Source organism: Artibeus jamaicensis, unplaced genomic scaffold, assembly GCF_021234435.1.
Source record: "Artibeus jamaicensis isolate MK-2021 breed Jamaican fruit bat unplaced genomic scaffold, CSHL_Jam_final contig_475, whole genome shotgun sequence".
NCBI lineage: Eukaryota > Metazoa > Chordata > Mammalia > Chiroptera > Phyllostomidae > Artibeus > Artibeus jamaicensis.
In genome coordinates this window covers 6,179,851-6,250,054 of record NW_026521852.1, presented here as the reverse complement: position 1 = coordinate 6,250,054, position 70,204 = coordinate 6,179,851, and the positions used below count along the sequence as shown (strand labels likewise).

Here is a 70,204-nt window from a genome sequence, read left to right as displayed (position 1 = left end):
TACTGCAGGATGCCTCTGGCTGGCAACACTGGATCCATAGTGAAGGAGAGAAAGAAGAGAGGACACAGGCCAAAAGGGCAATATCACCTTCTGATAGTGGTGCTCTCCACCCAATGAATGAGGAGATGAATCTCCAGAGAAGTGACAGAGAGAGTTCTACTGCTGGTCATATATACCCCCACCTACACACTTCCCAATCCTCCCCCAACCTGGCCACATTCCCACTGGGCAGATACTTCCCAGGTCAAGAAAAAAGACATTAAGAAATCCACTGCCTTCCCCCACCCTCCTTCAAAACACCATTTCCACTGTCATCAGGTGAGCCCTAGTGCCTCCACGTGACTGGTACCAGCTTCCCCGCTTACATGCATGACGAGCATGGGCCCTAGACTGGGTGCCAGATGCTGAGTTAAGACCAAGGAGGGGAAATCCGCCAATGTCAGAAAGTTACATAGCCCTGGCAAATGAGCCACAATCGCCAACCAGTGTAGGATAAGGGGTAGGGACAACTGCCATTCAAGTTCTCAAGCCAGGGCCCTCAACTTTCATGTTAGAGAAACCTCTTCCCCATCTCCTAGGACAGTGCCTAATAATTATGGGGACAGGAGGGTTAAAATGAAGATTTGAGGCACTACCCCTATGGCCTCCACTGAAGATTCACAGCCTAGGACTAACTGAATCTGCATTTCTAACCAGCATGCCAGGTGATTCCAATGCTGCTGGTCTGAGGACATCACTTACAGAACAGTTTCTTGAAGTTGGAACTCCTTGTGGCAGGGTTGGGGGAAGATACAGTATAGAGCCTGGGGCATCCCAACCATCCTGTGCCCACTAGAAACTATAACCAGCCCCATCCCCAAAAGTGCTTGACTTTGGGTCTTTTCAACTTCCAGTGAGTAACCAGTAGTGAGATACCTGCATTCTAGTATATGCGGAATCAATTCAAAACCAGTTTTGGTGGAGCTCCTTCCAGGCCAGGTGCCACTGTTCTGAGAACCATGAAACACATGAAAGCATATACACAAAGTATGCTTTCTACTCTCAAGAACCCTAAGACCTGGTGCATTACTTACAGCCTCTAGGTTTCTGTTTCTTCTCTCCAAAAGGTATAAAAATACTAAAACCTTCCCAAGAGGTGGTGAGCCTCCCTGGAATTATTACCTATGGAAGTGCCCTGAAAGTGAAACTCTGATATTGTCCTACTGGTTGTGGTGTCTTTTACTGCTGGGGGTAAAAGTTGGGCTGTTGTGGGACTCCAAAAGGTCAGGGAGCCTTGAGGACAGGAACCCTAAGTTGTAGGACCCAGGGGCTGAGCGTCAGGATCTCTCCATTAGTTCCTTTCTGAAGCTGCCAGATCTTCATTTGCTTTAAAGGGGAAGCAGCTACAAAGCTGACCTTTGTGCACCTCTTCCCAGGCTTGACCTCTCCCTTCCTCACTGGGGCCCCAGGGTCAGCCAGTTCACAGAGGAGCCACATGATAAGAAGAGCAATTAGCTTGGACTTGTTTTATCATAAGTTTAAATCCCAGGTCAGCACTAGCTGGGTTCTACAAGTTACTTTTGCTTTCTTACTCTTAAACCTACTTTACAGATGTTTTCTCATCTGTTAAATGGCAGAGAATAAGAAACAGGTGGGGCAAAAGTAGGTTCACAGTTGTGAGTACATGAAACACAGCAATATAGTTTGCTTAGTCCCTCAAGCCAGAAGCCTGTATCTATGGACCCCTCTCCCACTTTCTTCATGGCCAACAGTCAACTATAAAATACCAAACAATTTTGAAATCCATGACCACGAGCCCCTTAACTCAGGCCACTTTCACTTTAGCCTGGACTACTGCATTAACCTCCCCTAGCTTGCCTGCCTCAGTATTCTTCCCCAACCCTAGGCTGTTCTTTACCCTGCAGTCTTGTAACAGGGCAAAGCCAAGAGGGGGGCCCCCAAAAAAGGAATTTGGAATGGGGTCTAGAACTCAAGGTGTTCAGGAAATATTAGAAGGACATATAAGATGTCCTCACCCCTTAACCCCCTCACACAGGTGTCAGTTAGAAGAAGGAACAAATGGAGCAGGGCCATTGAGAGTTGTTTTGCATAGCAACAGTTTTGCAGCTAACCTCTGGAATGGTCATTTAACACATCTGTAACCTTTAACTGATTTCATAGATATGTTAAATAGCTGTGGCCATGCTTTGAGCCAGGGAGAAGGGAGTGACTTCCACCCAGGATGTAATTGGGGGGCAACACCCCCCTGGTTACAGTGCCTGCATGACAGCTTGGAGTTGATTGGCTCCACGCCATGGGGCCACACCTGCCCAGGCTCACTATGGCAGCCCAGTAAAGCTGGGAGAATAGGGGAGTCCTGGCAGGTGTAGCCAATTGTAGGAGGAGTCGGAAATGGGGCTGCAGAGGACTGGCATGGGGATTTAAATGCAGATGCAGCAGCCATTGAAGGGAGAGCTATGCGGTTTTGGCAGAGTGAGGACCTCCTCTTGGCCATGTGAGGAGAACCACGTGGCCTTGCCAGAGTGGGGACCCCCACAGCCCTGTGAAGAAAGAGAACCACACACTTTTGGCCAGAATGGGGACTCCTGCAGCCATGTGAGAGAATCACCATGCAGCTTTAGCAGAGAATTGCCACTCGGGTTTGGCAGAATGGTAACCCTACCCCTCCACCACCACCACCGCAGCTCTGGTGGAGAGAAAAACCATGCAGTTTTGGCCAGAGTGCAGACCCCTGCAACTCTGGTAGAAGAAGACCATGAGGCTTTGGGGTACTCCCTTAGGCTGCGTGGCCTGGGAAGCAGGAGAGATTTTGCCTGAAAGAAGGGTGAAAGAACTTTTTGCCAGTAGACCATGAGAAGGTGCCACATGGCTTTGGAGTAATTAGAGATCCTGCCTGGACGGCAACACAGCTGACAGTGCCAGCATCCTGAAACACCGACGTGTGCTTTTCCTGAGATACAGTACCCCAAATTAGGGCAGGGGGGAAGAAAGCACTGTGGGCATCTGTTGTTATCCTAAAGGACTTTGATATTTTAATGGGGACTTTGGGTCACTACTTTAAGTCTGTATAGCTTTAAATAAACCCTTCCTTTCCTTTTCACAAATTTCTGGCATTGAGAGATGTCTTTCCTCTGGTGGTAAACAGACACTCCCAGTAGGGATTAGTATACCTTGGGAGGGGCCCCTGTTGTTCCATAACAGTTTTTGGCATCCCTGGGTGGGCCAAATATTGCCCCCCCCTTGGACCTCTGTTCAGTAACAGTCTAAGGTAACTTTCTAAATAGGGTACAACTCTCATCTCTTCATTCCCATGTATAAAATCCTTCAGTGGTTCCCCATGCCCTTAACAAAATGTCTAAAATTATTCAGTTGACTTTGAAGCTCCTTGGATGAGCTGGCCCTGACACCCCTTTCCAACTGCATTTCTCAGCACCTCACCCCACATACCTCTAAACACATACATTCTACAGTCCAGTGTCACACATTCTCACCTGCAGCCTGTGCACATGCCACATACCTGCCTAGAACACTCTCCTTGCCACCACTGGCCTCTTCATGCTTCTAATTGTCCTAAATCCTCAGTTCATCATCATCTTCTAGAAATCTTCACTGATGCCCCTCCCATGTTAGGCCTCTTCCTGTGAGTTCACAGTTCCTTGACTCCCCTTATCACACTACATACCACAGTTGTATATCACAATTGGCTCTTTGCTTTTCCAGCTCCTCCCAATGTTGCGGGAAGAAACTTACACCGAGAGGAGATAGCAGAAAACACGAGTAGTTTATTATGTGCATGGGCCCAGAGGAGTCAGTCTGCAAATTCTGAGCCCCGAACAAAGGATTCTTGGGGTTTATATAGTCTACAGGGTCTTCCTGTCTACATAGCAAAGTGGGATACAGAAGCAGAATGTGGAAGTTAGTTCTAGCTATAGGGCTCCCTATACCTATGTGGCAGAAGCAGAGTACAAAGGCTAAATGTGGAAATTAGTTGTGACTGCGGGGGGGTGGGGTGGGGGGGCTAATCTTAGCCCTTGTGAACATCCTGCTGTTTGCTTTCCCAAACAGCCCTATCGCTCTTCCCAGGGTGCTTGGGGTTTGGGTAAACAAAGGTTCTTCAAAGCTTCACCAGGAGGGGAGAGACTGTATTTGTCTGGTTTACTGCCATACCCCCCCACCATCCAGCACATGCCTTTCCATGAATAGGTGCTCAAGGAACATTTTTTGAAATAACGAAAGAAAAAATACAGGTAAATCTCCTAGCACAATGACTAGCAGAAAAATGATAATGAATACCATCAGCATCATCATGGTTCAGTCCCGCACTGAGCCACATCTCTCCAATGGAAACCCAATTCAACATTCAGATCCTGCCAACAGTGAGTGAAATGGTGTGATAGCCCTAGTGTGGAGGTGTTTGTACGATACTCCTTTCCCTCCTCCCCAGTGATATTGATCTGTCCCTACCCAATGCCTGGTCTTCATCCTCACTCAGGCCTCTTTTCCCAACCCCACTGCAGGCAGGAAAGGGAGACCCCTTTACTCCCCATCGAAACTTAATCTTTAACCACAGAGCCAGTGATTGATACTTTTTCTGGAGGAGTTTCCCTAACCTACAGCCCCACTCACTGCCCTGGGCAGATCAGGGGAAAGGATCCCATAGGTAGGCCCAGCTTGCCAAGACATAGCCACCTGCCTCCACTCTAGAAATGAAGAGTACTGGGGGATTAGCAGCTGATCCTTTGAAAACAGCTCCATTTGTGTTTCTCCAGAGGTGCATATCACTGATTTATAGAGTTAACATGACTGCTGTGTTTCATCCCTAGGACTGTGTACTTCTTGAGAAGAGATCACATTAATCATCATACTCCCCATAAGGCCTGACAAAGTAGAATCTCAATAACTGCTAAATGAATGAATGAATGAATGAATGAATGCATGAATGAATGGGTGCATATGAGCAATCCTAGGCAGAATTTTCCATTTTCCACCTTATAAAGATGACATTTGTCCTATTATTGAAGACCATCCTCTTGATCCTTAAGAGATTCCAGAGGCAAATAACCTTCAAAGTCAAGAGGATCATTTTTCTTTATCTAATTTAAATTTCTCTAGATGCAACTTCTAGTGCATTTCCTTTTCATCTACCCCCATAGCCACTGAAACTAAAACTTATTTTTTTGTGAGGACACAATTACTAATTTACCCTTTAGCACAGGCCCTTGATTGTTTCCTCCCTGGAGCCAACCCTTTTCTCGTTCCACTGTTCCTTGGGCTGTTTGCCAAGCTCTCAAAGGCCTCCCTCGGCTGTAGAGGTAAGATTGGAACATATTGTTCTCCACACAGCCATGTGCAAGTTCACAGATGCTTACATGCCCAGTTGCATTCACAGGACATACACGTCTCTGTACCTGTAATCCCCAGTACTAGATAAACACATGCTCATAGACAACCTCTATACACAGTCATAGATTCATCTCCTCAACCTGAGCCCTAGTCTTGTGAATTCTCACACATCTGAACACACACACATGCAGGAAGAAACCACACAGACCTATGCTGTTTTCCCTACCCGGGTAAGCTAAACTAGGTGGAGCATCTGAAGCCTTCCCATCACCACTTACCCCTTTCCCTCTTCCCCCTCCAGCTCTCCTTTCCATTGGCCACAAAGGGCACTTTCTTTCTACCTCCACAATAATTTTCCACTCCAAGGAATACAAGGATTAAGTAAACCCAAGTTAGTTCCTCTTTCTTCCTTCTGTCCTCCTCCCATTTTCTCCCAAATCCTCAATGTACCTTCCATTTGTCCAGAGCAACACCCTGCTCTCTATCCCCTTCCCAACTTCCATTCCTCTGGCCATAGGGAGCACCAGGTTTTTATGGGTTTTATCTTTTGGAAATAAACAATGAGGAAGCACTGGAAACTGACAGAGCCAATGACAGGAGATTTGATGAGATCCTGGGTTACCAGGGCAGTGTGTCACCAGCCCAGAAAATTCAGGCACATGAAAGTAGTGTGACATTCATTCATTCAACACCTGTTTTCCACCTCATCTCCCTGTAGCCTCTCTTGCTTTGCTGGAACCGCACAGATTTAGCCAGGCTCATAGCTGAGTTGACCCTGTCTCAAATCCCTGTCCCTCCACTTACTTTTTAAGTGTCCTTGTAGGAGGGTGCAGCCAGGGGGCCCCGAAAGAATTTGCAATGTGGTCCAGAACTCGGGGTGTCTAGGAATATTAAAAAATATGAGCTGTCTTTACCCCCACAAGTCTGAGCTGGGGGGGATGGGATACATGGAGCAGGGCCATTGAGAGTTGTTTTGCATAGCAACAGTTTCAAAGATAACCCATAGAATGGTCATTTAACATATTTATAACCTTTAACTGGTTTCATAGATATGTTAAATAGCTATGGCCATCCATGCTTTGAGCCAGGGAGAAGGGAGTGATTTCCACCCAAGATGTAACTGGGAGGCAACTCCCAGCCCCCATTACAGTGCCTGTGTGAGAGCTTGGAGATGACTGGCTCCACGCCATGGGGCCACGCCTGCCCAGACTCACTATGGCAGCCCAGTAAAGCTGGGAGGATACAGTAAAGCTGGGATATATCCCAGTAAAGCTGGGATACACCTGGCAGGTATATCCAATTGTGGGAGTGTTACAAAAAACAACTCAGTCGCTTTCGGGTGTACAGAGTGGAAGTTTATTTTCACATGTGCGGACCCAGAGGAGTCAGTCTCCAAATTCTGGGCCCCAATCAGTGGGGAGTAATGGCTTATATAGGGTGAGGGGAGCAGTCTGTCACTCGGACCCTTACTTCTGGCTCGAAAGTAGGAAGCAGCTTACAGAAGCAAGAAAGCCGAACTGCTGATAGGAGTTAATACGAATTTCTTTGTTCTTACTCCTCAGTTACTAGGTTACTTGCTCTCCCTAATCCTGTTGACTCACCAGCTAGCTCCTGGTCTGGCTTTCACCCATTACATTTATCTTATTGATTCACTGGCTATCTCCCCTCCTGGGCAGACCACCACGGGAGGAGTCAGAAATGGGACTGCTGAGGAAGGTTGGCACAGGGATTTAAATGTAGACACAGCAGCCATTGAAGAGAGAACCATGCGTTTTTGGCCAGAATGGGGACTCTCGCAGCCACGTGAGAGAGAATCACCATGTAGCTTTAGCAGAGAGAACCACGTGGCTTTGGCCAGAGTGGGGGGACACCCTGCCCCCCACAACCATGAGAAGAAACATCATGCAGCTTTAGCGGAGAACTACCACAGGGTTTTCTATTTCTTTCCCTGAGATATGGTACCTTGGACTGGGCAAAGGGGGAAAGAAGGACTGTGTATGTTTGTAGGTGTTTTAAGGGTCTTTGGGATTTTGATAAAGACATTAAGTCATTACTCTTAAGTCTGTATAACTTGAATAAATAATTCCTTTCCTTTTCACCAGTCTCTAACATGGAGAGCTATAATTCTCTGGCAAAGGGAAAGGTGAACCTAGTACAGGGGGACCCCAGGAGAAGCGGGGGTCAACTAGGTAACATTGTGGGACCCCTTCCCTAGTGGCCAATCCAGGAAAACCATGGGAGACCACATTCACAGTAGCTTTACAACTACTTGTCACAGTAAAAGCCTGTCAAAACTAGCCAGGAAGGATCTGCCCTATAAGAATAGAGTCCCTCCAGCCCATGAGGTCAGTCTCTGCTTGGAGTTGGCCTGCTCCCATGTTCTCTGCTATAAACTCTGGGTGTTCAGTTCAATTCTTTGTCCCGATCACCAAGAACCTGGTTACCTGTGCCCACCTGTGACATCCTTGGGCAAGTTTCTTGCCTCAAGACCCAGTGTGCTCGCCTGGAAACATAATGGGGAAATACAGTAATAGCCACCTCATAGATTATTGTGGAAATCTACTGGGAGAAGGCAGTATTTCTCTTTGCTCTGTAACATTCTGTGTCTCAGGAACTTGTGAGGCATGTAGCCAATTATAGACCATTCTGTGTGGCATTGAACCAGACAGGACCCACACCCACGGATAGGTTTCCCCATGGGGAATCAGGCCTGCATTGTACCTAGGCTGCTTTAAGACTTGCTTTTTGCTAACACTTCTTCACCTTGAATTGAGGAAACAAACATTTACTGCTTATCTTTAAAGTAACTTCCTAAAATTTAAGCTAAACCTTCCAAGAATGAGTGTAACCAATTCAATCACTTTTCCCTTTGAATTTGCAAATATCCTTCTTCAGCTGTGATTAGCAACATCCTCTCCTTTGTTTTCTGTAAAAGGTAACCACCTAAAGAGAACCTGTGCATAGCAAATAAGGACCATCATGTAATGTGCCCCAAAAAGCAATAAAAGCTTGTCAAGGCAAGGGACAGGGCGCTCTCCCCTTGAGAGTGGCCATGAGGTTCCTTTTCCTACACAGGACTCAGTAGTCCATGTGAATTTGTCTCATATCTCATCCACAATGCCGAGGACCCCACAAACCAGGGTCCGCATCAGCCAATAATTTGTAGCTATAGTTAAATCCAGGAATTGTGCAAAGTTTGCCTTTTGAGTATAAATATTTATGAATTCAATATTTCCTCTGTGACATTCCACAAAGCCTTCCTGAATGGGAATTTGCACATAGGCTGCAACCTATCTTACCTTCTCTACAGCCCCAGGAGTGCAGTCAGCAAACAAATACTATTTCTTGCTGGTGTGTCAGATCAGGCTGAGGAACTGGGCAGACCTCTCCTGTAAGGCCCTGGCAAGGACTTGGCACACAGCAGGTGCTTCTTGGCAGAGGGAACCACAGTAGGGCAGGGGGATGTAGGAGAAAAGATGAAAGCTCACTGGTTATCAAATCTGCATAATCTGTGACCATCAGGCAAAACATTGAGGCTTTCCCCTTTTAAGAAAACAGATGCCTGGAAATAAAAAGGGGGGAGGGATAAGGGAGGAGGCCAGTCCCCTGGGCTGGCTGATTGGAGTGGAACCTGACATGGGAGGCTGGCCTAGGGTCTCACAAGCTCTCCCCGGACACAAGGTTTCATGGGAAGTCCACTGAGTAAAGGTGAGACACCCAGGGTTGGAAATGGTGGTGAAACATTCATGCCTAGGTGAGAGCTAGGAGCTCAGCACAACCTGATCCCAAAACTGATTATCTTTGCCAAGGCCACCCATCCAGAAGGGAAGCTTGCTGCTAGGCTCTCCCCAGCATGCAGTATACAAATTCATAGAGATCAACCAACAAGGCTTCTTCCTTCTAGTCATTACCAACTGTCTGCCAGTTTTTTCTCACAACAGCAACCCCTGCCTGAGGCCTTAAGTTAGTCCGGCTACCTTGCCCCATGCCTGCCTGACTGGCCTCCACCCTAGAGACTTACCAGTACTCAGGGTTGTACCAACAGGCAGCCCCACCCTCCTGCAGTGGCCGAGAAGCATTCTGGCTGGGGGAAGGAGCCCAGCCAGAAGCACCTGGCAGGACTGCCCAATTCCTTGGGTAAGTGAAGGCACCACTCCCTGTGGACATTGACCACATATCCTGTATTATGACTCCTAACCCAAGAGGAGTTGAGAGGGCCTGTCCCTCTTCAACCCCAACCTACCCTCACCTAAACAAAAGGAGAAAGATGAAAAAGAAAATCAAGGATTGGGTGAGGATTGCAACCTTTCATCTCAAAAACCTCCCCCATATTCTTCAGTCACTGCACTTTCCCCATATTCTTCCCTCTCCAACAGTGGGCTCAGCAGCCCCAGACACAGCCAGAGTCCATCCAAAAGAAAAGAGATTCTTTATTTAAATCAGCAAACTCAGATTCTTCAAGCCCCAGTCCATGGTGGGCAGGCCTCCCTTCCCTCTCCCCTCACCCTACCCCACCCCTTAGCCATATCAAGGGGAATGGAAAATGAGAAGTAGGGAGGGCCTCTGCCAGGGCAGGCTGCCTCTAATGTGTGGTGAGCCCAGTTCAGCTGTGGCAGGGTGGCAGCCACCACAGACCTCTCCCTGTAAATTAAGTCCCTGCAGCCATAGCTGTGGGCAAGGCATTATTTGTGGAAGGCACAAAGACAGCTTCGCTGACCCCCAGCCAAGAAATGGATTGAAGGCACAGAGGTTATGGAGAGGAAGAGGCCCTACATTTTGGTCTCAGGATGAAAAAGGAAGTCAGTTGGTCCAGTTTCTATAGGTTCAGAGAAGGGAATGTATTAGTAAGCACAGGGAAAGAGGCCATCATTGGGCACCCCCAGAGGAAACATACCAGGCCAGGCCCCCACCCTGGCACACAGAAGCTTGAGAGCTCCAGGGGACTCTTAGGGAATGTCACTGCTCATATATATATAAACCATCCAAGGAAGGGCAGAAGCAAGGCTGAGGGCGGATCAGAGGATCTGGCGTGGCATCCCATAGCCAGTCATGCCTGCCTGAGATGCCCCTCGGTTGGTGCCCATCTGTAACCCAATCACGTTCTTGCCCTCTTGCAGCTGGTTGTCCGAGAAGTTTCGAGGGTTTTCCTTGGACTTCCTAGGTGGAGATGGAGTGTCAGTTAGAAGGAAGTTGAGGCTGCCCCAATAATGTCTTCCCTGGACAGAGCACAGGCTTTGCTGTGACTTAAGTACTTGAGCCAGCTCTGTCCTTGAGTCTTGAGCTCTCTAAAGCCACCTCCTCATCTCTCAAATGGGGCAGTCCCATGCCAAAGGATTAAGTGAAATAAAGAATGTAAAAGTACTTTGTAAATGGCCAGCTGCTATAGCAGATCCATTGTTTCCTAGGGACAGAAATGGGCAGGCCTGCCCACAGCCTGGGCAGCCTCAGCATACTCACTTAGGAAACCAGTTGGGATCTCCAGAGAAAAGACCATCATCTCGGGCTACTGCCAGCCCACCAAGGTTCATCAGCGTTCGCTGTACACAGGCCATGTTCTTTCCTGGGAAGGAAAAGGGGGATGTGTTGGCCTCAGCAGAGCTAGGGTCCTGGATGCCAGGGTTCTACCTCTATCACTAAGTCAGTAGTCCCAGTTTCCATTCTTTTCCTCTTTATCCCCATACCTTTTTCCATCCCAGCCCCAGCATGACCAACTCCTCCATAAAACACACAAACATGTGCATACACATACACTGCGCACCACCTTATCTTTTCTCAGAGCCAGAAACCTGCCCCTTCTCCCTGGTCAAGCTGGCCCAGCCCAAGCTCTGGTCTTCTGGATGACAGCACCATGGCCCTGGCTCACCTTCCCAGAGGTCCACAGTCTGGAAGATATCAGTGGTGTTGATGCCATAGCGCTCGGCTGCTTGCAGAAACTGAGAGATCTGCTCCATCTGCTTGAAGGCCATGGTGGAGGCCTGTATCTTCTTCACTGGGGCCTGCCCCTCAGGGTACAGTCCATTAATGAGCTCACATAGCACCTGGGTGAGGACAGCAGTTGTGTAGAGGTAAGGCCATGCCTACTGAAGATTGGGATGCACCACCCTCAGCCCCAGAAAGCATGAACCACAGAGTTTCTCTCCTACCTGAACACACCTGGAATAAGCCTCAGGCTCTTCCTGACCAGCCTCTGCCTCTAAGGCCAGAGTGAAAACCTCAATATTCTAATATAATTGTCTAGAGTAACCCCCAACAGTTCTTTCCTTAGAGTATTCCATGTATCATCTAGGACCGCCCACTGCAGGAAGGCCTATTCACGCTCCCCTTTCACTCAGTGGGAGGATGGAACACATGAGTTTCCTCCGTGCTCAGGAAGCAGCTGGGTTGGGTATGACCTCAGTTCTTCAAGTGAAATAATCCCCAGACCCCTAGACCCAGCCCTGCTCTCCCAGCACTCCCAGTCAGAAGGACCCAGCTCTCACAGTGCCATCCTTGAGCCAGTTCTGGAAATTCTCACGCCCAGGCTGAGGCCGGCCCACATCCTTTCGGCACTGGGTAGTGATCCACTGGATCAGGATCTGCTCCAAGTCTGCATCATACTGTTTCTCAATCTTTTGCTGCACTTCCCGGCTCAGGCCATAGGCAGGTCCCCTGTTGGCCATTCTGAAGGGTGGTGGTAGCTGGAAAGGGGACACACCCAAACCTTTAGTCAGCACTCTGCTGGCTATGGGGTGGGAGGTTCTGCCTACAAGGACACATGCCATATCCCCAGGGAGGGTCCTAGAGGAGAGAATAGCTGCCACATGAGGGAAATCTCATCTTGACCCCAGGACATGGGGTAGAATAGCACTGCTCAGAACTCTGGCCACACAGGCCAGGCTTCCTACTAGATTTCATTTGAATGGTTCTACTACTAAAATGGAGCACAAAGCCCACTGGAATAGAATATGGGTTAAATGAGGCCAAGATTGGGGGTTTGGCCCCTCATTTGGAGTGGTAAGCTTTAGCAAAGGCAAACTGGTCATTCTAACCCCAATTCTTTTTTTTTTTTTTCAGCCCTCGGAAGGAGAATGATTTGAAGAAAGGAGAAGGAATATGGAGTGTCTTGAGAAACCTGTGCCAGGAGCTAAATAGTAGAATGGCAGGTTCAACCTTAATCAGCCACTGGGTTTTAACTCAACACCCAAGATTTGTTCTAAGAATTGTAGAGGAGACTGAAGAGACTAAAGTTCCCTACAGTGCCATTACAGAGACAAAGTGAATGTATATGAAAGGGTAACAGTTGTACACCACAAATACCAAACTGCTTAATCAGACTATATGCTGTAGGAATTCAGAACGGTATGGGCAGAAGCAGCTTGTAGGAAGAGGTCGATCTGAGAAGACCCTTCACATATTTCAGCAGGCAAAAGGTATTTCCTACAAGAAACTAAGCAATGAAAACAAATTCTACTTTCCTTTATGGAAGCTGTGGTAGGTAGAATAATGGTCATCCCCCACCCCAGCCCCACAAGATGTCTGTATCTTAATTGCCAGAACCTGTGAATGTTACATGACAAAAAAGGAACTCTGCAGATGTTACTGAATTAAGAATCTTGAAACAGGGAGGGTGCTCTGAATTATGCAGGTGGGCCCAGTATACTCACAAGTGTCCTCATAAGCAAAAGAGGGAGGCAGGAGAGTCACAGTGGGGAATGTGAGAAGGAAGCAGAAGGTAGAATAATGTAGGATCATGGGCCAAGAAATGCAGGTGACCTGTAGAAGGTTTCCACCTTCTAGAAAGGAAAGGAAATGGATTCCCTTAAACACCCCATGAGGAGGAATGCAGCCCTGCCCACATCTTGATTTTAGCCAGTGAGACCTTTGTTGGGATCTTTAGAACTGTAAGATATTAAATGTACATTGCTTTAAGTCGCTAAGTTTGTAGTTATTTGTTACAGCAGGACTAGGAAAAGAATACAAGAGCTCTGGATGGTATTTTTAAAGAAACCTGGAAAGAGAGGGAGGGGTGGGGAAATACACAGGAAGATTTCTTTAACTTAGTTTGAGGAGCAAGGTTAGGAAGAACTGGGTGGTTTCCAGACTGATAACCTGAGTTGGCATCATCTCACTGTGGGCAGTGTGTCCCCACCCACCACTAACTGCCTAGGTCCCACACACAGGGGCCTGTCAGCAATGCTACCGATGCCAAGGGGTGGCCAGGACCCCATCCCTCCCTGGATGGGCAACTTGCCACTTAAAATAGAGCTAGCTGTCTGGTTGTCTATAAAAGGGGAATCCCCCAGGACAAGGCACCTATGTTCAAAGAGGAAAAAAAGCCACTCCTTCTTCCCATATCTGGCTCCTGGCCAGGTTAGATTTAAGGGATCAAGTCCATCTGCCTCCCTTTCTCCCATGCACTCCAGATTAAACAATCCTGCCACCCCCTTAATGGGCCTTAAGGCTCAGCCTCAATACACATCACAGGTGCAACAGCTGCTCCCCACCCCCCTCCCACCTCTCAGCCCCAGTGATCATGTCTCAAGCCAGTCTCCTCCCCCATATCCAACATGGCTGCTCCTTTCCACTCCAGCTTATCCAGCTACACATTTCCTGCAAAGATCCTCCCCATAAATCAGTTATTTTTAAACCACATTAAGAGCAACCCACTCCACCCCACTTCCCCCAGCCTGGAGACTGGGCCAGATAAATGTTGGTCTGGGTCTTGACCCCACACCACCAGCCACACACACTCAGTTGGGGGAGGGTAGGCAGTCCAGCAGTTGAGGCCTGTGGAAAGGAGACTAGATTTCCCCCAAGCCAGCCCCAACTGCTCAGCCACCACTCAGTCTATGACCTGTGACTCCTGCCACACAGGGCCATGGCAGGCAGCTTAGGAGGAAGGGTTAGGTAGGGGTTGGGAGCTACAGCCTTCTCCCAGTAGGCAACACTTTCCCAGTTCAATTTCCAGATCTCCCTTCTGGGAGCAGCTTCTTCGGCCTCAGGGCTATGTGTCATGGACCCAAGTTGTCTCAAGCCCAGTGATCACAGTGGCCCAGGGAAAGAAGGGGCAAGAGAATGAGTAACCCAGACACCGGGGTTAGGAAGGGGAAGCAGGCCTGAAGCCTGACCCTTCCAGTGTCCCCCACTGGCAGGACAGGCCCACTCTGGACATGGGGTGGATTCTGAGGGCTCCTCCCAAACTCTGGTGCCTGGACACAGCTTGCTGCAATGTTCAGGCTCCACTCTGGAGCCATTACTCCAGCGCCCTGAAATGCTAGAGTCCCAGGGCAGAGCTCCCAGAAGGGGCAGACCTAGCCAGGCCCAGCCTGTGGCAGCTGCTTCTCCTTCCTACCCCCACACCAGCGGGCGAGGGCTGATGGACTTTGCTTGCTGGAGCAAAAGTGACCCACCCTAGGACCTACTTACTCCTGCTCTCCCTCAAAGGAAGGGAAGACAGCCAGTTGCCTGCTGGGGTGGGGAGAAGCTGTGTGGGAGATGCCCATAGGAGACAATCCATTGGGAAGACAACAGCTGACCAACTCAAGGGTGGGTTGGCTGTGAGTAACCTAAACTGGAGATCTGCCTGCATCTGTGGGTACAGCCCCACACCCCAAGCAGAAGGGTAAAATAGATGGGAAGGAAAACAGGCCACAAAAGGCACTGGGGCTCTAAGCCCTGCCCAGACCCTGGGCTGGAAGCTTACTTCATCTCCCAAACCAATGACAAGGAAAGGGTGGATACAGGGTGGGGGTGGGAGGTTTGAGGATTTCTAATTGGGAAGAAAAAGGGACTCTCCATCCATTGTGCAGATAACACAGGGGAACTTCCCAATCCAGATTTAGGATTAAGACTATTGTCAAAGGACAAAATGGGGGTACCTGTTCCCAAAGCAAAGTACCACATGGAACAAGCAGAAGCAAGGATGGTGGGAGACCTACAAATGGGGTAGCCTCCTCACCACCAAGAGTCAGTGAACAGGAAAGAAAGCTGAACCTACACAAACAGGAAGCCACAGGGCCTGCAGGAGGAGGGGTAAGGAGGGTGTTGCCATAGCTACTGTGAACCAAACAGGCCCTGGGCAGGGTGGGAGCACCAGGCAGAAACACGCCCTCAGCACAGAGGAGTGATGAGGCAGCTCCAAGCACAGGGGCAGAGGTAGGTCCTTGGGAAAGGGGCCAACTCACTGCAGTTCTCAGGAACAGCCAGGTGCATGCAAGGTGTTCCTCAGGAGGCAGCTATGGAGGGTATGGAGTGTATTTGGTGGAGATGGGAAGTTCTGAGTTTGAGGGCAGAGAAGTAGACTCAAGGTAATAGTTAAGGAGAAGAAATGCCCTGGGAATATAAGATATATTATGAGCTAGAGGCCCATACCTGAAAATTGTGTTGGGAGAAGGGCTGGGGCAAAGAAAGGATTAGAGGCCAATCCCCAGTGGGGCAGAAGAGGCACTGGGAATGAGAGAGGGGACTGCAGTTGGACAAAGACTACTTTTTGGTTCTGGAATGGTAAGGCCCTGTTGACCCCACCCTACCTTAGGCTCTGCAGTTTTAGGTCATCCCTGTAGACTAGGAGAAATTGGGATGGGAGTTGAACTAGGAAGATGTCCCTCTGTCTTGTGCCCCGGATTCAGAGAGAGAACTAGGGAGAGCCCAAGCAAGGCTCCTGCACGGGATCTCCACAGCAGTCCATCCTCACTCTCACTTCCGCCGGCTGCCTTCCGCTCCCTGATACTAAGCTCCCCCAGAACTTTCCTGGTGTGGACTCCAGGAGGCCTACAGGGTGGGAAGGCGGGCAGGCCACTTCCGGTCCTACAGGTCCAGCCCCCTCCTAGCCGCACCCTGGGCCGTTATTGTGAGTTGAGTCACACAGCCTGCCGCTAGGGTGACGCAGTGATCTGGGCGTCCTGAGGCCAGGCAACCACCGGCTTTCCAGTAGGAAGCACAGGGTGGGGACCTCGGCTCCTGTAGGGGCAGGAGGGCCTGGCAAGTAGTCGTCCCTCCCATCGCTGCCTCACACAGGCTGAGCACCCCGGTCGGCGGCAGTTTCCAAATGCCTGCACTACCGGGGGACTCTCCTGGAGTAAACTGCGGCTTCAACTCCCTCCTGAACTGGGAAGGAGAGATCACTGTGGGACCCCAAGCGCAAGCCCGTGACCCCGAGTCACTAGGAAACTAGCCGGCAGGATAAATAACAGAAAAGACAACCTCGGCACAGAGGGAAGGCAGTACCTGCACGTGCTCCGAGAACCAGGAAGTGCAGAGTCCCACAGTGTTGACCCAGGGACCCCGGGACACTCCAGTGCTCGGGGCCAACTAGCCAATCCCCGACTCCCTCCATCCTCACCGGAGAGGATCCAGTGCTGAAGCCGGTGCGTGGGGCACAGTCCCTGAGGCTCTGCTCTGGGCGGATGCCCGGTCTGTGCACCCACAGCATAGCTTGACCTCATCGACCAGCAATGCGGGTCAGGGCTGGGGGCAGGATCTGACAGCGCCCGGCGAAGCTGTCTCCAGACCGTGTCTCCCAGGGCCTTTGATCCCCAAGCTCAGTGGAACAGGTCCCCAGGAAGGCTTGTCGCTTTCTAGAGAACATCCCCCACCCCCCACCCCCCAAAAAACAACTTCTTACCTTCGGGCGAGTTAAAGAGCGCGCACTCCAGGCGGCCTGCAGGGCGTGTGGAAGGCCTGGGCTGGGCTCGGGGTTTTCAGCCGCTCCTTCCTCGGACAGGGCGGACCGGGAGGAGGGGCGGGGGGGCGGGGCGAGGGTTGGGAGGGTTTAAAGGCACCGTGGCGCAAGCACTGGACGGTGGTTAGAAGAAAGAGGCTATGGATGAGAGCTTGGGCTAAAAAATCTGGGGAGTCGGGGCCTCCAAACAGCGGCCGTGTCTTCACCCAGGACAACTTCTGTCTCCCCACCCCAAGGCCCATAGATTTTTGCCCCAGTGGGAAACTTTCTACTAAGGGTCAGCTCAAGACTGTGGGCTTATAGGTTGGGAAGAATCTTCTTGGTTCAAAAAGGGTGGGTAGGTAAAGGGAGGCACAAGAAAACACACCCTCATCCCCCCACCCCAGCTCAAATCTGACTAGGGTGTGACAGGATTGAGGCTTGCAGGCCAGGACAGCACTGGCGCCTACTTCAAGCCTAGGCAGGAAAACTCAATGAGGTCATTTCTGCCTGGTGCCTGAGAGGTGTGATCAGTGCTGGGACCCAGGGCTCAGACCTTGACTACTCTCCTCTTAATCTTCTATGATTTGGCATTTCTCCTTAATCCTGGAGAGCTCAGAACCGGAGGTTTCAGTGGAGGTAGCTGACAGTTCAGTCTGAGAGTAGAAGAGAGCTCCCCACTTTCAGGCTTCAGTGAGAAGTTCCCTGGGGCTGAGTCCCTGCTTACATCCACTAGTGGAGTTCTTTATGTATGCTAGAAGCCTACTGTGCCTGGTTTTGAAGGACATCAACCAGTGTCCTCCCACCTTTCCATTCTCTTCCCCAATCCTACACCCTACATTCCAGTACCTCCAGGTTTTTACTTCTCCTTCACACAGGCTGTTCCTCTGCCTGGAGTGCTTTTCCTCCCTTGACAGATTCTCACCTGCTCTGCACCTCACCAACTGTTGACCTGTGGACAAATTACTAAAGCACTGGACCGCTCTGTTCCGTAATCTAACAGTACTGTCTACCTCAGTTGTAGAGAACTAACCAATACATATAAGGATCTTAGAGCAATGCTGGCACATGGGGAGTGCTCAGCCATTACCTGTCATTGTTCTCACTCCGTAAAAACTCTGAGGATCCCCAACATGAAGCATTTGTCCCAGCCATGCTGTAAGCATTCACTGTGTTGACTCCCTTTGTGCTACCACAATAACCAACACATTGCTTTATCACAGAACTTACTGCATCATACTATAACTATTTTAGTTATCTGCCTCACCGATAAGGAAGTCCCCAAGGGCAAAGATATGACTCAGTGAACTTTGGATTTTCTCAACATCTAGCTTGATGGCTAGTCTTTAGTAGCTAACTTCAGTAGACAAGCAATAAATGCTTTTTGAATGGATATTGCATATATCTCCATTTATTTAGGAAGAGTTCCCTCATTTTAAGGGCTCAAGATTTTCCCACCTCCCTCTCAGATTCAAAGCCAAACAATATAGAAATGTTTTCCAGATTTTCTTTATTCACCCGTATAAAACATTACCCAGACCATGTACATACACACACTCTCTGGTAGGCCTAGGATCCCTGTTCTAGTCCCCAGGCTCTAGGGGCTCAGCACATACATCCTGCACTATGCCCACTCAAGAACATAGTCAGCATCTATGCCTAGGTGTCAAAGGGGCATGGGCAGGTTCCTAGGCCAGAGCTGGGTCTTGCTGGGGCCTCCTTTGCAGGGTCCATGTACCTTCACCCTGACATTAGGGTATTCACAGCAAAGTGGCCTGTTCAGAATGAGGGACTGGCTGCCAGTAGGCTGGTAGCCGGGCCCTAGTGGCATCTTGGCGGCGGCGGAAGGCCAGGAATTCCTCCCGAAGTGCGGCACAGCGGGCCTCAGGCCCAGGAGAATGGGCAGTGTTCAGGAGACAGCCCACCTCTGGAGTCTCGACACCTGCAACAGGAGGGCAGAACAACCATAGGAAAAAAGTCTTGAGGTTCACTGGCACCATGAAGCTCCCCAGGGCCTGCAGGTCAGGTGAACCAAGGGAGCAAGAGGAAAGAGCCTGGGGCCCCAGGCCCAACGAGTAAGGCTGTGAGGGAACATGGAACAGCAAGGCCAGAGCTGTTCTGGAGAGCTCACATACCTAGCTCTGACTCAGCTTCAAATCGGGTTCGAGGGCCAGCCAAGCCCAGGTATAGAGTCTCCAGCAATTCCATGTCCCCAGTAAATTCTGAATCCCATTCATAGTTCTCATCCACAGATGTGTTCCTCCTATAAAAAGGGACAAATGTGTAGGGTGGGTAGAGGAATAGAGGGTGACCAGAAAAGCCAAAACCTAGGCTTCCCAAATTCAGATAGGGCCGTGAGTTTCCCCTGAGGATCCCTAGACTTCAGGCTGAAGCTTCTAAAAGGAGGCAAGGTCTCTTGGCCCCAAGGTGGGAGTGGAACAGAGAAGGCAGAAGATATCAGGAGAGGTGTGGGGGAGAAAGTCTGAGACAACAGGCAGGACTAGGGCCAGAGCAGGGACGGGCAGGGATTGCCCTTACCTCTTGCTGACTGCCACCACATGCTCCCTACGGGGCCACCTCTCAGGGCCACTGGCCCAGCTGCTGGTGTCTCCTGGAGTGGGGCTGAGGTAGGTGCCTCCTGCTGAGGGGGCAGTGGAAGGGGGCCGAAAGAAAGAGGCACTGCCCCGCCCACTGCTCTGGCTGGTGAGGCTGCCCCGAGGGGCAGCAGGGACAAGGCTTGACAGCAGCCGTTCCCTCGGTGTCCAGTCAGCCAGTGCTGTGTATGCAGGCTCTGTGGAAGCCCCAGTACAGACTGCAGCTCCAGGAAGTACTACCCTGGGGGATCCCAGTGGGGAGTCCAGGGGTTGAAGGAGAGGTGAGGTCTGGCAGGGCTGAATGTCAGTGTAATCTGAGGGTACAGCAGAACCAGGCTCCTCAAAAGGGGGACAGTCTCCATCCACATTCATCTCCCGGAAGAAGGGCAGACTTAGGTACTGGAGCAGGGGTCCCATACCTGGCAGAGGACTAGGTGAGGATGCCGGAGAGGGCTCCACAGGACTAATGTCTGCAATGCAGAGGGGCTGGGGCAGCCTACTGGGGCTGCTGCTGCTGCAGTCATAGGACCTGGTCTGACACTGGGCCAGGGTCTGAGGTTCAACCTGCTCGGAGCCTGACCTTTCTTGGGGGATCCCCACATTGAGTCCCATTACAAAGCGCCCATCTGGTCCCCTGCAAACTGGCTCCAAGGGCAAGGGTCCCCAGCTAGATGAAGGATCTGGAGGGGAACTGGGGGGTCTAGTGGGCTCCCCACAGAGCAGACTCTGGCACATGCTGGGGACTGGGGAAGCCTGGAGCTTCAGCTTGGCCACAGTGTCAGGACTGCCTGAGCCTGGAGCAGACCTAAAGAAGGACAAGAGATCAGGGTCTTTGGTAATAGCCAGCCCTTCTCCCAGGAACCAACCTCAGGCCTGGATAGGTTTGGTACACAACAGAGCAGGGAGAGCTAGGAAATCAAGTGAAAAAGGACCGACATGGAGAGGTGGAGGGAGGCACAAACAACATTGGACCAACCCCAGGCTGGGGCTCTGCAAACCCATCATTACTTCCTTCTCACTTCTGTTCCACCTCCCAGGACTCCCACCCTGAGGTACAGAAATAGAAACCAAGAATAGGGGCACACTGTGGGGAAGCAGGAAGAAGGACTTACAGTGGAGCTGACAGCCGGGGTGGAGAGAAGATAAGAGGTAGATCTGTAAGGGCAGGAGAACCAGAGGTGACACAGGCAAACCCAGGGCCTTCCAGGGCCCCAGACGTAGACCCTCACCAAACAGCAGGTGCCCAGCTGGGATAGAGTAGGCAAGGCAGGGTGCAGGATGGAGGAGGGAGGGCTTCCCTCCAAGTAGGAGGCACTGATGGGAGCTGGCCCTACCTTGGTGGAGGTGCTTGCGGTGATGGTGGTGGCGGGCAGCTCTGTGTTGGCTGGTTAGGCAAGCAGCCAGGATGCTCACAAGGACAGCTACCCCTAGGAAGCAGAGCCCACCCAGAACGCCAGCCAGTACAGGCTGTGGCATGAGACCTGGCAGCTGGGTGCGTGATGGGTAGACCTCCAGGCCTATAGAAGGGGCCAGGAGGAAGGGTCAATGTCCAGACTCCGTGGGCTCACAGCCCCTAGGCCCCAGACTCAGCCCTCCCTCCAGGTTCTCACCAGAAGTGGAGATGTTGGCCAAGTTGCTAGGATTGCTGACATAGCCACCAGCCAAGGCCACAAGGCGAAACTCGTAGAGAACATCCTGGGAGTGGAGGTGTCCAGGAAGGAGGTCAGGGCCCAGCCTGACCACCCACCCCAGCCCCATTTGGAAAGACATAGCAGTTGAAAGGTTAGGATGAAGCAAACAGAGAAAGGTGGTCAAATCTTGGTGAGACAATCAGATTTGGAAAATGGAGCTGGGGCCTGGAGAGCTGTAGAACCTCCTATGCCAACCTCCCATACTAACCTTAATAAGGCCAGGCACCAGCAACTGCATTTCTGTGCCTGCCACGGCCCCATCCAGCACCTCCCAGCCCTGGGCGCCTTGTCGGCCCTCTAGGATGTAGCCATCCAGTCTCTGAGGGACCAGTTCTGGGGGATCCCAATGCAGTAGTACCCCCCTAGGTGTCCTCACTGCCACCAGACCTCTAGGAGGGGACAGGGGAGGTGCCATCTCTGTCACAGGAAGCCTGGGGGCAGCTGGCGTGGTAGAAAGCCCTGAATGAGATAGAGAGACATGGTAGAAATAAGATTTCTAGTGCCCTTCTCCACTTCCCCTGGCTTTCCAAGAATCCTCAGTATCCAGCCATTCTCCCAGATCCCCTAAAGACAAGCCTGGATCTTCCTCTGGGCCCCAAGCTGCTCAGTACCTCTGACCCCTCCCACCCAGATCCTCTCATATCAGGTCTTTTCCTGACAGCCCTTCTCCATCCTTATCTGCTGCTCTGGGGTGAGAGGTCTCTCACCTTCAGGGGCAGACAGGACAATCTCGCTGAAGGGCCCACTTCCCAGCTTGTTCTGAGCTAGGACACTGAACTGGTACTGGCAGTGGGGCTGCAGCCCTGGCACAAGGAGGTGAGCAGCCCCCACGGGCACGGCCAGGGACACCCAATCATGATGGGCTCGGTCTGGATGCTTGACCCTGGAGGACATGAGGAGATAGAGGTACCTCATCAACTGGGAAGAACAGGAAGCTTGGAGTCCAGAAAGCTGGCATCTCCCCTCCCCTCAACTACACAGGGTCACCCAAAGAGTCCCAGTAAATCCGGCAGCGGAGCTGGGGCAGGAGTGGGATAGAGGGTGGGAGAAAGGGCAGAAGGCCAGAGAGAATCAGGGTGGGGGAGAGGAGTAGCCTGCAGGTCACTCACAATGGAGTATACCAGACACTGAATCTCTGCAGATAGCCACCATCAAAGCCAGGCTCCCAGGAGACATTGGCACCCTTGAGCAATGGCACCACGGACACATTGGTAACAACATGGGGGCTGGTGCCTGGGTAGGGAGGAATGGAAGGAGGGATAATGGTCAGGGCCATGAGGGCATGTGAAGAACTAAGAGGAACCCAGAGCCTCTGCTCTCCACCCATCATTCCAGGGATTCCCCCCACCCACTATCCCCAGCTGAGCCTCTAAAACTGATTCCCCATCTCCTATCCCATGTGGCTTCCTGCAGCCCACAGCTGACTATGCAGACACTAACCCAGCACGTAGACATATGTGGAGGTGGCCACTTGGGCTACAGCATTGCTGGCGATGCACTCCCAGTGCCCATGGGCCTCCTTGGTCAATGGTCGCAGGATGAGGCTACTGTTGCTGTCCACCTGGGCCTGGCCCTTCAGCCCCCGGCCCACCTACAGAACCACTGGTCAGCCCTGAAGACACATGCAGCCACCCCTCACCAAGGGCGCCACTTGTCTCTCTGGGCAGCTCCAGCTTCCTCCCCACCCTGCCTCTGAGAATCTTTCCCTTCCCACATCTTCCTTTCCACAAAATGAACAGGGACACAAAGAGGAAGGGGTATACTGGCCAGAGTACAGGCAAAGCAGGCTCAAGAGCCTTACCTTGGCCCAAGAGACAATAGGAGGAGGGTCTCCTTGAGCAGAGCAGGGGATGAGTAGCTCCCGCCCTACTTCTTGGAAGTATTCTTCTTTGGGCCGTTCTCGAAAAGCTGGGGGGGCCTGCAAGCCAGAACTGGCATTGGGAAGGGCCTTTCTCACACTGCTATACTCTTTCTGGGTCTCCTGGTACTACCACATCTCAGCCTCATCTCTCACTATCTCCCTAATTCCATGTCTCTATTCCCTGATGGGATAGAGAAGACTGAGGGGCTGGGAGGTCTCCCTGAAGGTGTACAGGCCCCTACAGAATACCTCTAGAGAGGGAGGTGGTGTGGTCAAGGTTAGTGAGAGTAGGGGTGGAAAAAGTATCTGACTGTGGATGTACTGTGTGACTTAATGTCCCATTTCCCTAGTACCACCTCAGCAAATAAAAAAATAAATAAATAAATAATAAATAAATAAATAAATAAATAAATAAAATTGGGGATGGCATCTGACAGCTGCTGCTGTGACCACCACAGGAAACACAAACTTGGAAGCCCCCAACACAACCCTCTACCAGTCAGTTCTCCACATAGGGTGCATCTTCAGGCACATGACCCACTGCAGCTGGCTCACCCAGAGCCTCACCTTGAGCAGCACTCGGGTCACTGAGGAGGGCCCTGAAGTGCCAAGACTGTTGTAGGGGGTACAGGAGTATTCTCCCAGAACATCCTCATTACCTAGGGCAATGATGAGTGACCCTTCTGGGCCCTGGGACCAGCCAGGGAACTGTAAGGAAGACAGGATAATGAGAGAAAGCAGAGGCAAGAGAAGTGAGGACAGTTACAAGAAGCCCACAACTATAAAGAGAACAGCACAGCTCCACTTTCTAGGCCTGACCTCTCAGCACTCTAGTCCTCTATCTTTCCTGGAGAGAGGCCACTCGCAATGGCTGTGAAGGCTAGGACTACACAACTCCAGGGAATACAGTGGGAACAGCACCCCTGCAGTTGAGCTGTATGGGGGCTCCCTGCCTGCTGGGACATCATCTGTTTGTCTTCCCAGCACTCCATGACTAAACTCAGCAGCTTCCACCCCAAATCAAAATCCTTTTCCTGACTTATATTTCTCCATTAAAGGCCCCACTGTCCTTACTAACATCTAACTGCACCCTCCCCCTCACTCCTCCAGCTACATACTCACCAGGTCTATCCTCCTAAGGAAGGCCTACTTTCTAGATGTGAAGCCCATCCACCTTCATGTCCTCCTCTCTAACTCAGAATACATTATCTTTCATCTGGACTACTTCAACAGCCCAAGAACCCCCCTCCCTTGCCCACTCACTCCCCCCTCCATTCCATCCAACAAACTTAACACAGCTATGATGCTATCATAGCATTGCTCAAGCAACTTCACTGCCTCCAAATGCCTTTAGATTTTTTTTAACATTGAACAAAAACTTACTGAGTACTATTATTGAAGAAGCCCTGGAAACACTAGGATTACAAGATACAATACTAGCCCACGAGGAATTTATAGTCTTTGCAGACACACAAAATATCCCAAACTTCTGGAATGAGGTAATATTAATTTGCCATCCAGAGTTCTTCCTTTTGGCACCAGCTGTTTTTCCAGCTTTCTCTGCACCATTCACATCCACACAGGTACTCCCACCAAGCTGGATGATTCATTACATCATAGACACACTATATTGTTTTTTGCTTCTGAGCCCTGGTTTCTGCATGAAAACCAAACCTGCATGCAGGGTCACCCTTCAAGGCCCATCACCAAAACCCCAGACTTTGGCTGATCTACCCTAAACCAGTTCCTACAGAAAGGCACTTCATCCCTGGCCTTCCAGCAAAGTGTTTCTGTTGCTGTCCTTCCCCTTTCTAAGCTGTGCCCTCCTTAAGCATCTAATCTCACTGCTCTTGCTCCACATGCAACACATTACACAGCACCTGGTATTAAGTGTATGTTCTAGTAAGTGATTAGAATTAAACTGAACTAACCCCACCCCAGCTGTCATGACAGAAAAAAAAAAAAAAAGAAGCTGAGACTTTCATTCCCTTGCCCCAAGCCTGTAATCCTGTACCTTGTCCAGCTGAAGAGCCTGCCCATCCTTGGTCCAACTGACAAAGAGCAGTGGGGGGTTGGCACGAACTGGGCAGTGGATCACCCCACGCATGCCTATGGGCAGGGGCGTCTCAGGAGGCATCGCTGTTGCCTGGGCTGGGTCTAGGGGGAAACAGTGGCAAATTATGCAGGAGGAGCTTGGCCTGGCCCAGGGGAGGGGAACAAGCTTTGAAGAGAGCTGGGGTCAGTCTTACAGAGCACGGTGAGGTAGGCAGAGGCTGATGGTGGGTGTTGGAGGCCGTTGCTGGGCACACAGGTGTAAAGGCCAGCATCATCAGGCTGGACAGCCTGCAGCCACAGGCTCCCATCCACCAGGATCCGCACTCGTGACTGCAGGCGGCTGCAATATGGTATGTGTGGGGAAACATCCAGGCCTTGCTCAGCCAAGAGGCTTCAAAGATTGCCCACCAGTGTCCTACCTCTACCCTCCAGAGCCCCACCTAATGTGGAAGACATTGATGCTGTCCTGGAACCAGCTATAGGTGAGGTTAGCAGGGTACGCCTCAGCCTGGCAAGCCAATGAAATATCCTGGGAGGCATTGACTGTGCTGTTGTTGGGGGGCACCACGATGACTGGGGGTCCTGTGGGGGAGCACAAAAGGAGGAGGCATCTCAGTCAGCAGTCTTCCCAAAAACCTGAGTTCACTTGTACTATTCTTTCTAGACCTGCCTCTGGAACACTCATTCACTGAGTTTCTCCTGCCCAGAACTCTTTCTGTGCATGTGTGTGTGTCTTGGAGAGGGGTATCAGGTTTAAGTTTCCATTCATTTTCACCCTCTATACCCCTCATCTGCCACATCTCAAACCATCTCTATGCCTCCTCCCCTAATCTAGGTACCTAATACCTTACCCCAGGCTCCCCAACCTCTCCCACTGATGACCATCCATGCACTAAATGGCCATTTATTCTTTGGCTACAGCAATTTCTGCTCAAGAACCCACAACAGCTGCTATCTCCTACCATTTGAAGCTCAAAACTTCTAGACCCAGCCCTCTTGATCCAACAACTACCTGCCTGGCCAACCATCTTTTTGTATGTTGAATCCTAGGAACAACTGGTGTCAGGTCAGTGTAGGCAGCTCACTGTGCCCTATGCCAGGCTCACCCCTGTCCCTGGGCCTTTGCTCTTTGTACCCCAGCATGGAATGCTCTTCCTAAGAGCCTGGACGAATCAGAGCCCCTGCTCTAACTTCTGCTGCTGTACTGCGGGCTCCTACCACATGAGTAGTCAATAGTAGGCAGGCCAGGAGCTCTGCTAAGCACTCACTGCATCATCTCATTTAATTCTCAGAAGAGCCTTTGTGGGACGAATTACTGTCTCCACTCAATACATAAAGAAATGAAGGCTCAGAGGCAGAGAGGCTGTGAGGTGTAACTTGCCCAAGGTCAGCAGGGAAGGTAAGATTCACCTTCAGGTTTTGCCAGCACCAGAGACTTTGCCCTTAACCATTACCCAGCACTGCATTTCCCAGAGAACCACAGTTCCTAAATGGTCTTACTTTCCCACATAGATGAGAGACTCTATAAAGGCAGAGTCCAGGCCTGTTTCTCAGCTTTCCTTCTAAAGGGAAGGTCTTGGCCAAGAATTACTATGTGCTGTTTATTAATTAAATTCTTACCACAGTCCTGGAATTTGTGGTAGCAGATGAATCTCTTTATATAATGGGGAAACTAAGGGTCAAGGGGGTCACATGATCTAAAACCAGCACTCATGCTCTTTCTACCATACCATATTACTTTGCACTAAATGTCTATCTGTTTATCAATCCTTTTAAAATTTAAGATGCTACTTTTTGAGGAACAGCCTACATTGGGAGTTTCCCCATTCTCCTCAGGCCCCTGTCCTACGGCATAAGTCTCCTCCAAACTCCAGCCATGCGCACCCCCAACCACAAGTCAGGCCTCACACAAAGGTGTCCCAGTTCCCGGCTCTTCTCCCAGAAAGCACCTAGCACAAGCAGCTGGGTGGTGTGGGTGGTACTGCCCTCAGTACTGGAGGCTTGGCAGGTGTAGATCCCAGAGCTGCCTCGCTCCACCCGCTGAATCCACAGCGTCCCGTTCTGCACCTAGGGTAGGAATTGAGGGGGCAAAACCCCTCCCGCAGGCCTCAGACCCTGCATTTCCAAGGCTGGCCAGCAGAGGGGGCAGCACCCCAGGCTCAGGATACAGAGACAGAGCCCCTCCTCTGGGCCTTTGCCAGCTGTCCTTCAGCCCTTCTCCCAGGCCTCCACCAGCTCCTCATACTCTATCTGGCACACCCTGCCCAGCAACATGCTTCACCTGCATCTGGCCATGGCCATGACCCTGGCCAAGATCCTGTCCTTGGAGCTTCCAAGTCACATGAGGCTGGGGGCTGCCACGGGCCACACAACGCAAGGTCAAGGGCTCCAGTTCCTGAACTTCCAGCACCTGGGGAGGTGTCTCCAGGAACTGAGGGGGTGCTGTAAAGAGAGAGGAATCAGGGGCTGCTGGAGGGGGTATCAGCCTGAAGGCAGAGAGACAGTACAGGGCTGCAGCCCTCAGCCCACCCAGCTGCAGAGGAATGCCCAGCCCAGGGACACCCTGTCTGCTGCACTCAGGGGATGGGAGGGGCAGAATGCAAACAACATAAAGGTGTCAGCAAGGGTAAAACAGTTGAACCACCCTCCTCTCCCCCCTATTGCCAGCCAGGTGTCCCATCATCCGGTCCCCAGCTTCGTACAATTGACTGTGAGAAACACCCAGGAGCCATTAGCAGAATCATCTTCGGGGCTGTGCTTGTCCAGGAAGAGCACGCGGCACTCGTACCAGCCCTGGTCTTCCACCCGAAGCCCCTCAATCTGGAGAGATGCTCCCTTCTGCAGCCGGACTCTCCCTGGAGGAAGAGTCCTGAATCAGGGTCACACTGGTCATTCTCAGAGGTCAAAAAACAGGACCAGTCTCTCCCAGTTACCCTGATAGAGTCAAGCCCAGAGAGGCACAAAGGGTCAGTGAGGGGAGCCCCTCTGATCACTCCTGCCTTTCAGCAGCAGAAACCCAGTGTAGACAGAGAAACTCGGAGCTCAGGACTGTTGTGAGGAGCAGACTAAAGAGCCAACATTTAGTACCCTTGGGTTTTTAAGCGTCTGCCCATCCCTAGGCTTTCTGTAGGGCAAGAAGGTATGGATCCCATGAATACACCTCCTGCCAGAGGACTCTGTCCACAGAAGCCTCAGCAGTGTCTGGGGCCTAAGCAGATACCCAGACCTACCCTATCAAAGCCCCTAATCCCTCAGGGCTATTATCAGTGGCCTAAACTCCAGCCCAGCCAGGCAGCAAAGTCAGCAGCTTCCTCACACATACCCTCATACCCCAGGGCACCCAGGCCCCAGCTGATTACAGCCCAGCAAACCTCAGTCAGCATTCACACTACACCACCAGGCTGAGACAGAAGGTGGCCCCAAATCTCTCAGCACCTCCCCTGACAGCCCTACACCCCAAATAGCTTCATAGGTCCCTGGCAGTGCAACCTAGAAGAAACGGCAGCTCTGCTGCATAATCATCTGGACAAGTTAATAATCTTAACTCCAGTGTATTCAGCTACAAAATGAGAGAAATGTAGGTAGGGTGGAGGAGAGAGATCACGTAGAGGAGGCAGGCAACAGAATGCCTGGCATCAACAGGATCTCAAATTAAAATTGGTGAACAAGTAAATGAGCTCAAGATTTGAAATCGGCAGCCTGCATTCAATCCTGGCCCTGACCCATACCTGATAACACATTATCTCCTTTTTCTTTCTATCAGTGAGTGGCACCACCATGCACCAAGTCACCCTACCAGAAACATGGCATCACATATTCTGTTACTGATCCCTCTGCTTGATCAGTAAATCTTTCAAATTCTGCCTCCTAAATATTTTCCCTTTTTCTACCACCTTCACCTTAGTCCTGGATATCTCTCACCTGCATTACTCCATTAGCCTGAAGGGTCTTTAACCTCCAGCCTAGCCCTCTACACTCATCAGCTTCCCACCCCACCCTGAGCTTTCATATGGATAAAAGACACAAGTCCCTTAGCAATTGCCCACTCTAATAAACTATGCTGTGCCCCAAATTAACCCTTCCTAATACTAGAATTTCTAAAGCTATTTGTGCACTCACCCCCTTCCAATCTGCATCCATTGTACTTCTAGGTGATCTTTCTGAACTATAACCTAAACCTACAGTGCCCCTAATGCCTTCTGAGAAGAATGATCAAGTGGAGGCCAGCTGTGTGATTGCAGGCAGGGACTTTTTTCTACCAAATAGGAAGTACAGGGGTGTGGATTCTCTAGGAAGGGTGGACCTGCTAAAAGGGCTTGGTGTTTAAATCCCCACCTAGAAGATTAAGCCTAGGCCTTGAGGGTAAATATTTAACATAATCACACCCTTCCACCCACCAGTGAGATTCCTCAGTAACCCTAATCTACCTTGCCATAGACTGCATTCTCCTCTAACTGCCATGTGATAGTAACTTTTCAATGTGGTGATCTTCAAGCTCTGTAAAAAGGCAGAAGGAGGAAGGGAAATTGAGTGTTGAAAATGGGCTGTCCAATATTACACACTGTTAACCTATTTAATCACCCCAAAAATTCCATTACAGAGGAAGGAACTAATGTTAAGCTTCTTTCCAAAACCACATGACAAAGCCAGGCCTTCTTTCTCCAGGTGGTCATATTTTCCATTGCACAATGGTATTATGATCATGTCAAGCTCAAGGTATTCAGCACTGAGCACACTCAGTGTGCTCTCGCTGTGGGATACTAGTAGCCAGGCGGTAATAGTTCCCTGTGTGTGTTGTGTGTTGACCAGAACATCCAGTGAAGCATACTGCATGTCCGAACTTTTCTGTGCCCTATGGACTACTAGACCCATTACAGAAGAACAAGATGGCCAGGGCAGGCAGTCCCGAGTCAACATGAGTCCTAGGTCTACTACCTCCTGGAGGCCCACTCTCCACCCATAGGTCCAAAGACTGATGGACGTGAGACCTCCCAGCATGCAGGGATATATAAATGAAGCAGAAGATATATCCCAGCTCTCACAAGCTCTCAGAAGGCAGGGAACCCACACTGACATTCAGGTGCAAATTCACATACACACAGTTCAAAAAATGGTGCTAACTGTGCCCATTCTGAGAGACTATGAAGCAAAGAGTACAGAAGGCTTCCAAAAAGCTGTGGCCATGCAAAGGATTTTGGAGCACAAAAGGCAGTAAGGGAAGATGACTAGATGGACCAGGGGTATTCTAAAGCAGAACGAGATAGCTGACTTGTATCAAACAACTCAGAACAGAGAAAAAAAAAACTCATGTCCCTTCTGTTTGGGGTACCTTGAAACTCCCAAGAAATATAGCACAAAAGTCAAAAACCAAAAGCAGGTCCCACAGATTAGAAACACTGGCCTAAGACCCACTCCAGGAAAGGTGAAGTAGAATAAGGCATGCCTCTCTTTCCTCTGATGCTTGGTCACATTTCATACCACACAGACACTCTCTCCATGCTAGCACCTCACACACAAAGCTAACTTTATCCTAGTATTTAGTCCTAGCTGGTTTTATACTGCATTTTACTGCTCTCACACTAGTCTATAAACCTAGTCTCCTCAACTAGACTGATTCTAGAATCCTCAATGGTTGGAAGCTTTCCCTTTGGTACAGTCGCTAAAGCTCCAGTCACTTATGTGGTGGTTCCTCCTACATTCTAGGCATCAGCCTCACACACAGTCCCAGGCCATCCCCTTGATTTGCCCAGAGAGTTTATGACAGGACAGCATTGTCCTTAGTGACTTCTACCTCCCGTTGCCTAGCAACAACAGTTCCCAGTCCCCTACACAAAGGATGAGAGGCCCCTTCCACACTGGGAGGCAATAGTTAATGGACACAGGGACTTCCCCCCTCAATCCCACCCCCGGGAACATGACTCTGCAGACTAGCCCTGGCCCAACCCAGGAGCTCCAGACAGGGGGCAGGGTGGACACAAAGGGTAGAAATAAAGCCCCAGAGATTACTGCTCACAGCCCTGGCAGACAAAAAAAAAAAAAAATACCACAGAAGCAGAGTTTCTGGCCAGACCCCAATACAAGGCAGGGGGTGGAGGGAAGGAGAAGAGTTGCACATCTGTCTGGTGCAGTCCCAGGAAAAGCCCTTCTCCCCTGCTTTAGTCGGGCATCTTGTGCAACTGCCCAGCCTCAGAGAGCCCACACCCCTTCCAGACTGCCAGCAGAATTAGGAAGGGAAGGCTGGTAGGGAGGGCATGGCCACTTTCTCTCCACTTGTCTTAAGCAAGGTCCACTTTCATCAATTCTCAAGGGTAGACATATATGCTCCCACTAGGCTGTTTGCCAACAACCGCCCCCAGTTTGAAAGTAAACTCTTCCCTTGGGCAACCTCCTCCCCTTTGTTCAGCCAGCCCCTCAGAGTTCAACCAATCCTATGGCTTCTTCAAAATTCAAATTAAAAATGGAAAAATGAAAGCCCCCCCCCTCCCACCATCAATGTGGCCTTTCTTGGGCTTCCCCTCCTAAGTTCCTAAAGGACCCAACCTTTAGGAGCTTCCCACACTACCTTGAAACCTGCATTAAACCTCTCAGATGAAGGCTCGGGCCAGGATTAAGAGGAAGCTGAGCCTTTTGAGGGAGCTAGCTGGGGCCCAGGGAGGCCTATACACAATTTTTTTTAAAGATTTTATTTATTTATCTTTAGAGGGGAAGGGAAGGAGAGAGGGAGAGAAACATCAATGTATGGTTGCCCTTCTTGCGTCCCCTGCTGGGAACTGGCCTGCAGGGAACCGGCCTGCAACCCTGGTATGTGCCCTGACTGGGAATCAAACCTCAACTGTCTGCTTCGCAGGCCCGCACTCAATCCACTGAGCTACACCAGCCAGGGTCCTATACACAATTTTGAAGTCCCTACAAGAGCCACCTGAAGGAGCAACCCAGCCCAGACCCTTCCATTTGCTGATCTTTAGGGAACCTGCCCTCCCCAGCTCATGTCTGTGCACATGCTCTGTACTAAAACTCAGGCTGAGCTCCCCTGGAGAAGCAGACAGGTCATAGACCCATCCACCCTGCTGTCCCATCGGCCCAGACTCTATAGGCCTAGAACCCCCCAGACTAGCATTAAAGATAGTGGAGGAGGGAGAGGGCAAGGGAGTGAGCTGATAACAGAGCCAGGGACCATGACTAGGCCATGTAGAGAGACCTGGAAAGATCAGAATGGATTCTGGGAAGCTTCATGATGAGATCTAGAAGAACAATTAGAGAATTAAGTTGGATACTTGAAACAGGGCTGCAGAACCACCCTCAGAAGAGAACACATGGTGTTCTAAACAGCACATATGTTAGTGTGAATGAGAATGTATAAATGTACCTTGTAAGGACAGTCATGTTTATTAAGCAGAACTGAAGCAGTGGAACTGGAGGTGATGTCAGGGAAGGGAGAAACAGTTAAAGAGGAACCCCAACCCCAGCCATTCTTTGTTGGTCATCCCTCTGACCTGTAGCTCTTACCCACGTAATCAGGGTCCACTCGGGGAGAGTAGAGGCCGAACTGGATGAAGATGGGAAGCAGGAACCCAAAGCGCAGCCACTCAATGACGTGCAGAGGGGGCCGGCCAGCTGGGGGCAGCAGGTCACAGCCCAGCACAGCACTCTCCCCAGCCCGGCCCACCACAGGTACCACCTCAGAATTCCCTTGACCTGCATGGTGGATGGCATAAGGGACAGCAGGGGCCCATGTCAGGGCTGGGAAAAGAGGTCTCATCAGTATCTCAGGGGGCTCCCTAGGATTCGAGTAATTGAGGGAACCCTCAACTTCTCCAGAACCCTCACATGCTCACAGAGAACCCCTGTAGAACACCCCCACCCCAAGCTAACAGGGAGTTCTTGAGTCCAGCTCACCGTCAGTCCCTTGGCTGATGATCAGGCTGAGGATGGCCAGATTGAGGCACCAAACCATAGCCCTGCTGCCTGCTCACCCAGCCCCCCCTATCCACAGGGGGCAAGGTGGAGGGCCTGGATGTCCACAGCCCAGCAAGCCTGGCCAGTCCTTCTGATCAGATAACAGGTTTCAGCTTGTACTCTTCTGGACAGTTAGGGCTTGGCTCACGAAATATCTGATGAAGCTGTTCTCAGGAGCACCGCCAAATCTAAATGCTAAAGGCAAGGTGATATGCAGAGTTGGCCAATATTGGAAACTAGGAGAAATCCCACCATTAGTTAAAAGCCAGGAGGAAAGCAAAGGAAGAGAAAGGAGATGAAGCAGATAAGTAGGAGGGAGGGTCACAGGAGACCAGAGATTTTGACACCTGCCCCTTGGTGAATAAGGCCTGGGATGAGAGCAACAGGAGGATGAGGAAGTGCTAGACAGGTCAGAACATGATAAGGACAGATCTTAGGAAGCACAGAGGAATTCTGGGGAAAGTCAGTTTACTAAGGTTCTCAAAAAACTGAAGCAGGAGGGAACTGGGGGTTCCTACACACTCAGAAAAAAATTTTCAGGAAAGTATGGAAGATGGAAGTATGAAAGTATGGAAGAGCCCTCACAGTCCAGCCTCCTCTTCCTTCTTTTTCCTTAATCATGATTCTAATAAAAAGGTGGCAGGTAGGAGGTAGAAATAGTATTGTCTCCACCACCATTGTGACAAATAAGTTCTTTGAAACTCTCAAAGAGCCTCACTCAGGAGCAAAGAGCCAGTAAGGGGCAAAACATGGATGAGAACCCCCTGAAAGTAGTCCCCAGTGGACTCCCACACAATTCTTTGCTTCATTTTCCTGACCTCTAAACCCTGGAAGCCAGGGACCAGTACCTCTTTCTCTACCCAGCCTCCGAATACTGCTTTAGCAGTGAGTGAGTCAGTCAATGGGAAAGGGGGAGCTGCCTCCTCCCCCATTAGGGGCCCAGGCAGCAGCCTCCAGGTCTGGGCAGATCCCTGGGCTGGAAGCTGGTGCCACTTCTTCTTCATGATGCTGCCAGGCAGCCTCCTTCCACTAGACACCCTGAACCGAGTGCTTCACCCCAACTTCTGCCACTTGCTCCCCTCCAATACCCTCAGTGCCCAGGATTTGCAAGATCTCCCTTCACCAGTGCTAGGGGCATGGTCCATGAAATCCCAAAAGAGCCATGAGTCCATAGGGTAAGGCCTGGGAATGGAGGATAGTGGATGGAGTGCTGCCTTGGGCCTGGCAAATCCCAGTGGACTCTGCTCTGGGCCCCCTCCAACCCACTCTTGGCCTCACAGTTCCAGACTGGCTGCTATAAAACATCCCCAAGTCTCTCAGCCTGACCCCTGCTTCTACCTAATGGCCCTGTGCCTCCCAACAACTCATGGGAAAATATTCCCCTTGCTCCCCGCTGCCTCTAACCAGCTCTCCCATACTTCCCCAAGAAATTTCTTCCCGAGTGTATAGGAACCTCCAGTTCCCTTCTGGCTCACTTTTCTGAGAACCTCAGCAACACAGGATTCCCCAGAATTCCTCTGCTTTTCCTAAAAATTTTCCAACTCCTCTGCCCCCCAACCTGTCCTCACCTGTCTGGTTTCACCGCCCAGCACTCCTTCATTTCCCCAGTATCCCCATTCCAGTTTTCTCAACTTCGTATAGTCCCACTCCCCAAAAGCCCATTTTTGGAACCTGATCTCCAATTGTATCTGGTCTGCTGCGCTTCAACAAACTCCCCGTCTTCACCAGAATCTCCACCCACCCACTTCTTCCATCCACTCCTCCCCGGAATTTCCTTCCCTGTAATTCTCCTGCCTCGGCCCACAATACACTTCTGTTGCCCCACCCCCAATTTCCTTCGCCCTCGCCTTCTCCAGACCCCTGAACTCCTTGCTTTTGAAACCACCAAGGGCCAGCCCCCCCCCCACACACACACACACGCCCGCGCCTCCAGAACTCCTTCAGTTCTCAAGAAACACCCACCCACCAAGAATTCCACCCCGCTTTCCAGAACTCCCCTAGTACTGCGCCCCAGAGAATTCCATTTCTCTGCAAAAGTCACCTGCATTCTCCTGACCGCCCGACTCCCGCACCTTTATCCCCCAGATTGCTCTCTCACTCCATCCCCTCTAATATGCCCAAGCCCTCACCTACTGGCAGCCGCTCAGCTCTTCTCCACTCACTACACAATAGGGGGCGGACCACCTTCGGCCTCGCACAGCCGCAGCGCCTCCGGTCGCCCGGGAGACCGCCAATCCTCGCGGCGGAGGCTAACCGAAACTAAGAGCTGGGGAGGTGGGCGCGACCCCGCCCCCCCCCCCCCCCCCCCCCCCCCGGCGGTTTGGGTCTGGTAGTTCTTCGCGAGCAGGACTCGGCTGCTAAGTGGGCAGGTCGCCCTCTGGTGGAGAGCTGTGTGACCAGCCGCGGAAAGGCCGGAGGGGCGGCTAGTCAGGGCCCTTGCTCCGGGAGTCGCTGGAGCCGGCCCTCTTCTGGCTCCTTGCTCGCCCTCCTTCTAGCGTGTTCTCCCTTTCACCCCCTCCTTGCCCTAAACAGCTTAGAGAGCCACAGAAGCTGCAGGCAAGGTTGAAATCTGATCCAGAGGCACAAGCACCCGCCGGAGTGGGGAAGCAGGACTCCTTTCCCTCCTCCCAGGGGATCCATCTAGCTCCCGGACTCCTCCGATCTCCTTCGTCCCCATCCCTACCTCCTCCAATTTCTTCTGTAACCGGACTGGAAATACCTGTCTGCACCTGGCTAGCTCCCAGATCCTGCCCAGACACTTTCTGCAGTGCGAGCGGGGGGGGGCGGGGGGGGGGAAATGGGAGGATGGCGGGGAGGAAAAGGCTGCGCCCCAGCTGTTGTTGCCAAGTCCGCTCCGCCGCAACGCCAAGCACCAACCATCCAGAGAAACTGGCCCAGAGGGGAGAAAAGAGAGACGTCTCGACACGGGAAATTGAAAGAGGACAAATGAAATGTGATCATTTACCGAAGCCTTGCAAGTGCCAGACTCTGGACTCCATATTATGTAACTTGTGCAACCTGCACAAAAACCTTGTGAAGAAGGTTTGGTTCAGGTAACTAATGAGAAAACAGACTCAGTGAACAAGGTGAAGTAAGTGCCCAAGATTTCCCATCTAGGGTATGGCAGAGCGATAGTCCCATTCAGACCCAGCCTGGACCTCATCAACCCACCCCTTGGGACACTTCAGCCACAGGCACAAAGATATTTTTGCGTGCCTGTCCCTCTGAGTTTTCTACTTCCTTACCTTGCTGCTGCCTTACGGATGGATGCACCACGGTCAGGCATTCCCCACCAGGCTTGAGCAGTTGTGTCTTCCTTCAGGAAGACTTTTCTGAAAGCAGCACACTGATCACACCCTAGTCTGAACTCCTACCACTCAGACTTAGTGAACTAGGCATCTGATTCATGGAATTGTGGCCTCAAGTTCAGGTGAGACCTCACAGAATGGGTCTAACCACTGTTCTTACCGGTGTCCCTGCCTCACTCTCCAGGTGATCAGTCAGCTCCATCTGACCACATTCTGGGCCAGGAAGCTCATCACCCACCACCATCCCATCTGTAAGGGGTCTCACTACTGGAAAGTTCTCCCAGGTATAAACATCTGGTTTGCCTGAGATGGAAATGTGGAGGGGGAACTGGAGGATGAGGGAAGGCAGTGGCATGGTCTCTCCCACCATCCCTCCAGCAAATTTTCCCAAAGTGGCAGCTTTCAGCATTACTTAATAGTGTAACAGATTGAGCTAACAATGATGAGACTAATGAAACATGTTAAGTGTACACACAAGAAAGCAAGGCCAGGCAGAATGCCTAGGAAAGATTGCTGAAGCATTTTTTCTTCTTGGATCCTCATCAGCCAGCAGGAGAAGAGCTCCCTTCCCCACAGTGTAATGGGCTACACCTCTGGTCCAAAGGTTTTATTTAATTTCTTTTTTTTTTTTTTTAATTTTATTTAGTTACTTTTCAAGTACATTTTTTTTTCTTTTTTTTTTCTCTCCCCCCCCTGCCCGGTCTCCCCCCCTCCCTCCCATTCCCCCCCCCCCAGTCCTCATCTCTGTGTCTTTCATACTTGTTCCTCAAAATCCCTCCCCCCTTTTCCCCCTTAAGTTCCCTTCCCTCTCCCCTCTGGTCGCTGCCCACTTGTTCTCTATTTCAGCGTCTTTGTTTTTATTCTGTTTGCTTGTTTGTTTTATTCTTTAGCTTCCTGTCAAAGGTGAGATCATATGGTATTTGTCCTTCAATGCCTGGCCTATTTCACTCAGCATAATGCTTTCCAGTTCCATCCATGTTGTTGCAAAAGGTAGTAGTTCCTTCTTTCTCTCTGCTGCATAAAATTCCATGGTGTATATGTACCACAATTTTTGGATCCATTCATTTACTGATGGGCACCTAGGTTGCTTCCAACTCTTGGCTATTGTAAATTGTGCTGCTATGAACATTGTGGTGCATAGGTTCTTTGAAATTGATGTTTTAGGATTCTTGGGGTATAATCCTAGCAGTGGAATTGCTGGGTCAAAAGGCAGGTCAATTTTTATTTTTCTGAGAAAATTCCATACTGTTTTCCATAATGGTTGTACCAGTCTACAATCCCACCAACAGTGAACTAAGGTCCCCTTTTCCCCACACCCTCTCCAACATTTGTTCTTTGTTGCTTTGTCTATTATAGCCATCCTGACTGGTGTAAAGTGGTATCTCATTGTGGTTTTAATTTGCATCTCTCTGATAGCTAACGATATTGAGCATCTCTTCATGTGTCTCTGGATATTCTGTATGTCCTCTTTAGAGAAGTGTCTGTTCAAGTCCTTTTCCCATTTTTTAATTGGGTTCGATGTCTTCCTAGAGTGGAGTCGTGTAAGTTCTTTGTATATTTTGGAGATTAAACCTTTGTCTGAGGTATCATTGGCAAATATGTTTTCCCATACAGTTGGTTGTCTTTTTAATTTAATACTGTTTTCTTTAGCCATGCAGAAGCTTTTTATTTTGATGAGATCCCATTTGTTTATTCTTTCCTTTATATTCCTTGCTCTAGGGCACATATCCGTAAAAATGTTGCTGCGTGGAATATCTGAGATTTTCTTGCCAATGTTCTCCTCTAGGACTTTAATGGTGTCATGGCTTATATTTAAGTCTTTTATCCACCTTGAATTTATTTTGGTGTATGGTGTAAGTTGGTGCTCAAGTTTCATTTTTTTTGCACGTAGCTGTCCAGTTCTCCCAACACCATTTGCTGAAGAGGCTATCGTTACTCCATTTTATGTTACTGCCCCCTTTGTCGAATATTAATTGACTGTAGAGGGTTGGGTTTATTTCTGGGCTCTCTGTTCTGTTCCATTGGTCTATGTGCCTGTTTTTATGCCAGTACCAGGCTGTTTTGATTACAGTGGCCTTGTAATACAGTTTGATATCAGGTATTGTGATCCCTCCTACTTTGTTCTTCTTCCTCAAAAGAGCAGCTGCTATTCGGGCTCGTTTATGATTCCATATAAATTTTTGAAGTGTTTGTTCTATGTCTGTGAAATACGCCATTGGTACTTTAATAGGTATTGCATTGAATCTGTATATTGCTTTGGGTAGTATGGACATTTTGATGATGTTAATTCTTCCAATCCATGAACACGGTATGTTTCCATTTGTTTGTGTCTTCCTTGATTTCTTTCTTCAGTGCTGTGTAGTTTTCTGCATACAGGTCTTTTACCTCTTTGGTTAGGTTTATTCCCAGATATTTTATTTTTCTTTTTGCTATATCGAATGGGATTTTTTCCTTGATTTCTGCTTCTGCTGATTCATTGTATACAAAAATGCCTTTGATTTCTGGATATTGACTTTGTATCCTGCTGTTTTGCCAAATTCATTAATTAGTTTGAGCAGTTTTTGGGTAGAGTCTATAGGATTTTCCATGTACACTATCATGTCATCTGCAAACAGTGACAATTTTGTTTCCTCCTTTCCTATTTGGATGCCTTTTATTTCCTTTTCCTGCCTGATCGCTGTGGCCAAAACTTCTAATACTATATTGAATAGGAGTGGTGAAAGTGGACATCCTTGTCCCTTTCTGATCTTAGTGGAAAAGCTTTTAGTTTTTGTCCATTGAGTATGATATTGGCTGTAGGTTCCTCATAAATGGCCTTTATTATATTGAGGAATGTTCCCTCTATTCCCATTTTGCTGAGTGTTTTTATCATAAATGGGTGTTGTACCTTATCGAAAGCTTTTTCTGCGTCTATTGATATGATCATGTGGTTTTTGTCTTTGCTTTTGTTTATGTGATGAATTACATTTACTGTTTTGCGAATGTTGAACCATCCTTGCATCCCTGGGATGAATCCCACTTGGTCAGGGTGTATAATCTTTTGGATATATTGTTGGATGCGATTTGCTAATATTTTGTTGAGGATTTTAGCATCTATGTTCATCAGCGATATTGGCCTGAAGTTTTCTTTCTTTGTTGTATCTCTATCTGGTTTTGGAATTAGGATGATGCTGGCTTCATAAAAGGAGTTAGGGAGTTTTCCATCCTTTTGGATTTTTTGGAATAGTCTGTGAAAAATGGGGGTTAGCTCTTCCTTAAATGCTTTGTAGAATTCTCCTGTGAATCCATCTGGTCCAGGGCTTTTGTGTGATGGGAGTTTTTTGATTACTGCTTCAATTTCTTTTGCTGTTATTGGTCTATTCAGGTGTTCTACTTCTTTTTCATTGAGTTTTGGGAGATTATATTTTTCTAGAAATGTGTCCATTTCCTCTAGGTTCTCAAATTTCTTGGCATACAGTTCTTCATAGTAATTTCTTACAATCCTCTCTATTTCTGTGGTATCAGTTGTAATCTCTCCTCTTTCATTTCTGATTGTGTTTATTTGTGTCTGTTCCCTTCTTTTCTTGATGAGCCTACTTAAAGGCTTGTCTATTTTGTTTATTTTTTCAAAGAACCAACTCCTGGATTCATTGATCTTTAGAATTGTACTTTTAGTCTCTATGTCATTTAGTTCTGCTCTGATCTTAGTTATTTCCTTCCTTCTACTTGCTTTGGGCTGTTTTTGTTGTTGTTCCTCGAGTTCTTGCAGGCGTAGAGTAAGTTCATTTGTTTGAAATGTTTCTGTTTTCTTTAGGTAGGCCTGTATTGCTATAAACTTCCCTCTCAGGACTGCCTTGGCTGTATCCCATAAGTTTTGGGTTGTTGTGAGATCATTTTCATTTGTTTCCAGAAACTTTTTGATTTCTTCCCTAATTTCATTCTTGACCCATTCATTGTTTAATAGCATACCGTTCAGTCTCCATGATTTTGGGTGTTTTGGGTTTTTTCCTTTGGGGTTGGTTTCCAGTTTCAGTCCCTTATGGTCAGAGAAAATGCTTGGTATGATTTCAATATTCTTGAATTTGTTGAGGCTTGTTTTGTGCCCTATCATGTGATCTATCTTTGAGAATGTCCCATGTGCATTTGAAAAGAATGTGTATTTAGCTTCTTTGGGGTGAAGAGCTCTGTATATATCAGTTAGGTCCATTTCATCAAGGGTGTTGTTTAATGCCGCAATGTCTTTGTTGATATTTTGTTTGGAAGATCTGTCCATTTTTGATAGTGGGGTGTTAAAATCCCCCACTATAATTGTGTTGCTGTCTATATCTTTCTTGAATTCCTCTAAGATTTTCCTTATATATTTTGGTGCTCCTATGTTGGGTGCATATATATTTATGATGTTAATGTCTTCTTGGTGGATTCTTCCCTTGAGTATTATGAAGTGACCTTCTGGGTCACTCTTTATGGCTCTTTTTTTGAAGTCTATTTTGTCTGATATGAGAATTGCTACCCCAGCTTTTTTTCTTGTCCATTTGCTTGGAAAATTTGTTTCCAGCCTTTGATTTTTAGTCTGTGATGGTCTTTTGTCCTGAGGTGGGTCTCTTGTAGGCAGCATATGTGTGGGTCATACTTTCTTATCCATGACGCTATTCTGTGTCTTTTGATTGGAGCATTTAATCCATTGACATTTAAGGTTATTATTGATAGGTACTTATTCATTGCCATTTTTGAACCTGTGTTCCTCTCTGTCTGTCTCTTTTCCTTCCTTTCCTTAAAGCAGACCTTTTAGTATTTCTTGTAGAGCTGGCTTGGTGGCAGCAAATTCTTTTAGACTTCTTTTGTCTTGGAAGCTCTTTATTTGGCCTTCTATCTTGATTGAGAGCCTTGCTGGGTAAAGTAGCCTTGGTTGTAGGCCTCTGTTTCTCATTACTTGGAATATTTCTTGCCAATCTCTTCTTGCTTGGAGTGTTTCCATTGAGAAGTCAGTGGCTAACCTTATTGGGATGCCCTTGTATGTTATTTCTTTTTTCTCCCTTGCTGCCTTTAAGATTCTCTCTTTGTCTTGGAAGTTTGCCATTTTAATGATGATGTGTCTTGAAGTGGGCCTCTTTGGGTTCCTCTTGAATGGGACTCTGTGAGATTCCTGGATTTGTGTGACTTTTTCTTTTGTCAAATTAGGGAAATTTTCTCTCTTTACTCTTTCAAATATGTTTTCTATCCCTTGTTCTTCTTCTTCTCCTTCTGGTATTCCTATTATTCGGATATTATTACGTTTCATATTGTCTTGCATTTCTCTTAATCTCTCTTCATTCTTTCTGAGCCTCTTTTCCCTTTCCTGTTCTTTCTGTGAGATGCTTTCTACTTTGTCCTCCAATTCACTAATCCGATCTTCTCTTTCATCCACCCTATTTTTAATGCTTTCCACTGTGTTTTTTAATTCAGAAATTGTATTCTTCATTTCCTCTTGGCCCTTGCTAATAATTTCCATTTCCTTTTTCATGTTGATATAGTTCACGGTGAGATCATTGTAACTTCCCTGTAGTTTCTGGTAGCTGATTGTGAGCTCTTTGAACTTCCTGATCACCAGTGCTTTGAATTCAGTATCTGATAGTTGACTTGCCTCTGTTTCATCTAACATTCTTTCTGGGGATTCCTCCTTTCCTTTCATTTGGGGATTGTTTCTTTGTCTTCCCATTGTTTGTGAGACTCTTCTTGTTAGCCTCAGCTTCTTAGATTAATCTGTTTTGACACCCTGGGTTTATGGTATGAACTTTTGTGGCGGAATGCCTGTGAATTTCAATGGTGCAGCCTCTTTTGGTTATCCTGTTGTTCTCTCCTTCCACCTACTCAAATATGCAGCAACTTGTGGCTTCTCTCCTACAACAATGTGCAATTTGTCTCTCTGGCTCTACTATTGGGAGGCCTCTTCTATGGGTCCAGCTCTGGTCTTTTTATATTTTCAAGTTGATTGTGACTCTTGTGGGTAAAAGAAAGAAATGATAAGGAAAGAAATAAAAGGAAGAAAGAAAAAATGGTAGGGAAATGGAGGAAAGAGCAATAAGTTTAGAAAGAAAAGAAAAAGAAATAAAACAGAAAATCCGGGAAAAGAGGACAAAAGTATGGAAAGATGAAACAGTAATAAAGTTTAAAAGAAATAACAGATTACTTTAAAAAAGCAAAAAGATAAAGAAAAGGAATGGAGAAGGAAGAAAGGTAAATAAAAAAAGATTTAAAAATAAAATAAAGTAAAAAAAACAAGAAACAAAAAATGCACCAAAATAATCTCTCAAAAACAACCTCAGAAAAAGGAATGTCTCTTGTTGGCTTCAAACTAGCCGAACCGGTTTTTCTGATTGCAGTTGGCTGAGGGTCGATTGTTGTGATTTTTTCAGCCAGCCCCTCTCAGGATCCAGACACTTGGCGCCTCTCCCCCAGCTCCCTACAATGGGGAACTAGGACTTTCTCACAGCGCTCCGCACCCAGGGGTTACTGCCATAGTCTGGTTTGCTGTGTTTGCAGGCACCTGCACCGGCCTAGTTGCCTGGTTCCCTCGGGATTGAGCACAGGCCTGCCCCCGTTCAGTTGGGAGGCCCCAGACCCTTTGCCCAGTCCTGGGCTCGCTGCCAAGCTTGGTGTGAAGCAGACCAGGCTGTCGTGTCTACTGGATTCAGAGCCCCAGGCTGTACCTCTGAGTTCTCCTGGGCTGGCAACCACAGAGTCTTTGGTTGGGGCCCTTTGTCCTCCGCACCCTCTCTGTAAACTCTATCAAACAAGTCTCTCCTGGCTCCCCACCTTGCTTGGCCAGAAAGGGAGGGGGTTGAGGGTCTCAGCTCTTTTCCCAGGACCCCTCAGCGTCCCGGGCTTCCAGATAGTCTGAGGGGAGTAGACTGGAAGCCGGGAGCCGATCTGAGGACTAGGCGCAGACCTAGAAACTCTGTGTGCTCGTCATGGCACGCTGCGTGGTGTGTATCCCTTCTGCTCCTGTGTTTGTCTGGGTCCCCTGGCCAACCTCTGGCAAAAAAAAAAAAAAAAAAAAAAAACCCCTAGGGATGTAGCAGCACCCCGCCGGGTGCTGGTCCCAGAACTGTGTGGAGGCTGAAATCTCCTCTGCTCCCCTCTTGTTTGGGTCTCTTGGCCGGTCTGGGCCCAAAAATCCTAGGGAGGGAGCTTTCTGGGCGCTGAATGTTGGCTTAGGCGCCCTCAGGCACTTGCCCAGACACACTGCGTGCTGAGCGATTAGATCTCCAAGTTGCGCGCAGGCTGCAGTTTCTTCCACACCTCTTTGCCTGGGCCCCTCGGCCTGCCTGGCAGGAAAATTCCAGGGAGGGAGTCGTCCGGGCGCTGAACACTGTCCCAGGCGCCTTTAGGCACTCTCCCAGACACAGTTCCCACCAGGCGCTGAACCTCCGAGCTATGCACAGACTGAAATCACCTCTGCTCCCCTCTGGTTGGGCCACTTGGCATGTCCTCGGCTCAAAAATCCTAGGGAGGGAGCTTTCTGGGGGCTGAACGTTGGCCTAGGCGCCCTCAGGCACTTGCCCAGACCCACTGCGTGTGGAGCGACTAGATCCCCAACTTGCGCGCAGGCTGAAATTTCTTCCACACCTCTTTGCCTGGGCCACTCGGCCTGCCTGGCAGGAAAATTCCAGGGAGGGAGTCGTCCGGGCGCTGAAGGCTGTCCCAGGCGCCTTTAGGCACTCTCCCAGACACAGTTCCCACCAGGCGCTGAACCTCCGAGCTATGCACAGACTGAAATCACCTCTGCTCCCTTTGGTTGGGCCGCTTGGCAGGTCCCCGGCCCAAAAATCCTAGGGAGGGAGCTTTTCGGGCACTGAACGTTGGCCTAGGCGCCCTCAGGAACTTGCCCAGCCCCACTACCTGTGGAGCGACTAGATCCCCAACTTGCGCGCAGGCTGAAATTTCTTCCACACCTCTGTGCCTGGGCCACTCGGCCTGCCCGGCAGAAGAATCCCAGGGAGGGAGCCCTCCGGTCGCTGAAGGCTGTCCCAGGAGCCGTTGGGCTCTCGCCACAGGGCGCTGGTTCCCCTACCCTGCACCGGCTGTTTCTCCCTGCTCCGTCCCAGAGACTGCTGTACCGCTGCTGTCTCCCTACCTTCTGGTTCCTCCGTGACCGATGAGGTTTCTGGTCTCTTATTTTCATATATGCTTGGCATCTGCTGGCTTGCTGGCCTCACCTCCTCCGATCGGATGGATTTCTGTCTCTTTTGTACTAGGAACTGGTCTCTGCTCCGTCCTAGTCCACCGCCATCTTGAAACCAAAACTCTATTTAATTTCTTTCTTCTTTTTTTTTAGATTTTATTTATTTATTTTTAGATAGAGGAGAAGGGAAGGAGAGAGGGAGGGAAACATTAATGTGAGAGAGAAACATTGATCAGTTACCTCTTGCATGCATGCAATCTGAGACCCAGCCATGTACCCTGACTGAGCATTGAACTAGAGACCTTCTGACCTTTCACTGTGCATAGTTGGTTGAGTGTCCTCAACCAACTGAGCCACACCAGTCAGAGCCAAGGTTTCATATCTTCTACCTCCAGTGTTTTCTTGAGAATAAGCTAATCTCACTTAAATGGTAAAATAACTTTTGGTAAACTTGGAATTTAAATGATTTTCAATCTTTAAAAATGTATGAGGTCATTTTTTCTGGAAACTTATTTTATGTTTTATTATTATTGTATTTTGCTGTGATTCGGGTGTATTTTATTGTTGTTTTTTTTTTGTAAGAAAAGAGACTAGCTCAATAACTCATTCCCTAACCATGCCAGAAATATTGTAAAAAGTGAAAACAAAACAAAACAAAACAAAAACCCCTACTCCCTGAAGCTCAAAACTAAAGATTTTCCTCAGGTTGTCCTCAACCCATAATCATTACTCTCTGGTAAAGTTTAACCAATAGGATTCTAACTAACCAAAGCAATAGGTAGCCCATGTATTCTTAGCTCTTGACAAAAAGATCAGAAAAGGTTGTCAATTCCAGGAATTTCCATGACCACGTGCCCATGAACACTGGTCCTGGGACCTGATGAGAAAGGAAGTATGGTTTCTCCCAGGTTGTCATGTAATTTGGTGTGCCTGTCTTCTGTCCCACTGAGAATCTGGCTTCATGAGCATGTGGAGCCTGTCTTGTTCATCTTTGAATTCCCCCATAGCCATTAGTCTCTCAGGGGGGCCCAGCCCACCTCTCCAGACTCATTTGTCACCCACTCCTTTATCACATGCAACGTGTAGTCTTGCGGTCCCTAACATACACCGTGCTCTTTCATATAGAATTTTCCCCTTTATCTGCTGTCTGACTATGATGTCCTTTTTCTCCCATCCCTGTACTCCCTGCTACTTACCAGTCAAATTATGTTTAGCTCTTCTCTCCTGGACATCCCACACCTGACTCACCACACCCTCCCTCACTTTCACCCAAAGCCCTTGACACACTTCACTGTAATTATTCTTACACACCCCATAAAATTCCTTGGGGGCGAACAGTGTCTTTTCTTCCTCTCCAGTGCTAGCCCAGTGCCTGACATTAGTAGGTTCTTAAATGTTTGCTTGTACCTGTTTCAAAGACTGAGCAAACTTTGCAGTTACTATCAGGTGATTGTTATCCTGGCTTCCTGCAGAGAAGGACACCTGGGCCCCTCTGAGCTTATATTCCACTTCCTTGAGGGTCTCAGCCTTCCTCCTCCAAGCATCCTTTCTTTTCTCTGTTAAGAGACTGCATGAAAGAAGAAGAGGCTTTGTCAAATTCCAGGGAGAGCCCTGAGCCAGGTGTTCATGGACCATCCACTCCTTTATTTACTGTTTATGTGCCTGACTCTGAGAAAAATGAGGAATGAAGACAGACTCCAGTTGTTTTCTTTCAGTCTTGGGAAAGGTAATAAGTAGATAAGAAAATGGGGGCCTGCAGGCTTGACCCTAGAACTCAGGCCTTTTCGACAGTGGGACTGCTCAGGCCAGACGATTAGGCACAGAAAATCAGCCTCAGGCCATGGACTGCCTTCCAGCAGAACCAAGGCTCCTGCAGTCAGAGAATAGAGTGGATCTGTTGCCAGTTGTAGGAGCTCACTGGGAACTGGTTTCCTACCCTCCCACCTCCTTCCCAAGCCCCAGAGGGCTCCCTCTTCTATACATAAACCTAGGCAGGAAGGCCCTGCTAACATCCTGGCCCTGCTTTCTTTCTAGTCCAGGAAGCCTAGCTCTTAGTTTCTGCCCAATGGCCTATGCTGTTCAGAGCCCTCTTCCTGGGTGTTTAGTGCCTGGCCCACGTGTCTTCTTTTCCCAAAAGCAGTGTCCTTGGTCTCCACCATTTTCTAGTGCATCTCAAAGCCTCCTCACAGCCAAGTATTTCTTGCCTTGGAAGACACCTTGGAGGTCAACATCCTTTTCCTCACTGAGAGGGGAAGGCGAGGTCCAGAGAAATGTCAGCTATGGCTTCTGCCACATGGCTGTCTCCTAACCCCTCACACTCCTTTTTGGAACCTCCCCAGGGGCACCAACTCCTCCTGTCTCTGTAGGACCCAAGGCACTCTATTAGCCATATCTCTCTAAGAGCTCCAATTAGGTATACTAATGCTTGCCTCTCCTTCAAAATCTGTGTTCCTTGTTGAATGGGACTGTACCCTAAAAGATACTTCCTGAACAAAGTGTCCTAAGCTAGAGATGGGTGGCAGAACAGAGCCCAGATCTCCTGAGATCTCACCCAGGGCTCTCTCCACTGAATTCTATACCGCCCCCTTCAATTCACTTATAATCTACACATGACCTGTCACTTGGGTGACTTCCAAGTCTCTGCCCAATTCCCCCACCCCATGGCAGCTTCACAACATCTGATTATGGGAAGATGACCACAGCTTAAGCCAGATGTGTTCAACCTGAGCCACACTGGAAGAAGAAGAGTTGTGTTGGGCCACATATGAAATATATTGTGATATATAATCATAAAAATATCTCATAATGTTTTAAGTAAATTTATTATTTTGTATTGGTCTGCATTCATAGTCATCCTGGGACACATGCAGCCCATGGACCACAGGTTGCACACCCCTCTAAGTAGTGACTGATCAAAGCCTGGCTGAGGAATTCAGGCTGTCATTGGGCTCAGAAATGAACAGGAACATAAACTTAAGGGTCTTTGCCCAAGAGGGGTGGTATGTGTGTAAGAGGTAGACATTAACCCAGATCTAGAATCCAGAGAGCTCTGAGTCATGAAAATCTATAAAGAAAGGACAGTCAGAACAATAACACCAACCACAAAGGTTAGGGGTCCAGATCTCAGTTATTGATCCAGTAATGAGGTAGACACCAGAGACCCAGAGCAGCTGGCATCAGGGAGATGACAGAAAGTTTCCAGGCTCACACAGATGCAGAGTTGAATGGCACTAGGGAGGTTCCTGTCTCTCCAACAGCACAGCCTCTAGACTGAGTGGGGTACATGAGAGTAGTTTTAAGTAAACTTGTCAGACAAGGTACAAGTAGGGCTGTGAGAGCAGATCTTAGCAGGAACAAAACAACTCAGTTTTCAGAGCCTGCAATGTGCTATCATTAAAGAGTCACAGATTAGTTAGGTTAGAAGTATTCTCTCACTTTACACATTTAAAGTATAAATGTTCTACATGTTAATGAGGAAGTGATAGGTGATGAATAATAATAAACCAACACCACACTGTGAAGACTCACTTCTATCTCCAAAGCCAGGCTCCAGAAAAAATATAGGCTTGAAACGAAGCATTTCGAGTGGAAGGAAATGGGGGCTGGAGAGGGGCACCTGTTGTGGAAAGAAAAGCAGCTTGAAGGGAGCACCTGGAGTGGAAGAAATGGGGGCTTTGAGGGGGCATCTGGAGTGAAAAGTGGCACAGACACCAGCCCGCAGTGTCATCAGTGTTATGGATGAGATGAGACATTCACGTGGACTACTGAGTCCTGTGGAGGAAAAGGGACAGCACAGCTACTCTCTCAAGGGGAGAGAGCCTCAGAGCAGCCTGGCCACTCTCTCAAGAGGAGACCGAGCCTACCCTTGTCTTGACAGGCTTTTATTGGCTTTCTAATAGCATACATCAAAGAAGGTTTTCATTTATTATACTTAGGTTTGCTTTAGGTAATTATTTTTTATAGATAGCGGTGGAAGGGATGTTACTGATTACTTCTTACAGATTAACAAAGAAAACACCTGGGGAATTCCACCAAGATGGAGGCGTAGGTGGAAACACCTTGCATCTGTTCACGACCAAATCTAAAAACAACAAAGTTTTAACAATAATAAATGCAACCAAACCACACAGAAAATCGACAATATGGAGTCCGAAAACAACGAAATGCTCAGCTAAACCGGTAAGAGGGGCGAAGCCAGCAACGGAGCGGGTTGGCCAAAAAGATCCCCGACCGGGGCGGTGTGCAAGCAGCTGAAGGCCCCAGGTCCCAGGTGCGGGTTAGCTACAGGCAGACACAGGGAAGAGGCATGGCTGGCTGTCTGTGGTCGGTTGAGCATTTGCGTGCAGATAAACCAGTGAAGAGGCGAGCATTGAGACCGCACAGCGCAGGGCAGCGGGCTCGCACATTTCTGCTAAGATAAACAGGCCAGGGCGAGTTGTGGGACAGACTGGGAGACTGGGCAAGGACCGCCATTGCTCCCTCTCTGACCCCACCCCCACATACAGCATCGCAAACCAGTGACCTGGGTGGCCCCACCCTGGCGATCACCTAAGGCTCCAGTCATACTTAATGGGCGCAAACAGACCAAAAATGGCTCAAGAACAACTCAGAGCCCCAGAGCCGATAAATCTAAGTGATGAAGAAATAGCCAAACTTTCAGTTGCACAGTTCAAAACACTGGTGATCAGGATGCTCACAGAACTGGTTGATTTTATTCACAAATTAGAGAAACATATGAAAGCTAAACTAATTGAAATGAATGGTAATGCACAAGAAACCAATAGTAATGGAAAGGAGACTGGGACTCAAATCAAGGGAGTAGACCAGAAGGAAGGAAAAAATGACCAAACAAAAAATATGAAGAAACAAGAATTCAAAAAAATGAGGAGAGGCTTAGGAACCTCCAGGACATCTTTAAACGTTCCAACATTCGAATTATAGGGGTACCAGAAGGGGAAGAGGAACAGTCACAAGTGGAAACCTTATTTGAACAAATAATAGAAGAGAACTTCCCCATTCTGGCAAAGGAAATAGACTTCCAGGAAATCCAGGAAGCTCAGAGAGTCCCAAAGAAATTGGACCAAAGAAGGAACACACCAAGGCACATCATAATCATATTAGCCAAGATGAAAATGAAGAAGAGAATCCTAGAAGCAGCAAGAGATAAGGGGACAGTCACCTACAAAGGAGTTCCCAACAGACTGTCAGCAGATTTCTCAAAAGAGACCTCACAGGCAAGAAGGGGCTGGAAAGAGGTAGTCCAAGTCATGAAATCCAAAGACCTACAACCAAGATTGCTCTATCCAGTAAAGTTTTCATTTAGAATGGAAGGACAGATAAGGTGCTTCTCAGATAAGACCAAATTCAAGGAGTTCATCATCACCAAGCCCTTATTATATGAAATGTTAAAGGAACTTACCTAAGAAAAAGAAGATAAAAAAGATGAACAGTGAAAGGACAGCAAACTCACTGTTATTAACAACCACACCTAAAACAAAAGCAAGTTAAGAGAACAGCTAGATCAGGAGTGAACTATAGAAATGAAGATCACATGGAGGAGTAGCAACAGGGGAGTTGGAGAAGGAGAAGGGGGAGAAGGTACAGAAAATAAGTAGCATAGACAGTAGATAGAAAATAGTTAGGGGGGAGGGTAAGAATAGTAGGGGAATATAGAATCTAAAGAACTTGAGACACATGTTCATGAACTAAAGGGGGGGATGGTGGGGGAGGGGTGTGCAGGGTGGAGGGGAACGGAGGGGGGGAATAGAACAAATGTAATGGCATAATCAATAAAAAATGTAAAAAAAAGAAAAAAATGTTGCAAATTCAAGGGAATGATAAGAGTAACAGGTCTGGCTATACTTCAGTCCTCGGGAGAATGAGCACAGACTTCAGGAAGTTACTTTAAAGATATGCAGCAAGTGCTTTCTGTCTGAACTCAGGGTTAGAGAGTTTTAGCAAGAGCAAGTCACAAAGCAGCCTAGGTAAAACGTGGGCCTGATTTCCCACAGGAGAATTTCTTCACGGGCATGGTCCTGAGTGCTGATTCGCCCCCCACTGATTTTCCACATGAGTGCTGAGCTACATTTCCTTATCTCGAAAAGCAGTTCCCTATAGAAAAGAAAGTGGATTTGGAAGGGGGCACCTTGATTGGAAGGAAAGAGAAGATACAGACTTGCCAGAGTCATCCAGGGAGGGACCAAACAACTTTTCCAGCATGGCGGTCACCTAATTCAACTTTATTGCCACACAATGTTCTCTGTGAAAGTAAGATCCTTTGTACGTCCACCCTGGGCCCCTGGGACAAAGAAAGCCTAGGGAGCAGAGGGGAGATTTCCTGGGAGCTGGGAGGAAACAGTGGTCAGGACAGGGGTCCCCAAGAGGCAATCAGTCCAGCCTAGAAGCATGCTTCTCTTCTTTTCTCAGTCTCGTTCTGTTTCTCCTGAATTTTCTCATCATTGGTATCTTGCATCTTTTCTGGCCTCAAATGAACCACAGTCCCATGTCCAGAATTACCAGGAGCAGGAAAAGGAGAGATGCCTTGGCCAGGAGGAAGCAGGAAGCTGAGGCCTTCCCTAAAGGTATCTGAAACAGAAGAAGAAAGGAGGGAGAGGCTCACCAGATAGAGAGGTGATGTGCAGAAACCTACTCCAAATCCCACCGAGTGGTCTCAAGTTCACAGTCAGTTGATGTTTCTGTGAAAGTGTCCTGGAAATACTAATTCTATTCACAGAAGCTCAGGAATTGATATTGGGGGAGCAATGTCAATTGCAAAAGAAGAGACTTTTGAAGTTGGGAGCTCTAAGAAAAGGGAGGGCTCCCTCCCCAATCCAGACATCAAGTCTCTATGGGAGAGAGTTAGGTTTTAGATTCTATGTATTCTCTTGGCAAGAACTTAGAGAGGGAGGTAATGGCTTTGAGTCCCTGCATCAGCTCTCTACTCTACCTTCTGTGGTACCTGCACAGAAGGATCCAGCGGGGGTGAGATGGGTACTGGTGTTGCTGATGGTGTTGCTGAACTGGTGTTGCTAGCCCTACAAGTATAGGAGAAGATATTGTCCTCAGGGCTCCAGGATGTTTGGAGGACAGAGCCTTCATGAGCTGTGTCCTGGCCATCCTCCAAGGATATCCAGCTGTAGGTCACATCCAGGCCTGCTTTCTCAACAGAGCATATCAGGGACATATTTCAGGGACCTTTGCCAGAGATCTCAAAGTTCACAGTGATGTGAGGCTGTGAGAGCCATTCTAGATAAGAACAACACAAAAGCCCTCTGGGTAATAAGGAATTGGGTCTGTTTTCGTAAGTTCTTCAACATTGTGTTATGGGTGCTGTGCTCTGAGAGCTCCTCCATGCAAACAACAAATAAGCAAAAACTAGCAAAATTCAGTCAGCATACAACCCAGGGTCCCCCAGGCAGCTGCTGAGGCGGACAGAGCTGCCTTTGTCATCTTCTACCTCCCTTTTATTACCTTGCCTCTCTTCTCTTACACATTCTACCTCCTTAATCCCAACATACATTGCCCCCTTCTCAGGGACATTTATAATTCAATCAGTGTCTCAGCAAGATTCAAGCTAGAATATCAGCCAGCATCACAGGTACTAAGAAGAAACTTGCATTCAAATAGAGAGGAGTCACTGATTAGTAACCCTCAAATCACACAAAAGAGTAAAAAAGGCTCAAAAACAGAGGTGGTGTTCACACTCCTCAACCCCCATGTAAAATCTCACTGGGAGAGAAAGTCTCCTAGAGATCTACACACAAAGCCCCTGACCTCTCTATATTGGATACCTCCACAGGAACAGCCTCCATGCCCCAGTGCTTTACTGCTTCAGGTCACTCTACCCATGGTGGCAGGTGCTGGGTTAGGTACACTGGGGACAGTCTGTCTTTCAGTCACAGCCTTTCAAGTCATAATCCCAAGTAATGAGACCCTTCCTCCTTTCCATGGGAAGCTCAGGAAATCCAGAGAAAGCAGATTTGCAGTTGCCAAACTAAATTCATGGTATATACATAGATTGTAATGCTGCATGGTAGAGATCTGAGATGTCCTCAGGTTGACTCGATCTTGGTAAGGCCCCAAGTCCTTCAAACTCAGGTTGTTGATGTGCAGAGAGTAGCTGGGATTCAGAAAGCTTACTCAACCCTGGTATCAAGGGCTGATCACCACAGTGGTAGCTGAATGTTTCTCCCTGGCACCACAGTAGCAAGCCTTATGTGGGAGGACCAGATGATGTTCTCTACCTCTTCACCAAATTGCATTTCCAGGGGCAGACTGATGAACTCCTGAAAGACTGCAATCATTTCCTTGGGATCCATACCATCTCCAAAACCTCCTTTGGCTGAAGATAAGAAAACAGATAAAAAGGCAGCTGGTGTATCTGGGCTGCTGGGACTAGCAGCAGGGCTGTGGTCTCAATCTCTGTTGAGCAACTTGCTATGGTCCCACACTCAATCTTGTCCTCCAGCTGCCTCTTCTGGCTTTAGCTTTCTGCTGCACCTGACTTGAACAGCTGCCAGGAGTTGGCTTCCATCTGTGCCCTCACCCTCCAAATTTTATCTTCTCTGTTTGCCATTATGGAGCTACTCTCCCTCCCATATCCCCAGGTTTCCTCATCTCTTGATCCTGCCCTGAAGCTATACCCTATTCCTTTTCACTTCAGAAAAGCAGAAACATTCAGCACTAAAGCAAGTACCTTGCTAACCCAAGGCCCAGCAAAACAGAATAAAAGGGGGAAGAACACACTTTTGTCCTGGAGCTGCAGTCTTTTTCACCTTCCTGGAACAGCAAGAGCAGGAGCAGTTGAGGAAGGGTCCACATGTCAGCAGCCTCATGCCCTAGGAGGTGTGACTTGGTCAGCACACAAGGCTGTGAAGAAGACAAGCTGTCAGGAGGCTGCTAAAGACAGTGACTGATTGGCTATCCTGAGGAGCAAGAAATAATCCTCATCCTATCTCCAGCCCTCTAACTTCCTCCTTTCTCACAAAGCTCCTTCCCCTCCATGTTGGAAAGATTTCTCTCTCTGAGCTTCATTGTCAAGAGAGTTTACCCATTGACTCAGGTTTCCTGTCCATCAATTCAGCTCAGATCCCACGTTCCTAAGTGAAGCTTTCATAGAGTCCCCACCCTCTATGTTTTCATACCCCCCAGACATACCACCACCTCTCTCAAACTCTTAAAACACTTTCTATCCAGGCTTGGCAACTCCTACATAGGTGTGATCATTTGATCTTATAAACATCTTTATTTCCCTAGACAGACTCCATCTCTTGAAATATCTCTGTATGTCCCACTGTTCTGGGCTCCCAGGCTAGACACATCTAACTCAACTGATATATTTGGAATGAATGAATGAATTAAATCTTTCTATTGCATTTCAAGCTAGTTATGTTGCCAACTGAGAGACTTATTCAGAGGAAGAAAAATCTGACACTCTTTAAAAAAGCCAAAATGAAAATGTTACTGAATTCTTGAGTAGCGGAGAAACTCATTTCTTGCCTACACTTTAAAGAATTACAGGTCAGCAAGCCTATTAGCATGTAAGCAAAGTTTATCAGTGATACATTCTCATGGAAGAAAATGGGCCTCGCCAAGGTGGGATAGAAAGGTGTAGCCTTGGGTGGCAAAAAACAAGGGTGGCAAGAGCACCAGGTCTTTTGTCCTGAGGACATACATAGTTGGCAGTATGGGGGTGAGGGAACTACATATTGATTGGTGGGTATAGATGGTGACAGCTTCCCCAGGGGAATGTGATTACCCAAATGTAGATATGTGTGTGGGTCTGTTTCCCTGAATTCTCATCTTGCTCCAGACCACATTCATTCATCATGTTGTAAAACAGATATGTGACAGGAGGCAGTTAGTTAAAGTTGAGGCAGTTACCCAAAGTTATTTATGGGCTCTTTCTGTAAGTACTATAGACCCCCTTGTAAAACAGATAGTGACCAAAGGTAGGCAGTTAACCAAAGTCGTTTTATAGTTTTCTTCTTTAGGTACTGTAGATCTCCACCTCTTCCCCCTTCTAGACCTTGGGATGAATATACAGTTTCAAAGGCTTTCTTTCCCAGATAGTGGAAATGATACACACAGAATTTCAAGGGCTCCCTTCTGCCTTTGCTAGCATGATGTTTCTTGTGGTGCTGGAACACCTGGCAATATTATCAGACCAGGCTCAGGACTGCTAAGTTAATGGGTGAGATATGTCTCCCCACTCCTCCCTACCATGGCTTACTATCTATCATACCTAACAGAAAGACTTTAAATTATTTTGTGAGGATATAATGTGGATCAAATCAGATCGAGGGTAAGTACAAGGAATCTAAAATCTTTCTAATGGTGAGAGCTATCTAGAACATACTGGGCGATCTTGTGAGGCAGAAACTTCTGCCCCTGGTTGTCGGGAGCCAGCCAGCAACCATCCCTTGACATGGTCGGGACTGTTGAGATGCATCTGCAAGGCAGAGGCAACTGTGGCTGGATTTCCTGCCTATCTCTCCTTACATGTTTGTTTTGGTGATCAAAAGGTGGTGGGATTGTTAGACACCTGTATTTCAGGTTCATTGATTTGCATAATTCCAATGAAGTTGTACAAAATAATTTCTTGACCGGAGAACAAAGTTCCCTCTAATGAAATAGCCCCTGAATGTCTAAAAGTTGTTGGAGTAACAGCCCCTTCTTTACCTTGAATAGGAATATATATTAAGAAGTAGACAGGCAAAAAAACAGGAGAAGCTTGTTTGCTACTACAAACTAAGCACGTAGAAACAATTACCAAGGAGTTAGAGTCCATATTACATAAAGAAACATTTTAGACAGAAAGATAGATAGCTAAGTTAGACATCACAAAGGCCTTATAATGAATTTCCTAACCTCTGCTCGGTCTAGCGTACCCTTTTGCCCCATGTCAAATTCTAAGATCTTTAATAAACAATAAGACATTCAAACTCTGTACATAGAGCTATTTCAAATTGTCTGATTAATGGTTCTCCTGGTCAAAACAACTTTGTTTAACATAACTAAAACTGGAAATTCTTGTACTTTTCCTGGTTACCTCTGTATTGTTTTTTTCTGCCTAACTGATCATGCCATGTACCTGTTCCTTTAATATTATACAACAATCTCTATTAAAATAAAGCCTAAATCAAACTCTATGAGTTTGGTCAGTCCCACAGAGGCTGGCTGTTCTCCAGTATACAATCGGATGTCTGACTCTTCATTTGCCTGCATCGTCTATCCTTCAGGGACCCTGAACCCTGCAGAGGCTGGACCCCAGCACCTGGTAATCAAACTAAGACTGGACAATCACTTGACTGGATATTGTGCAACATTTCTGGCATTAGGTGGTATATAGATGTAGATGTGAACAGAACCAATTTCATTTTTGTATCCCAGAGTTTTCATGCTGTAATGTTTGACTAAACTTACTGTACTAAACAAGCATATTAAAGCTTTCTAGTTGATAATTATCTATATTCCTTAAAATGTAGCACCAAATATTTTTTGTTAGTAACAGATAGGATGGCATGATCATCAAAAAATATTGGGTTGGCTGAAAAGTTAATTTGGCTTTTTCTCTAAGATGGCTCTAGTAGTGCTTAGTGGTCTTTAACTTCATTCAAAACAATTTTGTTGGATTGTATTGTGATAGCTGTCATATCACTGTGCATTTAAAAATTGGTGAACTTTTGTGCAGTCTTTTTAATATTGAAGATGGAAGAAAATATGCAACATTTTTGCCATATTATGCTTTATTATTTCAAAGAGGTAAAGATACATCTGAAATGCAAAAAAAGATTTGTGCAGCGTATGAAGAAGGTGTTGTAACTGACTGAACATGTCAAAAGTTGGGGAGGGAAGCAGAACTGAGCAAGGAGAGCCTGGGACCAAGATGCAAAGCAGTGTCTGCTAAATTCGCAGGGAGCTCTGAGCTACGTGCTAGCTCCTTCACTGTACACAGCCAGTGGCTGTTCAGGAGGAACAGACCTTGCAGGCACAGCAGCTGGAAGCTGTCAGTTAACTGAACCTCTTGTAGCTGAAGACAAGCAATGTTTCTCTTGAAAGGAAGTCCAGTGACAACTTAATGACTGCTATAGTGAATGTGCTGGTCATAGAAAAAGTAAAAAAGGTAATTGTCTTCAGATGGATTAACTCTATCTATAGATAGTGCATTATGCTTATTGAGCCCAGGAAAGTAATTTCATCCTCTCTACCCGCATTTCCACTGAGCCTTCCCAGTCCAATGTGGAGAACGTCCTTCTTAGAGCAAGGTTTTCAAGTGCTTTGAAAAATCTGATTTTCATTCTTGCTCACAGATTGTGATCCTGATGCAACCCCATTTCTGTCTCTCTCGCTGCCCTATTAATCTTACTCAGTGAAGTAGTCTTCCTCTGCCCATTATGAAAACTCTGGCCTTGGTTTTGTGTTTCAGTTCAGAAATGAGAGCTTTCTGTCCCATGTAATGTACAAAATTCCAAACTTGAATTATAATCCAACTCCCCTGACCCCAGCTTTGGTCTGTTTCCTGCTGGAGCTTCCAGTAGAGTGAGGGGGTGGTGGTGAGAGGTCGGAAAGCTGTCTGATTACTCACAGCTGGTCCCAGCACCTCCATCCCTTCAATTATTATTCCCCAATTAATGTCCTCTCCTCCAGGATGGTGGGCAGGCAGGGGAGGTGATGAATTTTTTCTCACCTAGCCTAATCACTTTGCTCCCTGCAGGTCTGGCAGATGGTTAAGATGGTATCTTTTCTCCAGAAGAGTCACAGGTTCTTAAGAGTTTCCACTGGTTCCCTCTTTCCTAGCCTTAACTCAGGGGGATGCATCTCTATTCAAAGATGGTTCTTTGAAACATCTTCCTCAGGCCCTAGAACACCTTGGCCTACATCTCATCTCCTCCCCTTGTCCTTCATCTGTAATCATTGTAGAGCACTGAGGTCAACCAAGCAGGCTGTGTGCTACATGGGCAGCCCTCAAATGCCCACTGTAAACATTTCTCGCCCTGACAGATTCCAGTATCTATAACACAACACCACACTTCTGGCTGCCACAAAGGAGTCAGATCTCTGTCCACAATGGTTTTACCTCTCCTAGGCCAGATTTAGGATCCTGTCTCTTCAGACCCTCACCTTCAGGTCTCACATTTCAAAGTTCTCCAAGTTCTTTCCTTGAAGTTTTGTCATCTAGCTCCTAATCAGAGATAAAACATCATCTATTTTTTAGGGAAGAAGTGAGGATTCACAATAAAATAATAATTACAGCAGATCTTTAAATAATGATGTTTTGTTCAACATAATTTTGTTATAACATTGATGAGGGTAGAAACTTAAGTCTTCTTTAGGACTTAACTCAGACTCAGCCCATCTAAGCTCCAAAACCAGGGTAGCAGCTTGAAAGGCACCAGTGGCATACAGGGAGGAGCTAAAGTGTCTGGCATCGAGGCAAGAGCTTTCTCCCAGACAGAAAAGCAGGTAGAGGCCATGGTCTCTTTTCTGAACCTTTACCTAACAGAGCTACAGAGCTGTTAGGCGAGTGTCTTATATGAGACTCCATCAACTTGGCTAACATGGTTTGCCCCACCCTAGAGATCCCCAAACACTCTGTCCCACCCAATTTACCAGCCCACCCAAGCTATTATTAGTAACTGTTCCACATGAATGACTGGTCTTGGCTAATGATTTGCAACTTCCTAAATCCTCTTAAACAAGCAACTATGGGTCTCACGGAGCCCCCAGCCCCTGTACCTCTTGCTAAGTGGCCCCAGGCCCAGCACTAGCAGTAGCCAGCCTAGATCTACAACTTGGCTTTGTTTGGGAACCTCCAAGCCCAGCACAAGGAGCAGCCATCTCAGATTGCTTTATAGCTCATGAACAGTAGTAGCCCCTGGCAAAACATGGATTGGGGCTGACCTTGGCCTGAACCACCTGGGAAACCCCAGAGCCTGCACACCCACTGGATAGGTATAGACCATGTTGGAGCACCACAACCCTGCCACAGCACATCTGATTCTACACAGAAGGCAGAGGTTGGTGGTCAGTGGTCACAGCCAGTTCTTCCTGCTAACTGGCCTGGGTAAATCTCTCCCACTAACCTGCCAACAGTAATCAAATCTCAACTACAAGAGGAAGGTATAGTCAGCCACACAAAGGGCTTACCTCAAGTACCCAATTTGGTGATAGGGGAGGCTGTGCCCTGGACCCTACAGGACAATTACTACATTAGGCCACACTACCAGTATAAGAGATGGTTCTGTGTGGCTTGGGCCCAGACAGGACCCACACCCATGAATAAGTTCTCCCATGGGGAATCAGGCCTGCATTGTATCTAGGCTGCTATGAGACTTGCTTTTGCTAAAACGCCCTCACCCTGAATTGAGGTAGAAAACGTTTACTGCTTATCTTTAAAGTAACTTCCTAAAGTCTATGCTAAACCTTCCAAGGACAAGTGTAACCAGTTCAACCTCTTTCCCTTTGCATTTGCAAATATCCCTCTTCTGTGATGTAATTAGTGGCATCCTCTCCTTTGTTTTCTGTAAAAGGTGCTGCATAGTAAATGAGGACCATCATGTAATGTGCCCAGAAAAGCAATAAAAGCTTGTCAAGGCAGGGGTCAGAGCCCTTTCACCTTGAGAGAGAAGCTGAGGCACTCTGAGGCTTTTCTCCTCTTCAGAGAGAAGCCATGCCATCCCTTTTCCTCTGCAGGACTCAGTAGTCCATGTGAATTTGTCTTGTATCTCATCCACAGTATCACAGACCCCATGAGCAGGGTCCACATCATACCAAGACATATACTCAAAGCAGCTCTACCTAATACATGGAAACAAACACAGGGAGGCTGCCAAAATGAGGAGACAAAGAAATATGGCCCAAATAAAAAAACATATCAAAACTCCAGAAAAACAACTAAACCAAATGGAGATAAGCCATCTATCAGATGCAGAGTTCAAAACACTGATTATAAGGATGCTCAAGGAACTTAGCAAGGACCACACTGCATAAAAATGATCTAGTCAGAAATGAAGGACACACTAATTGAAATAAAGAACAATTCAAAGGAAACAACAGTAGAGTGGATGAAGCTGAGAATCAAATCAGTGACTTGGAATATAATTAAACAAAAAACAACTAATCAGAATAACAAAAAGAAAAACAAACCCAAAAAAGGAAGATAGTGTAAGTAGCCTCTGGGACAATTTCAAGGGGTCTGACATTCACATAATAGGGGTGAAAGAAGGAGAAGAAGAAGAAAAAGAAATCAGAAATCTATTTGAAAAAATAACAAAAGAAAACTTCCTAATTTGGTGAAGGAAATAGACATGCAAATCCAGGAAGCAAAGAGGGTCCCAAACAAGATCAGTGCGAAGTGGCCCTCTCTAAGACACATCATAATTAAAATGCCAAAGTTTAAAGATACAGAGAGAATTTTAAAAGCAACAAGAGACAAACTATGAACAATAAGATGGCAATAAAAACATATCAATAATGAATCTAATAAACAAAGCAAACAAGAAGAACAGGGTAAGAATCATGGATACAGAGAGGGCTTTGATGGTTGCCAGATGGGAGGGAGTGTGGGTGAAGAGGTGAGTTTATTAAGGAGTACAAATAGGCGTTACAGAATCACCATGGGGTGTAAAGTGCAGTATAGGAAACGGAATAGTCAAAGAACTTACATGCATGACTCATGGACATGAACAAAGTTGTGGGGATTGCCTGAGGGAGTGGAGGGTCCTGGGGTGGGGGGCAAAGGAGGAAATTGAGACAACTGGAATAGCATAATCAATAAAGTATAATTAAAAAAGGAAACAAGTCTTATTTATATCCATTAAATTATTATAACATTGGTTTTGTTATATGTTTATATCATTTCACTTAAAATTGCAGAATCCTAACAACTTAAGGCCTTACTGTGCTTCCAAAAAAATCTCTTTCCAATTTCTTTCTCTTGATTCTCTATCCATGGGTGAGGGGGTTCCAAGAATAGTGACATGAGTTCTTTATTTCCATTGTGAATCCACAAGTCGAAAGTCTCCCTCCCTCTGCCTTTGTCCTTCTGATAAAATCACATGAACACTTTAGTGTAACCATGGCAGGGAGTCTCAGCTGACATCTGGTTTGTAGCACACACTTAGAACTCCCTTACCATAGCCTTTGACCCAGCACTCTGCCCTGCTCTGGTGGACAGTTTCATGATTGTGTCTTCTACCCCAAGGTATTCAGCTCTGCTTTTCTGCTTCAGGACTTTCTCTGTAGCTTTGGAATATCCCCAGGCCAGAAGCCGTGCAACCAGGATGTGGGAGGAGACTATACAGACCCCAGAAGCAACCCTAGCTAAGGGAGTACTGAGTTGGTGGATAGATGTCTCAACCCCCCTACCCTTCCTTGGGACTTCAACCCCAGTTTCTCATAGTAACCAGCCATTAATACACCTGTTAATGGCTTTTCTCCCTTCTCTGTCTCATGCTCTTCAGTCTTTCAGGTTTCCTGGATTATCTCCCAGAAGAATGTCCTCTATACAAATTCTTGCTAAAGACCTTTTTTGGGGGGAGAAATGTAGACTAAGGGACTATTATACACAATAAAGGAGTTGAACAGTAAAATTTAGATTCCCCTCCCTCTATTCACTAGGAGCAAACAATCAATGAAAAAGAAGCCTCCTCAATTCTGATATAACAGCCTTGGGAAACAGGGCCCAGTGAAGAACTGGTCCTGTTCTAATAGAAAGAATGGGATAATTACAAAGGTCAAACTTTCCCCTCAGTTTCTCTTTCAGAAGGAAAGCTGTGGAACCCTGTAGCAGTGCCATAGTCTAAAAGGAGCCATTAGCAGTAAGTTTCCAATAGGTCACCTTTCTATCAAAGGGTCTGCTATGCACTTGACACACAGGTTGCCTTCTTTTATTTTTCTATTTTTAAGTGTCAGAGTTAAAAGAGTGATTATTCAGCTCAAACATGAAGGTGGCCAGAGAGAATGAAAACAATCTGAAAATTGTTGAAGTGCACCAAAAAGAGCCATTATGAAACAAAAGAGAAAGAGAAGTGTCCCTTGCAGCAGACCAGCCTATGCAGGATTCCCTGAGGTAGGTTAGAGCAGAGCACATGAAGCAGACAGAATCCCAAGAGAATAAAGTAAAGAGAAGCCAAAACAAGGCCACAAAGATACACTGGAGCCAGCTCACTGGAGCCCTGAATTAATGTCACATTTTATTATGAAGTTTACTTTTGTCACTAATTAGAGAAATGGAAATTCAAACCACAATGAGATAGCACCTTACATCTGTCAGAATGGCTATCATCAATAAGTCCACAGACAAGTACTGGTGAGGATATGGAGAAAAGGGAACCTTCATGCACTGTTAGTGCAAATGCAGATTGGTATAGCCACAGCAGAGAACAATATGGAGTTAACTCAAAAAAATGAAAAATAAAACTGCCTTATTACCAAGTTATCCCACTTCTGGCTTTATGTCCAAGAAAACCAAAACACTGATTTGAAAGAATACATGCACTCCTATGCTCATTACAGTATTATTTATAATAGAGCCAAGATATGGAAGTAAACTAAGTGTACATCAATAGATGAGTAGATAAAAAAGTAGTGATAAATATATACAATGGAATATTACTCCACCATAAAAAAGACTGAAATCTTACTATTTGTGACAATGTGGATGAACCTAGAGTGTATTATGCTCAATGAAATAAGTCAGTCAAAGAAAGATAAATGTTACATAATTTCACTTATATGTGGGATCTAAAGAATAAAATAAACAAACAAAACAGAAACAGACTCATAGATACAAAGAACAAACTGATGCATGCCAGAAAGATGGGAGGTTGAAGGACTGGGTGAAAAAGTTGAAGAGATTAAGAAGTAAAAATTGGTAGTTACAAAAGAGTCATAAGTATGTAAAGTATAACACAGGGAATATAGTCAATAATATTGCAATAATTATGCATGATACCAGGTAGGTACTGGAAATATCATACCCTTTGTAAAGTATATGACTGTCCAACTGATAACCAGTGTAACTTGGCCAATGACAGGCATATAAGCAGGAGCAGAGGGGAGAGGCCCTAAGGCAATGAGGGAGAGGCTATGTTCCCCAGGTAACCAAGCTAGCATGGCATGTGATAAGATATTCCCCACCCACCCCCATAAAGATGGGGCAGGAGGAAGTCATTGTGCCCAGACTAGTGAAATGTTTGGCTAAGGCTAGGAGCTATCTTACTCCTTTTTGACCCCAGAGGACATAACCACCTGTGACCGGGAAGTTAACATGGTGGCAGGGAGAGGTGATGTCCTTTCAGTTTAGCCTGGGAAAAGAATGGGACCAGCTGAGTGGTGATGGACCCTCCCAGAGTGCATGGAAGTTTAGGCCATGAGATTTAAACTGAGGGAAGGGACAAATGTGTTCTTTTCCTCCTGGATCCACTTGGGAAAAAGTGCGAGCCATGGCTTCTGGACCTTGCTGGTCCTGGAGACTGCATGATGAATGGTGGTGCTGACAACACACACACAGACACCAGGAGAAAGCCTGAAGCCAGACAGGAACCCACTTAGCTACCCCTGGCTTCAAAGGACAGACGGGTGGAACAGAAATTCTGGGCATTGTTTTGTGCTTTAGTCCTTTTGGGAACAGTTGGGTTTTGTTTGTGTTTTGCGGAAGAGATAATCATGAAGATGCAGAGTCCTCTGTCACCATTTTAATATTTTGCAACATTTTAATAAAGATCTCTCTTCTTCCCCACTAACCCCTGCCTCTAGAACTTGCCTCTGGCTGGCAGCAGGCAGCCAAATCCCACTTTTTTTCAGTAGCATCACCACTTTGTTGTACCCTGAAACCAATACAAAATAATACTGAAAGTGAAACCAGAAAAGTCGGTATTCATGCTGCCTGTCACTACCAGAACCAATAAGTGGAAACAAAAATTTCATCTTTATGGGTGCTTTATTCAGATGGCCAGCAATCTGAGAAAATAGCAAGTTATGTATCCTAAAAGGCTGTCTTACATTTCATCTCAGGCTGACTCTTTTTATAAGGAGAAGGAAATATATAGGGGTTTTGAATTCAGGGGAAAAGGTTAATTGGATAAAAGCAGCAGTCCAGTAATTTTCTTAGCATCCTTTCATCTGCTGATTAATTATTCTTTACCTGTGTCCTGGTTGGTGGAAATTCTCTCCCTGGGGCACAAGGGCTCAGATATCATCTTGATCACCTGCATCTACCTGGGGTACAAAGGTCAAATTGCTTATGGGCCTCCTGGAGTAAGGGTGGGTCCAGTCACACATTCCAGTTCCCGGAACAACAGCTTTCTATATGCATTAGTCACAAAGCTCATTGACTATATAACTAAAGCTAAAAATGTTTAACTCTTGAGCTCCCTCACCAAAAGTAAACTCTAATTGAAAAATGAAAAATGAAATAAAATAAAGAAGTTTACTTTTTAAATAATAATAGTAATAAGGCTCACATTTGATAAGCAGGAGAAATATAGGATGAAGGTGAAGGGAGAACACAAAGTAGAGGGAAAGTTTTATTGCTGTTGATTTTTTTTAAATGGAAGAGATTTAACACATTTATTTTTTAAAAATTTTAAATATATATTTTATTGATTATGCTATTACATTTGTCCCATTTCCCTCCTTCATTCCCCTCCACCCTGCACACCTTCTCCCATCCACATTTCCCCCCTTTACTTCATGTCCATGTGTCATACTTATAAGTTATTTAGCTTCTATATTTCCCATACTATTCTTACCTCCCTATCTATTTTCTACCTACCATTTATGCTACTTATTCTCTGTATCTTTTCCCCTTCTCTCCTCCTTTGATTGCCTTGTTGCTGACCCTTCATGTGATCTCCATTTCTGTGGTTCTGTTCCTGTTCTAGTTGTTTGCATAGTTTGTTTTTGTTTTAGGTGTGGTTGTCCAAAATTGTGAGTTTTCTGTCATTTTACTGTACATGTGTTTATCTTCTTTTTCTTAGATAAGCCCCTTTAACATTTCATATAATAAGGGCTGGGTGATGATGAACTCCTTTAACTTGACCTAATCTGAGAAGCACTTTATCTGCCCTTCCATTCTAAAGGAAAGATTTGTCTACAAAGAGCAATCTTGGATGTGGGTACTTGCCTTTCATGACTTGGAATACTTTTTTCCAGCCCCTTGTTGCCTGTAAGGTCTCTTTTGAGAAATCCGCTGATAGTGTGATGGGAACTCCTTTGTAGGTAACTGTCTCCTTCTCTCTTGCTGCTTCTAGAATTCTCTCCTTATCTTTAATCTTGGGTGATGTGATTATGATGTCCCTGGTGTGTTCCTCCTTGGGCCCAACTTCTTTGGGACTCTCTGGGCTTCCTGGACTTCCTGGAAGTCTATTTCCTTTGCCCGAGTGGGGAAGTTCTCCTTTATTATTTATTCAAATAACTTTTCCATTTGTTGCTCTTCCTCTTCTCTTTCTGTTACCCCTATAATTTGGATGTTGGAATGTTTAAAGATGTCTTGGAGGTTTCTAAGCCTCTCCTCATTTTTTTGAATTCCTGTTTCTTCATTCTTTTCTGTTTGATTGTTTCTTTCTTCCTTCTGGTCCATTGCATTGGTTCAAGTTCCAGTATTCTTTCCATCACTATTGGTTCCCTGTACATTTTCCTTTATTTCACTGAGCATAGCCTTCATTTTTTTTCATGTAATTTGCGACCAAACTCAACCAATTCTGTGAGCATCCTGATCACCAGTGCTTTGAACTGTGCATCTGATAGGTTGGCTATCTCTTCATCACTTAGTTGTATTTGTTCTGAAGCTTTGATCTGTTCTTTGGTTTGGACCATATTTTTTGTTTTGATGCACCTCTTACACATAGTGAGAGGGGGAGCCTTAGGTGTTCACAAGGGCGGGTCAACCCAGTTGCTGGGTTGTGACTCTGCATGTAGGGGAGGGGTCCGAGAGGGGACAATGGCACTTGCTCTCCTCCCTGCTGGTTTTCAGTCATTTCCCCCACTTCCCACAAGCAAACTGGGCCCTGCTGGTACTGATTCCCATGTTGGTGGGTTTGTGTATGTTCTAGGACCCTGTGGGTCTCTCCAACCAACTCTCCTGTGAGGTGGAAACTCTCTTGCACTGCATCAACCCCCACAGGTGTTTTTGATCTGTGTTTTGAAGCTTTATTTCCCCAAGCTGGAGCCCCGAGTTGCATGGTCTGTCTCACTCCCCAGTTTCACCTGGTTTATCTGTGTGAAAATATAGGACAGCCTGGTCTGCCAGCCACCTTGTGCTCCGGTACCCCTCCACAATCTGCCTCCTCGCTGGGTCCACCCGCTGCCACCAGTGCACAGGATCCGCCAGCCACCACTTTTATTGCCACGACCCCTCTTCTCCTGGCTGCCTAACTCCACCCTTCTTACCAGTCTGGATGAATGTGTCTACTTTAACTCCTTGGTTGTTGGACTTCCATACAGCTCAATTTTCTGTCAGTACTGGTTGTTTTTTTAAAATTTATTTAGTTATTTTTCAAGTACAGTTTTTTTGTCAATTTCTCCCATCCCAGCCCCCCCTCTGCCCCATCTCCCCACCTCCCTCCCATTCCCCCCCCACAGTCCTCATCCCTGTGTCTTTCATACTTGTTCTTCAAAATCCCTCCTCATTTTTCCCCTTAAATTCCCTTCCCTCTACCCTCTGGTCATTGTCCCCTTCTTCTCTATTCCAGTGTCTTTGTTTTTATTCTATTTGCTTGTTTATTTTGTTATTTAGCTTCCTGTTAAAGGTGAGATCATATGGTATTTGTCTTTCAGCACCTGGCCTATTTCACTCAGCATAATGCTTTCCAGTTCCATCCATGCTGTTGCAAAGGGTAGTAGCTCCTTCTTTCTCTCTGCTGCATAGAATTCCATTGTGTATATGTACCACAATTTTTGGATCCATTCATTTACTGACGGGCACCTAGGTTGCTTCCAACTCTTGGCTATTGTAAATTGTGCTGCTATGAACATTGTGGTGCATAGGTTCTTTGAAATTGATGTTTTAGGATTCTTGGGATATAATCCTAGCAGTGGAATGGCTGGGTCAAAAGGCAGGTCAATTTTTATTTTTCTGAGAAAATTCCATACTGTTTTCCATAATGGTTGTACCAGTCTGCAATCCCACCAACAGTGAACTAAGGACCCCTTTTCCCCACAACCTCTCCAACATTTGTTGTTTGTTGCTTTGTTTATGATAGCCATCCTGACTGGTGTAAAGTGGTATCTCATTGTGGTTTTAATTTGCATCTCTCTGATAGCTAACAATATTGAGCATCTCTTCATGTGTCTCTGGATATTCTGTATGTCCTCTTTAGAGAAGTGTCTGTTCAAGTCCTTTTCCCATTTTTTAATTGGGTTCGATGTCTTCCTAGAGTGGAGTCGTGTAAGTTCTTTGTATATTTTGGAGATTAAACCTTTGTCTGAGGTATCATTGGTTGTTTTTTTTTCTAAATGTTTTTTGTCCTTTTTTTGGTTGTGAGGAGGCACAGTGTGTCTACCTATGCCTCCATTTTGGCTGGAAGTCTCAGATTTAACACATTTAAATGCTGAGGAAAGAAGCCAGTAGAAAGCAGGTTGAAGATACAGAAAAACAAGGAGATGATGAAGGAACAAGTCCTGAGATTCAGAGCCCAGGAGGGAAAACTGGCCTTATTGCAAAATGGACCTTCATTATAATAAGAAAAGATGATTAGAGATGTAGGCATATTTTCATGTGGCAAGAATGTAAGGGGCATTTTGTCTGATGGTTTTAATTTTTTCTCTAAAGTAGAGGCAAAGTTATTTGCTGAAACTGAAAGTTTAAGTGTGTGTGTCAAAAGCAGATATTTCAGGAGAATGAACGAAGTTTGAAACAGATGAGGTGACTGTATGTTCAGGTTTCCTGGGACAATCCAGTTTAAGCCTGTTTTCCTGGTTTAATTATTAAGTGTTCCTTTTAATTCTTATAAAGTGCCTTGGCTTGTAGGATAAATTATGTAGGTAGTCAAGAACAGGAGAAAAATCTTATTAAGGGACTCATGGTAAGGCACCTGATCCTTAACAGTTCAAGGCCACCATTAGCTTTTCAGGTCAACAAATTGCTCTGAAGATCTGGAAGGCATTCATGGGATGGACATAAGATTAAAAAACGTATCTGGAATCAAACTTCTTGGGTTTCTTCATCTGCAGAATGCAATACTCACATTACCTGCTTTATAGGGTGGTTGTAAAATGAAAGAATGACTGAAACATTTAACCCAGAGCCTGGTACATGGTGAGGGCTTGAGGAATTTGTTGTTGTTATGACTGAAGGCTGATTAAGTGTCAGGATCATGGGCTTTGGCATTGTGAAGACCTGGGGCCCCTTCATAATTAGCAAATGTCTAGCTATTGAAGCAAACATGTGGGAAGTCTCCAACATAAGACAAATTAATAGGTTTACTCCAGAATGCCCACTGGCAGCACACATCAGCCCCTAGACTGCAGGTATTGCTGTCAAAACATTCAGCCCAGCTTGGCATCTTCCATGTTACCTGCCTCTTCTCCAGCTCATCCTAGTATGGATGCCAAGATGCAACACACTAGGCTAAGCCCCTTTGACACATTGTCTAACAGCTCATCTCTTGTGTCTCCAGTATCACAGATCTTAGAGTGATTCCTAGATGCATGCATGTAAGTGCACAAACACAACATGCTCTTCCTTCAACTTCCCTCCTAAGCATGGTTTGATTTGTCTGTACTTCATTCCTTAAATAGACATGTCAGGTTGCATATCCTTTTCTTTGCTTCCCTCATGCTTATTGTTCTCAAAATGCCGGTTTTGTGCCATCCATATCAGAATCACACAGAACACTGTTACACTGCTGATTCCTTGGCTCCACTCCAGACCCAGGGAATCAGGATGGGGGCATTGGAGGCAGAAGTCTGAAAATCCACCAAGGTCCCAGGGGATTCCACTGTGCACTAATGTTTAAAAATGACACACTGTCTGCTCCTCTATTTTGCTTAAGCAGAGTGTTGTAGACAGCTCTGCCTGGTTTTAGGAATTGTATCTCGATCCCTTGTGGCTAAGGGCAAGGGATGATCATTGGAATATGAGCCACAGAAGACAAAGCTTGTCTCTGGTAGCAAACGCTGCCTCAGTTTCCTCTCCCTGCCCCCAAAGCTTGGTCAGAAGTCAGTGACCGGTAAGACCCCTCACAGTGGGGGCAACCTAAGCCAGACTCGATGCCTTCATGGAAGGACTGGTGGGAGGGTGGCTGCAACAAAGAGGGAGCAATAGATCTCACTCCCCACCCCTACCCCCCACCCCCCTGGCTTTGACAAAGCCCAGTGTTCTCTGGGAGAAGCACTTCCTGGCTCTAATCGCCTTAAGCCTGAATACCTGTTCGGGAGAGGTGCAGCTCCCTGCCTTGTCCTGGGGAAAAATCTGGCAACACAAAGACTTGCTGATAAACCTGTGAAATCTGCTCTGCTAAGAGTGCTTTCATTCATATGATAAGGGTCCTAGAGGAAATGAATATGTCTCCTAAAGTTTCTACAACTATCTTCCTGACAGACACTGACTCATAGTAAACCCTCAGATTTCTTTGAAATGTTATTTACTGTTTGATCCTTGCCGCCCTGTATAGCTGTGTATCACAACCCAATAAAAGCCCCTGGAGGAGGAGACTCAACACATTTTTCCCCTGAGAAACTGGCCACTGCTCACTTCTCCTCACCAAGCAGATCCACCATGTCTCGGTCATATTCACTAGTGTCCGTGACACCCCAGGGGACTTGCGGAGAAGTCGCTCCCACAGCAGAGAGGCAGTTTCCCAGCCAGCCATGCCTTCGTCTGCAAGCAGGAAAGGTTTCTGTCCCCCTGAGTAGAGCTATGAAATGGCTGCCTTCTTGAGCTGGGCTCTCTAGAACCTGAGAGGCTTTCTAGAACCCTCTCAAAGCACCAGGGGCTTTGAGTCTGTCCACCTGGGAGTTCAAAGAGCTGTCTTCAGGAGCGGGAGGCAGGGAGGGGGAAGCATGTACAAGGCCAAGAGCTTCAACCTGAGATGTCAGATTTTATCTCTTAGTGGATGCAAGTGCTGAAAACAGGGTGCTGTTGCTCAAAGAAAAAAGGTTAGAATCTACTGATTGTTTCCAAACACTTATTTTACAAATTAAAAACAAAAAACAAAAGCTGGAAGTCCAGGTGATATAGGGACTTCTCCAAGCCCACAGAATTAAATGGCAAAGCTGAGGCATTGTTCTAGTTATAGCAGTAGAAGTGAGCAGGAAAACATGGTGTTTCCATAATGGTTAGAGTGGGGGTTGGAGGAGAAAAGAATACAGACCAAACAAACAAATATGTAACAGTGAGTAATCAAGTACTATGAGAGAAAAAAAGCAGGAAAAATAATAAAGAGGGATAGTGGAAGAAGTCCACTTCACTGAAGGCATTCAGATCAAATTCACCAGTTGCAGCTACATTGCCCTAATATCTCCTCCCAGTTCAGAGTCAATATGTGGAGTTATCAGCAGAAGGCTATTGGGGGACCATGATGTTAGAGGAAAGGAGATAAGTGATGATTCAACTACCTGGTTCAAGTGCACTGTGCTTATATAAAGTGCTAACATTAGTGGAAGAGGGATGAAG

At 47.2% G+C, this 70,204-nt stretch overlaps 3 protein-coding genes across 5 annotated transcripts; all 3 read right to left on the bottom strand.

The window, feature by feature from the left end:
* Positions 1 to 9,755: 9,755 nt before the first annotated feature.
* Positions 9,756 to 17,055, bottom strand: TAGLN2 (transgelin 2). Its single transcript, XM_037130710.2, has 5 exons — positions 16,946 to 17,055; positions 11,823 to 12,020; positions 11,207 to 11,381; positions 10,801 to 10,903; positions 9,756 to 10,500 (listed from the first exon to the last, which is right to left on the bottom strand). Exons 2-5 carry the CDS (start codon positions 12,000 to 12,002, stop codon positions 10,359 to 10,361), a joined length of 600 nt encoding a protein of 199 aa, XP_036986605.1. The 5' UTR covers positions 12,003 to 12,020; positions 16,946 to 17,055; the 3' UTR covers positions 9,756 to 10,358.
* A 1,417-nt stretch (positions 17,056 to 18,472) lies between these two features.
* IGSF9 (immunoglobulin superfamily member 9) lies at positions 18,473 to 35,390 on the bottom strand. Of its 3 annotated transcripts, XM_037130717.2 has the most exons (22): positions 35,268 to 35,390; positions 33,079 to 33,333; positions 32,689 to 32,877; positions 27,885 to 28,037; positions 27,464 to 27,624; positions 27,132 to 27,249; positions 25,623 to 25,764; positions 25,377 to 25,522; positions 25,142 to 25,284; positions 23,695 to 23,835; positions 23,068 to 23,184; positions 22,707 to 22,857; positions 22,376 to 22,499; positions 21,974 to 22,149; positions 21,475 to 21,725; positions 21,186 to 21,270; positions 20,910 to 21,092; positions 20,688 to 20,730; positions 19,995 to 20,380; positions 19,520 to 19,889; positions 19,117 to 19,244; positions 18,473 to 18,923 (listed from the first exon to the last, which is right to left on the bottom strand). In XM_037130717.2, exons 2-22 carry the CDS (start codon positions 33,134 to 33,136, stop codon positions 18,742 to 18,744), a joined length of 3,447 nt encoding a protein of 1,148 aa, XP_036986612.2. In that variant the 5' UTR covers positions 33,137 to 33,333; positions 35,268 to 35,390; the 3' UTR covers positions 18,473 to 18,741. The 3 variants fall into 3 exon arrangements, with proteins under 3 accessions (XP_036986612.2, XP_036986606.2, XP_036986613.2); XM_037130711.2 differs by having other exon boundaries at positions 19,520 to 20,380; XM_037130718.2 differs by lacking the exon at positions 23,695 to 23,835 and having other exon boundaries at positions 19,520 to 20,380.
* Positions 35,391 to 51,397: 16,007 nt separating this feature from the next.
* SLAMF9 (SLAM family member 9) lies at positions 51,398 to 53,406 on the bottom strand. Its single transcript, XM_053667934.1, is given in 5 exon segments — positions 51,398 to 51,614; positions 51,617 to 51,831; positions 52,581 to 52,772; positions 52,775 to 52,927; positions 53,361 to 53,406. Coding segments are annotated over 5 exon segments (705 nt in total). The 3' UTR covers positions 51,398 to 51,515.
* Between the last annotated feature and the right edge of the window lie 16,798 nt (positions 53,407 to 70,204).

Excerpts from the sequence above, each read along its gene's own strand:
- TAGLN2 (XM_037130710.2), bottom strand. The coding sequence starts at position 12,002 with ATGGCCAACAGGGGACCTGCCTATGGCCTGAGCCGGGAAGTGCAGCAA. Across the intron at positions 11,382-11,822 it reads ACTGGCTCAAGGATGGCACT|GTGCTATGTGAGCTCATTAA; the intron begins GTGAGAGCTGGG and ends GTCCTCACCCAG. Across the intron at positions 10,501-10,800 it reads GATCCCAACTGGTTTCCTAA|GAAGTCCAAGGAAAACCCTC; the intron begins GTGAGTATGCTG and ends ATCTCCACCTAG.
- IGSF9 (XM_037130711.2), bottom strand. The coding sequence starts at position 33,136 with ATGGTTTGGTGCCTCAATCTGGCCATCCTCAGCCTGATCATCAGCCAA. Across the intron at positions 28,038-32,688 it reads AGTGGACCCTGATTACGTGG|GGAGAGTCCGGCTGCAGAAG; the intron begins GTAAGAGCTACA and ends CTCTTCCTCCAG. Across the intron at positions 25,285-25,376 it reads TGCCTACCTCACCGTGCTCT|ACCCAGCCCAGGCAACAGCG; the intron begins GTAAGACTGACC and ends GTTTCCCCCTAG.